Here is a 66,367-nt window from a genome sequence, read left to right as displayed (position 1 = left end):
AGGATGCTGTCGGTGAGGCTGCAGGGCTGCTGTGGCCCGCATGAGGGCGCCCCACACTGCCACATCCAGCTGGGGGCGGGGTGGCAGGAACAGAGGAAGACCCGGAGGGGCCTTCTGCTGGGCCAGCAGGAAGGAGGGGTCCTGACTGCTTGCAGACTGGCCCCTATCTCCAAGTTTCTCGTGTGTCCAAGCCTTGAAGAGGTCTGTGTCAGGTCCCTCTGGCAACTGGAAACACAGCTGGCTTTCAGGTCCTGGGGAATTCATGCATATGTATGTCAGGGCTGCCTGCCCGGGGAGTTTTGTCTTGTGATTATGCAGTGTGGTTTGTGTGTGTGCTGGGTGTGGCAGCCAAGTGGGAGTTGGGGGCCAGGTACCTGGGGAGACTCTCTAACCTGTGCATGATGAGGCTTGCTCGGGGGAGGGGGTGGGCGGTGACAGAGAAATTGTCAGCGGCTTTTCCTATCCCCCCTTCTCCCCTCCTCTGTCCCAGCTGTAGAGCTTCTGCAGCTGTCCAGCAAAAAGTTTCCCCCTTAGGAGTGACTGGGAGAAGTGTCCCTGGTTTCTGGTACATTGTAAATGCTTGTAAATAGTGGAGAATTGAACTACATGTAGGCTGTAAAGTTGATGGGAGGGAGGGGCTTTCTAAGAACTCTGTCCAGGGGCAGGGAGCCCATGGGTGGGCACCACCTCAGCCTGAGTGCCCAGAGTTACAAGTTGTCCCCACCCTACCAAGTATGTTTTCTCCGACCTTCCCCACCCAAGACTGGCCTGGGGGCCCCTCTCTGTGCTCTTATGACTCACTTTTGCACTGACCACTCTCCTTTATGATTCCAGTTCATGCTCCCCCTGGCGTCTCAGCACTTCTTCAGGGGAGGGCCCTTTCTTGTTCACTGTTGTGTCTCCCAGGGCCTAGCCTGGCACTGGCACATGGCAGGCACGTAGCGATGACCACTGTGACGTTCCCCAGAGCCCACGTGCATGCACACGTGCTGGGTGCCAGGACTGAGTGCCCTCCAGGCACAGATACAGGTAATCCTCACGGGGCTGAGTAGCACTCGGGATCCGTTCCCACCTATTTCCTGTCCTTTGGAGGCAGAATGCTGCGTTTCTCAGCCCTTCGAGAGTGGCGGGTGCCTGATCCAACCACAGACCCTCACATGGGATTTGGAAGGTGGGAGGGAGCCAGAGGCCACCTTTCTGCTACATTGGCTGCTCCCTCTGGCGAGCAGGCTCACACAGACGTGCATTTTTTCCTGCAGCGTGTCCAGCGTGCCGTCCTCACCCCTGGCGGCAGCCTTGGAGGCCCTGCCTGCTACCTGGGTCACAGCCCTGTCAGCGTACCCCAGGACTCATAGTACCAGTGGCAACCTTCAGCTGCCCATCTTCCTTTTCTGCCCAGGCCAAAGGAGCACATCCTTTAGAGACCCAGCCTTACCTTCTCCTCTCCCCGCATCCAGCCACTCCATCCCATAAGCACCCAATCCTCTGTATCAAATTGCTTTGTGCTCAAAATGATGAGGATTTTTAGGCTGCTTAATTTTAAAATGGCTTATGATGAGGATTTTTAGGCTGGTTAGTTTTAAAACTACAGATGAGATTCAGGCTCCAAGGAGTGGAATTTGTTTGCCCCTTTGTTGGGAAACATTTACATTTCTAAGGGAAACCTCTATCTGTGAAGATGCCTCCCTCTCTGTGCCAGGAAGAGGGGGGGATGGTCTTATCTCTAGAGGCTCTTGGTCAATGCCAGAGGCAAGAACTTAAGTTGGTTGCTGTCTGGCAACCTCATGTAACTGACCCTCCCCCCCACAGATCCTCCTTTGTCTTTAGCCAAGGATAAAATTCAAGCGGTGACTTCTGCCATTTACTCAATCCGGTTTGATTCTTATCTACCATTTTAACTTTTTTACATATTCTTTGTCTTGTAAAGAGATAACTCACATACCTATGCCTTAAATTTAGCCCTAACCCTCAACTTGGGGCAGCAGCAGAAGCTCTGACTGCCCATGGGTCCTGTCCCCATGCTATTCCACACTATTTTCTAAATAAAAGAGCACTACTGCCAGATCTTGAGAGTCTAAGAAATCTTTCTTTCGACTCCTCGGCTCACCGATCCCGCATCAAAAATACCTCCAGTGGTTCCTATTTCCTGCACTGAACTCTGGCAAACACAACTATTATTATCCTTATTTTACAGATGAGGAAACTGAGGCACAGAGAAGTGAAGTTGATGCGGGGTCGGTGAGCCGAGGAGTCGAAAGAAAGATTTCTTAGACTCTCAAGATCTGGCAGTAGTGCTCTTTTATTTAGAGAATAGTATAGAATAGCATGGGGACAGGACCCATGGGCAGTCAGAGCTTCTGCTGCCGCTGCTTCTGCTGCCCCCGCTGGCATGGGGACAGAGCCCATGGGCAGGCAGAGCCGCTGCTGCTGCCCCCGCTGGCATGGGGACAGGACCCATGGGCAGGCAGAGCTGGTGCGTGGGGACAGGACCCACGGGCAGTCAGAGCTCCTGCTGCTGCCCCGAGTTGAGGGTTAGGGCTAAATTTAAGGCATAGGTATATGATTCATCTCTTTACAAGACAAAGGAAAGAAGATGAAAAAAAGTTAAAATGGTATCAGTGCAGGTGGGGTCTGGTCATTGGGTGATCCCATGACTTTTAGACAAGAATCAAATCGGATTAAGTAAAGGTTAGAAAGGTTAGACGCCACCACCCTAAACCAGTTACATGAGATTGCCAGACAGCAACCAACTTAAGTTCTTGCCTCTGGCATTGATTAAGAGCTTCTAGAGATAAGACCATACCCCCTTCTTCCTGGCACAGAGAGGGAGGCATCTTCACAGATAGAGGTTTCCCTTAGAAATGTAAATGTTTCCCAACAAAGGGGCAAACAAATTCCACTCCTTGGAGCCTGAATCTCATCTGTAGTTTTAAAACTAACCAGCCTAAAAATCCTCATCATAAGCCATTTTAAAATTAAGCAGCCTAAAAATCCTCATCATTGGGGACTTTACCTTTGGAACTTTTTGTTTATCATCCACCTGTGACAAGGCAAATCTAGTTAGTATTTGGGCAGTAGTATTGAAAGAAAAGGTTTGATTGTGGCCAGGGTTCTCCCAGGTGTCAGAGATGGATGGCCACAAGGAGACATTGCGATTAGTAATAAATGAATCTTATGGAAGAAAAGAGCTAGAATCTAATATCCATAAATGCGTACTATAGCTTCTACTGAAGCATAATTTTTCTCTCTAAAATCACCCTCATTTTTATAAAAGATAGCCAAATTAAGATTAACTGGTTTGCAAAATAAGTGTAGTTTCAATACAACTTGGTCCAATTATTTACATAAGTGCAGCAAGAATGGCAATTGATTATACAGGCTTTTTAAATCTGCTTTGCTGAAATTTTTTATGAGGAATCTCAGATTGAACTGTAAAGGCCTCTCGAGGCCAGAAAAGCCAAGCCAAGGACTTGCCATCAGATTTTGCCTGCAGTACCTACAGGTTTGGGTGGACTCCTCTCTTCTCAAGGTCCTCCAAAATATTCTGAGGTTCCTTGCACCTGCCAGATAAGCAAGCTTCCTTACTTACCAGGCAAGATTGCCAGAATCTCTGTAAACAAGGTACCAGGCCCATGTTTCCAAGTGGCTGTATTCCAGAATGTCCAATCTTTGTTCCTGAAAAGCTGTGTTGTCATATCTGAGCCTGTATGTTTCGCTCAAATATGACATTCCATTCAAAGCCTTGGTAAGATAACCAATGTGTCCTGTTATAAGGAGAATAGATTCTTATTGAACTTATGCAAATAAATATATCGCCACGAAATAACCGTACTCACTCACAAAGAGTTTCTAAATTCTGGAGGGATCAGGTAGGGAAAAAATAGTTAAATGTTTCAGTTTTGCTCATAAAGGTATAATTTCACCAAATTGCTGTAAGTCATAGTTAGCATAAGAGAAAAGATTTCCTTAAATCTGAGAAAACAAAACATCAAAACTCAGCAATATTTCACATAGAAGTCATAAAAAATTATAATCATCCTCATCAGTTCACACAGTCCTGTATAATCAATTCTTGAGCTTAATCTTCTGTTAGCAGATGTATGAGCTCAGTTTCTGTTAGAATTCTGTACTTTCTTACCCAGTTCAGTTTTACACTCTGAAAGTTTATCAGAAACCTGTAGTTTAGAATCTTGTGTCATAATCCTTTCCAGGAATTTCTCTGAAGATGAAACATATTTGCAAAAGTAAAAAGCATCAGTAAAACAGCAACTATCTGTGAATGGACAAAAGACTCAAAAGGGCAACTGACAAAGAAACTTGGCTACTTCTGTACAACACTTCAAGATAACAATTGGAATTACGACCATAACCAGGACAGATCAGAATTTTAGGAACGCTATATAATGTTAAGACACATATATCAATAACATTTACCCACATAATACCACCTAAGAAAGTTTATCATCGCTTATTTGACAATGCTTCCCATGTAATTTAGTATTTTCAAAAGAAACCCTTTTACTCAGGACTTGAATATTTTTGAGGAGAAGCTTGTCAAAAATATAAAAAGACTTTAAAACACTTGTTCAAACAACGCTCACTGTGAAATAATGCTCAGGTATCTATTCAAAGTGATAACAGAAAGAGTCAAAAATCTTAAGAGTGACCTCAGTCATTATTTTAACAAAACAGATTTGTCTTTTAGGTAGAGTTAGAGCAGGCCAAAAGTTCAAGAAAATTATCCTTTGAGAGAAAACCAAACTTTAATTTCTGTACCAGCTTATTTTTAACATTAAAACTCATTCACTTAATTGAATTTACTTTAATCTTAGTCTGCTTCACCAGTCATAAAACTCCTTTCAGAATTTCTCCTTCACAAACCTTCTACAACTTTCTTTTTGCCTTCAGAATTTGTCCCAAAGTCTTTCTTTTTTCCTTTCTAGTACATTAGGACAAATTTATCTTTCTTAACCCATCAAACAAAAATACTTCCATTCTTTGTACCCTCTTTACTAAAAACACACATTTTAACTTCCTTGTATACAGAGCTGTGACAAATAAAAATGGCAAGCAATAGGATATATTGGAGTATATGAGGAAGCCATTTGGTATAAACCTAATTCGGCCTGACTTTTTTTTCAAAAGGGCCTGACTGTGGCTATTGAGCACGCATTGCATATCTACTTAGACATTTCCTATGGCCAGAACAAAGGCCCTTGAGATAAAGGTGCAACTTTCCCCCACATTAGCATTTCCTTAGGGATAAGCATTTTTCCTTAGGCTAGGAATTGATTGCTGCACTCACCTCCCAGCTCACCTGTGACCACCCAGCTGGAGACAACAGACTGCCACCCTGCTGTGTTCACCGAGACAGCAGACCTACCTGCTATTTCCATCAATCGCTGTGCCGACAGAGCAGTCTCGCGACTATTGTAAAAGGGACATTTCAATCCTATGTGAAACATCCTCTTTGAGGGTATATAACCACCCTTATACCCCGACTTCTTTGGAGTGCTCTGTTCCTTTGTGGAAAGACTCTCCCGGGTTATAATCCTCAGATTTAAGCTCAGAATAAACTCACCCAAATTTTCATTTATAGATTGGATATGGATTATTTTCGTCGACAGCTGTTTTTCTCATTAATTCCCAGTAGCTTTAATTATATAGGTTAATTAGAACTTTTAACCCTTAACAGACCCTAGGAAACACTGAAAGGTAAGCAATTACAAATTGTCTTTCATACCAGCATTCTAAACACTTTATAATTTCTAGAAACACGCCGCTTTACAGTAAAAATGTTTCAGTGTTCTATCCAATTCAAAAATGACCCAGATACTCAGATTTTTATCATTTAACTTAACTTGGCAAAACTCAAGATTGTTACCAAAAAGAATTTCGAAGCAGTTTTTTTTTCCAAGTATACAGACCATAAAACAGTTACTGTACCCACTTTTATCTATTTAAACCGTTTGTTTCCAATTATGTTCAGATTACCTACGAAAACGTCATGAGACATTAGACAAAACTGGTCATCATTTAAAGCTATTATTTTGCTGACGAATTTAACAGACAACGTGAACTTATTTGACTAGGAAACCCAGGCTGCATGCCTGCATCATGTGCAAATACCGACAACTCTGACAACAAGACTATTCTCAATCAAACCAACAAACTTAAATAAGCTTCCATTTACTAAAGGTTAATTCACATCACGTTAACTTGAAAGACATTGGATTAATTTCTACTACATTTAGAATTTATGTAAGCGCTAACTTTAAGCCAATTAAGCAGAGCTCTTAATTTTGGCAATACCATCCGGAGGTAAAATATCACACATATAACGTACACATAGACACACGTACACAGAGACTGCACAGCTATTGTTACAGCTATTGTTTTTTACCAATATTTGTGGAGAAGATACTCAAGATGCTAGATTTTTTGCAAGGGCACGCTTATGGCTGTTTTGCCTTTCCCCTCCTCCTTTTTTCTTTTTTTTTTTCAGTCTTAGGAATTAGTGATGGGCTAGATAGTAGTTCCTGGAGAGGGAAGATGATAATCCTTTTCGTGATAAAGGAACTAGGTGGAATCTGAACTGCCTCTAGAGCTGTATTTCCAGTCTTGCAAGGATTTTCTAAGGACAGTTGCTCTTGATTTCCCAGAATCTGGGTTGTAACTCAAATTACATTCCAGGTTGATCTACCTGTCCAGCTGCATCACAAAGACACAGAAAAACCCCTCAAATTTTCCCCCAGATGGAGTTAGAATGCATCCGCAGGGTGGGTCTCTGGGGATGCTCAGGGGCCTTCCCTGTGGCGGTAAAGCCAGTGTGTCTGACTGACAGAACCTGGAGAAAGGGTGCAGAGGCCGATTGCGGGTGTTGACATAGCTATAAGATTTAGTCAAGTCCCGCTCAGCCTGGGCACTTTGTCTCCAAGCCAGCACAGTTGAGGCAGGGAAGCAGGAGAAAAAGGCCTGGAACTGGCTGAAGGCACTCCCAGTGCCAAGGTTGAGAGTTAAATCCCTGGCAAAAGGCTTTCAAGTTTTTTCGATTTTACAGACGGTCCAGGTTCTGGTCAGGTCCAGCCTGAACTTAACCTAGACTTGGTGACAACAGAGGAGATGATGAATGAAACAGACAAAGAAAGGTAAAGAAGAGATCAGACCTCGCCCTCTTGGCCTCTTCCAGAGGGTTATCAAGATAAGAGTCAAACAACAGTTCCTGTGCTGGGACACACTACCCTAGCATGACAGTTCACAGAATGAATCACAGGTCTCCTACCCTCATAGCCGAGTCAGTAGGTGACTAAAATACTCAATGAGTCAACCGTCAAGAGAGGCCACCCTCACTTAGGGTTGCCGGGGTGATCAGGTTGAATTGATGAGTAGGATCTTAAAAGCAACTCAACCAAAGCTTAACCAAGGACAAAGAAGCGTCCCCAAAAGAGATCCAGAAAATTCACTCCCAAAAATAGCCTAAGAAAGTAAAGGCAAGCAACAAAGGTTGAGACGACAAAGGCCCCTTATGAAATCAATTGGGACCTCTTATGACAAGCTTCCCCGAGAGCTTACACAGCCGGACAAAGAGAGCCAAGCTCTCAAGACAAACTTTCCCAGAGCCCCAGTCTATGTGACTGGCTGCCAAGATACGTGCCGGTACATGCATCCTCTGATGGCGGAGACCAGAAAGGTCACAAAACCAAGCTCTCAAGACATAGAACAAGACAAAAGGCCCAGACAACAGGCTTATAGAGATGCCTGTGTCTTATGACAAGCAAAAAGACAGAGACAAGGAAAAGTCTATCTCTGGGAGGAAAAGGATCTACAACCTGTGAGTACTCAAATCGTATAGTTGCTGAATCCGAGAAGCTAGCCTCACCAACATTTTCTCCTGCTAATCTAAATTTAGAAGAGCAAAAAACTCACCACTCTTGCTTCCATTGGAGCCTGCAGGCAGAGATCCGGGAGACTGACGTGGTAAGAACTCTTACCTCTTGCCGGCTCTCGTCAGGGGTCCGGGATCTCTCAGCCGCAGCAGTCCAGGAGCAAGCAGTGTCCAGCCAGGGAAATTTCATCCTGCCAACTACGCCAAAACTGTAGGGGAGGAGGACATTTCCTCTCCCCAAATGGGGGTTCGTCTGGCTGGAGAACGAATTAAATTCACATGAGACAGAATAGCAAGAGAAAATTAAACAAAGCTTTATGAGGAACCATGGCCCGGGGCCTTTCTTCCTGAAGGAATAAAGGGCACCCCCACTTAGGGTTGCTGGGGTGATCAGGCCCAGAAACCCAAAGTTGGGGCTCCCAGGGGTGGAGCCTTTTATTCTTTAAAGATTTCTTTGTTTCCCAGTTGCAAAGCTCAAAAGGAGATGAAAATGGCCATTGTAACTCCAAGAGAGACAAAAGAAACGGGTCCATTACCGTGAAAAATCCCCCCTGAACCTAGGGCAGCGTCCTACCCGTTGTTCCTACTGTGGGGTTCCTATAGCAAGGGGTGATGGGGGTGTCCCCTGGCATTGCATCCCTTGTATACCTTCCCTGTTATGCCTGGCAGTAACAGGTGCCTGGTGCCTATTCTGCCTGGCAGCACAGGCCTGGTGCATGGTCCCTGAGAGAAAAGGAGAAAGAAAAGGAGCCATTACCTTGAAAATCCCCCCATTGGGGTTCCTGTAGCAAGGGATGATGGGGGCATCCCTTGAACATCTTCCCTATTCTGCCTGGCAGGAATAGGTGCCTGGTGAATGGTCCCAGAGAGAAAGGGAGCCATTACCTCGAAAATCCCCCCAATGGAGTTCCTGTAGCAAGGGATGATGGGGGCATCCCTTGAACATCTTCCCTATTATGCCTGGCAGTAATAGGTGCCTGGTGAATGGTCCCCAGGATAAAGGATAGAGAAAAACAGTGAGGAATTTCCCGCCAGTCTGGGGGACATTCTACCCAATTGCAGCCTGGAGCCATTCTCCCAAGAAGGGGTTCCCATACTCCACCAAAGGTTAGAGTTTGGTACTTTCCTTGAACTGGAGTCCCGAGTGGGACTTTCCTCGCAGTTCAGAGCGTGCTCAGGTGCCAGAGGGAGGGATCCCAATTCCAGCCTTAGGAAAAGAAACCTTCCACGGGAGTCTTGGAGATTGGCGGCCGTCCTAATGACTTAAGTGGCCGACCCGCACCCACGTAAAATTTGTCTATTAGAGATAGAGTCGGGAAGGAATGGATTAATTCATTCTTCATCACCCTGAGGCTTAAGGTACTGATTCTCTTCAAGCTGAATGCCACAGTTTGCCCCATAGAGTAGCCATGGGCAGCAAACGTGGATTCATACAGCCATCCAAGAAAGTTCCCGATGGAGAAGTGAATTTAGATCCATCCTCGAAAAAGAGAAAGGCACAAGGAAAGGAAAAAGGGCACTTACCAGAACTCGAGCTCACAAGCCGATGAAGCGAGATCCCCGTACGGGCCACCAGAAATGATGCGGGGTCGGTGAGCCGAGGAGTCGAAAGAAAGATTTCTTAGACTCTCAAGATCTGGCAGTAGTGCTCTTTTATTTAGAGAATAGTATAGAATAGCATGGGGACAGGACCCATGGGCAGTCAGAGCTTCTGCTGCCGCTGCTTCTGCTGCCCCCGCTGGCATGGGGACAGGACCCATGGGCAGGCAGAGCTGGTGCGTGGGGACAGGACCCACGGGCAGTCAGAGCTCCTGCTGCTGCCCCGAGTTGAGGGTTAGGGCTAAATTTAAGGCATAGGTATGTGAGTTATCTCTTTACAAGACAAAGAATATGTAAAAAAGTTAAAATGGTATCAGTGCCCGTATGGTCTGGCCATTTGGCGGTCCCACAACTTTTAGATAAGAATCAAACCGGATTGAGTAAATGGCAGAAGTCACCGCTTGAATTTTATCCTCGGCTAAAGACAAAGGAGGATTTGTGGGGGCGGGGGGGGGGGGGGGTCAGTTACATGAAGTTGCCAGACAGTAACCAACTTAAGTTCTTGCCTCTGGCATTGATTAAGAGCTTCTAGAGATAAGACCATACCCCCTTCTTGCTGGCACAGAGAGGGAGGCATTTTCACAGATAGAGGTTTCCCTTAGAAATGTAAACGTTTCCCAACAAAGGGGCAAACAAATTCCACTCCTTGGAGCCTGAATCTCATCTGTAGTTTTAAAACTAACCAGCCTAAAAATCCTCATCATAAGCCATTTTAAAATTTAGCAGCCTAAAAATCCGCATCAAAGTGACCTTCCCAGAGCCACACAACCAGTGAGTGGTAGAGTCAGGCTCTGAGCCAGGTCTTTCTGAGCCCAGAGCCCACCCCGCCATCTTGCCTCCGTGAACAGGTCTTGATGTTGCCGGGTGTGCGAGGAGGCTCAGCGAGCTTTTGGGCAGAGGGCTGGGTGACTCCCACCGCAGGGCCTGAGCAGGTTCCCAAGGTCTCTGTCCCTCCCCGGGAAGCACAAGCAGCTCAGGTTCCTGGGGACTGTCCCAGAGGCTGCGGCTGACCCCGATGGTGTGTGTGGGGCAGGGAGGCTGCTGAGAGAGCCAAGCTGTCTGGGTACCACGTCAGTCACCTCCCATGGTGGCGCAGATCAGCAGGGTTTGGAGAAACACTTCAGTGATGGGTGCAAAGTCAAAAAGAGGTGATGGTGAGGTGGAGGTGTCACCGGGCCCGTGAGTCAGGAGGCCAACTTGGGTGGCACCAGCTTGGTGAACTTACAGTGATTTGGCCTTGTCGGTGTGTCAGGGTTGAATGGAGCCTGGGAGCCTGACGGACACTGCTCATCCACTCCCCTGAGGCTCTCAACCAGGTCATCAAGCAGCGAGTTCTTGGAGGAGACTATCAGTCATCTGGACAGGAGTGTCCTTCCCGCATGCTGAGCATTCCCTCTCCTTGGCTGATAGAAAAGTGAATCTAAAGGAGTTGGTCAATGCTGCAGATGTTTAAAGGACACCAGCCTTTTGCTGACGACATCTGAGGGTGCTGAGCAGGGCAGCTTGTGTGACAGTCCCCTCTCCCTGGACAGATCCATCTCTGGAGTCTTCATTCATTATTTTATACACTCAGCAAACATTTGAGTCCCACTTGTCCCGTGCCCTTGACTGCATACCCGAGATAGAGGCTTCAGATGCCCCAAGTGCCTGCCTCGAGAGTTCACATTCCCGGAGCATGCCTTCCTACATTGCCTTGTTGCCTAGTCCCCTTTCCACACATTCCTTCGGGCAGGTGGATGCCATTTTCGTCTCAGTCACTTTAGATGTGCCACTCCAGCCTCTTCTAGAATCAGGACCTTCATTCCTGGAGAGTTGGGCTCAGGGAATATGGACACTTACTTCCAGTCACTGCTGAGCCACATTCACCTTAAAGGGCAGGAGGAGTGGAGAGGGGCGGAGAGGCTGAGAGTAGGAGTCAAACACAGACGCTTCTTCACTCCTCTCTGCCCACAAGGATGTCCTGTTTTCTACCCTTCAGCAGACCTGGGCTTGGGAAGGCCTCTGCCCTTGATTCACTTTGTGCAGCTCCTGCACTTTTAGGGCCCTCATCACATTGTGTTGTAAGCACTGGTTTCCTTTTATTGCCCCCAATCAACAGAAACCTTCTTATTCAGCAGTGGATCCTCCAAGCCTAGCCCAGAGCCTAGCCCAGGGCCTGACGCATGGTCTGTTAACACACGCTCACTCAATTAAGATAATTTGTATAACTTCAAAGCCTGCTTGGTTCTACTGGTGGTCACTACACATCCTTCTCTGTTTTTTCTTCTCCAGGAGAAATGTCATCCTTCCTTTATCTATCCACCCCAATCCAGCAATTCAAGGCTGAATTGTCACCATTGCAATGTCACCTCTTCCAGGGAGCTTCCCAGCCCTCCAATCAAGAGATGTCTCTTTGCTCATTGTCTCCGGAAGTTCACAACCTGGGGTGTGATGATGGTGGTTCAGAAAAGCAAGTCAATGTGCTACGAACTATTGACGCCAGAGGTCAGCATGACAGTGAGGATTTAGTGTTCACACGGGGCAGGGACTGTGCTAAGGATCCTACTGCCATTACCTTATTTAATCTTCATAGCAACCTTATGAGGGAGCTCTATTATTATTCCCATTTTACAGATGTGGAAACTGAGGCTTAGAGAAGTTAAATAATGTGCCTAGGGACTCAGAGCTGGGAAGGTCTGAGCTGGAATTTAACATCAAGGCTCATTCTCTTAATAACCACTGCACCCTAGCCATAAGGAGAAATAAGGATCTAAAAAGGGCCATTGTGGGGCTGGCCCCATGGCCAAGTGGTTAAGTTCGCATGCTCTGCTTCAGCAGCCCAGGGTTTCCCTGGTTCAGATCCTGGGCGCGGACATGGCAACGCTCATCAGGCCACGCTGAGGTGGCATCCCACATGCCACGACTAGAAGGACCCACAACTAAAATATACAACTATGTACTGGGGGGCTTTGGGGAGAAAAAGGAAAAATAAAATCTTTAAAAAGAGCCATTGAAGAAAGTCAGGGAATGTATCAGTCAGGGTTGTGCAGAGAGCAGAATCACTAAGAATGATAAGAAATAATTTATTATAGGAATTAGACCTTATCTAATTGGAGGAACTGGTGAAGAATTCTATGGAAGGTTGTTGCCCCTCCATCTGGTGTAGGCCTGGAATTGCTGTCGACCTGCAGGGGCAGTAGTTGGGAAGAAAAGCTGGAGGTAAAGTCGGGGAGAACAAGGACAACCAGCCCTGTAAGGACTAACTACAACCCCTGTCTATTCCTTACTGCCTCCAATTTCAACGGCCGGATGACCTACAGAGGAAGCTGGTGCCTTTTGGCACAAAGCTGCAAAAGTAGTTCGCCCCGGACTTGGAGATGTGGTAGAAGCTATGAGCCACGTGAGTCTGACTGCCGCACCAAGCCGTGCCAACAAGGTGAGCCAGCAGTCAAGTGACAATGTTGCAATGGTACCTCTTTTTGGCAGTGTTACACAAAATTATCTAAAACTGAGAAATAGGGCAAAGGATGATTGTGTGTCCTTTCAAAGTCCTACTGGATGGAGCCTTATCTATTGGACCCGCCCCCCAGATTATTTCATTCCCTAGATTCTAGAATCTAGGAGAATAAACCTTTACTGTCTATTTACCATTGTTTAGGGTCCAGGCTCTGGGCTGTTATGTGTTCACTACATTTTTGCCTTGCAGAGATGCAAATGACCCCTTGTCTAGTAAAAAATATAACCCTGTCGGGAGCTCAGCTGAGCTAGGAGACTGAGAGCTGAGCTGCTATGTGTCAGAGCAGCCAATTAAAGCGAGAAGCCATAAATGTGAGGAGGGCTGGGCAGGAGGCCCTCGCCCACGGCCTCAGATCTGGAGACCCAGGAGTGAAGGCACTGGGTGAGGAACGTAAATATGTGAAAGAGCAAAAGTCAGTTTTATCGGATCTGTAAATTGGCAATCTTATTTCATCATTCTTTCATTAAATGTATTTAGTTTCTTGAATTTTCCTTTGAACTAGATTTACCATTCTGCTAGTTTTTTCATTAATGGGATAAGTGAATCTTTGTCACATGCTCATTACATATTTGCAGGATGGTCAGGTTTTAGCGTTTTAGTGGCTGTCCTTTGACAGTGGCAGCGTTGAGGACGGATTGGGAGTGATGAGCAAGACTCAAGGCTGGGGGTCCTTGGAGGCTATTTCAGGAATCCTGATGAGGCAGTGGGAGGGCCTGGCCCCAGGCAGCAGCAGGCAAACAGGCGAAGAGGCTGGACAGGGCAGACAGAACCACCGTGGGTGTTGGTGAATGATGAAAAATATGCAGGGTTAGGAGCATCTAAAGCTTCTGGCTCATAAAACTACCCCCTGCAGCCCAAGGCTAGTGCTTATCCTTAGCATCTGAGAAAGCTGATAATGCTTAGAATTTACCTGGTTCTAGGACTGGGGCAATGGTTGTTCTCTATGGCCTCAGACGTGAAAAGCATTCAAAATTATGGTCAGAAAATCACTCAGGCCCTTCTCTTTCCTTTTTTTCAAAAAAAAAAAAAAAAAAAAGTGTGGGGGGGGGCACAGAGAATAAAACACAACAACAGAAAAAAAAACACCCCAAGATGAACTTCTTTTAATTATACATATGTATATTGTCACAGCACACCAAGGGACTTAATCCCAGCCCACTTCCCCTCCTGGCTGCTGCTGCTTTTTTTTAAGGAAGATTGGCCCTGAGCTAACATCCACTGTCAATCCTATTTTTGCTGAGGAAGATTGGCCCTGAGCCAACATCTGTGCCCATCTTCTTCTAGTTCATACATGGGATGCCTGCCACAGCATGGCTTGATAAGCGGTGCTAGGTCCACGCCCAGGATTCGAACAAGTGAACCCCGAGCCATGGAAGCAGAGTGCGTGAACTTAACCGCTACGCCACCAGGCCAGTCCCCCTCCTGGCTTCTTAGTGGCTGCTGGCCATTTCCTCCTGGGACCCAGTGGGTGCCAGCTGGAGTGAGCTCAGCAAATGCAAACTCTTTTAATTCTTGAAACAGCACAGCACATTAGGAAAGGAAATCGACAAGTGAAAAAATCACATTATGAATTCCAATGCCAAGGAAGAGGATTATAAACCAGATTGCGAATTTGCCGAGGACTGGGAAGCATCTTATTCTCTTTGGTGCAGGTCGAGTGACTGGTTTGGTCATTATTGACCCTTCAGGATTACCCAGGATCTGGCCTCTTCTGTTCTTGTATTTGTTTCCAGGTCTTCCATCCACCACCACCTTCAGTTCTAGCACCTGGGCTGTAATGCTCTTGCTTTGTACTCTTCTGACACTAGACAACCAGCTAGGATGAAGGCCCAGCTAAGGGGTCAGTGTTGTAGTTTGATTTTTTAAACTTTTTATTGTAGAATTTTAGATTTACAGAAAAGTTAGTACAGAGAGTTCCTATATGCTCTTCACCCCGCTTCCTCTGATGTTAACCTCTATCATAATCGTACATTTGTCAAAACTAAGAAGTTAACATCGGACAATCCTATTCACTAAACTGCAGACCAGTTTTTCCATTTACGTCCTTTTTTAGTCCCAGGACCCAGTGCAGGATACCACAGTACATTTAGAGGGGTCATTGTTCTTAATTATACCTACCTCCCTGGGGTTTTGCGTGGATTGGATGATAAACTCTATGTAAAAGGGCTTTGTAAACCCTGAATAACTATGCAAATGTTACCAGCAGTTCTTTTCCATTGTTGTTCTGGTTAATGATGAAACATACTGACACTTCCCTCACCGCATGGCAGGGTGTGAGTAAATTCCAACTTAATTATTAAAATGACTTTAAAACAATATGCTGTGCACTTTCACCTTTAATCCTCACAATTATGCTTATTTTATGAGACTCAGAGAACTTAACTTGCTCAAGAATATACTTTTAGACTTTTTTAGGCTCTCCCAAGATTGCGTTAGCTGCCTTTTTATGCTCTGCCCCATCACAGCACTTACTGTAGTCCTCCCGCTGGACTAGAAGCTGTGGCGCCAGGAAGCGGGTGTTCTTCCTTGTTATATCCCCTCCATCCAGCAAAAGGAATCTCGCATACAAGGTGCTCCAAACAATACTGTTTAGATGAATGAATGAAAGCTGACCTTATATCATTGCTCTATTCTAAAAGCTGCTGTTTTCCTTACAACTTACTGTTCGCCATCTTTCCCAACTGGAAAGTAAGAATGGGGAACACAGGCAGTTGTATTTTGCTCCTTAACAAATCTTCAGTGCTTAGAACTGGCATAGTGTAAGTGTTAATAATATCTGTTCAGTGAATGTGTGGAAAGGTGGACTTCCTCCTTTGGCCAACATCACCCTGTCTTTTTGTGACATCACTGTATTTTGTTCTGATGCTGATCTCGGTAAGACAATGTTCCAGAACAACCGTAACGCTGTGACATAGGTAAATACTGAATGCTCTGACTTCCTGAGTTAAACAATCACTTGCAGCTGAATGATGATCAGAAGGGGCACCACAGGAATGCTGTCCCCAAGAGCACTGCGTCCAAGAAGGAGGCACTGGCAGCTGGCAGCCCACGGACTCTCTACTCGCCGTGGCTTTTGTGCTGCTCCAGCAAAATCATGACTTGAGGCCATTTGTGCTCCATGCTCTTGACTTACATGTCACACTCACCTCCCTTTCAACAGAATGCAGCTCTTGAAGAAGCAAAAATAAATAAATATCTGCTTATAATAATCATTAGCATTATTTTCTTAGGACACAAGTTCCTCTTGTCAGAACTCTCCTATTTCAAATCTACTCATTTTTCCTATTACTAGCAAAAAGGTAACAATCATTCATATTAAGGAAAACTGGAACATAGAAAAAAAGTCACTATCCCAACAAGAGTGTGGTTGGAATTTCATGTGTATTTCTTTCCCCTTTTTTCCCCTGAGTATATTATATATACTGTTGACTATATGGTCAACATCATTAGTCATCAGGGAAATGTAAATTAAAAACACACACTACATATCTATTAGATTGATAAAGTTAAAAAGATGGGCAATGCCAAGTGCTTACAAGGATGCAGTACAACTAGAATTCACATACACTGCTAGCTGGATTACAAAATTGTATAGCCACTTAGAAAATACTTTGATAGTTTCTCACAAAGGTAAACATGCACTTGCCACATGACCCAGCAATCCCAATCCTAGGCATTTACCGAAGAAAAATGAAAGCATGTGTCTATACAGACCTCTGTGTGAATGTGTATAGCAGCTTTATAATAGCCCCAAAGTGAAAACAACCCAAATGTCCATGAACTGGTGGACGGATATACAAATTATAGTACATCCACACAAAGAACTACTACTCAGCAATAGAAAGCAACGGACTACTTATAAATGCAACAACATGGATGAGCCACAAAACATTATGCTATGTGAAAGAAGCCAGACACAGAAGGCTACTCCAAACTGTTTTTACACACATTTCTGACACCAAATTTTTTCCACACCAACAGCTACTTCTCCAACTCTCCAGACACCAACAGGGTCTCCTACAGTTCAATTCTGACACTAAGTACCCAGAGTTAGTGTCAAATTCCACAGGTTTAAAGGCTCAGTCCCACAAGGCTGCCCTCACTTCAGATTCCAGTTTCAAGGCCCAGGCTGCCACCTGTACTTCTGAGCAACCAGCCATAAACTGGCAGTTCCCACGACTCCTTCCTCAGGTTCAATAATTTGCTAGAATGGATCACAGAACTCAGGGAAATACTTTGCTTACATTTACTAATTTATTATAAAGGATACGACCCAGGAACAGCAAATGGAAGAGATGCATAGGACACACAGGGACAGATATGGTGGGGAGGAGTCACATGGAGCCTCCACGCCCTCTCAGCACTTCAATGTATTCACCAACCAGGAAGCTCTCTGAACCCTGTAGTTAGGGGTTTCATCATGTAGGCATGATTGACTAAATCATGGGCTGTTGGTGACTGAACTCAACTTCCAGCCCTTCCCTCCTCCCCAGAGGTCACAGGGTGGGGCTGAAAGTCTCCTCATGCCTTGTTCTTTCTGGAGGCCAGCCCCTATCCTGACGCCTTCTAGGAGATCCCAGCTACCAGTCATCAAATTAGCATGCAAAGGACACTCATCATTCCAGAGAATCCAAGGATTTTAGGAGCTGTGTACCAGAAACTAGGGACAAAGACCAAATATACATTTCTCATTATGCCAGCTACATACTATGTGATTCCATTTATTCCACTCTAGAACAGGCAAAACTATAGGGGACAGAAATCAGATCAGCGGCTCCCAGAGGCTGTAGGTAAGGAAAAGGGATTGACTGCAAAGGGGCAAGAGAGAAGTGTTTTGGCTCTTCAAAATGTTCATATTGGGGTGGTAGTTATTTGACTAAATACTCTGTCAAAATTCATCAAACTTTACTCTTATAAAAGGGATTTGTACTATATGTAAAGTACACCTTAATAAACATGACTTCAAATAAAAGCTTTTGCCTTCTGTCACCTTTGGCAAATCCCCTTTCCCTAAAGGATGTGACATATTTATTATGACTGCTGTAAAAGAATGAAATAAAAATTTCCTCAGTGAACAGCTGGTGTGACTTCCACAGAAATGTCCGCTGTCTGTGGTAAGCACCACTAGTAGAATGTGCTTCAGTAGGAGTTTTCAGGTGTCTTTGGTCCGAAGCTCCTCTGTTTATCTGTGATTTCAGACTGGATGAATCTCCTCTTTGGGGTCTCCTTCTGTGCCTTTCTGCTCTGGAGATTCTGCTGCATTGGTAACTTCTTTTGGTTTCCCAGCAACATCTACACCGGTCATCTCCTCCTTACTTTCCTTTTTCTGCTTCTTTTCTGCTTTCTGTTCTTTTGCCAGAAGATGATAATTGACGCCCATGCCAATGAAGAGATAGATGCCCGCAACGATTAGGATTATGCCACACGCCCAGTATGTGTATTTGTAGTCTCCATATATGTCATTGAGACGACCTAAAGAATTAGAAAGTTATATGGGTAAAAGCAAACAAATAGGGGCCAGCCCTGTGGCCAATTGGTTGAGTTCACGTGCTCCACTTCGGCGGCCCCGGGTTTCGCCGGTTCGGATCCTGGGCACGGACATGACACTGCTCATCAGGCCATGCTGAGGCAGCGTCCCACATGCCACAACTGAAAGGACCCACAACTAAAAATACACAACTATGTACCGGGAGGCTTTGGAGAGAAAAAGCAATAAAAATATGCATATATTAAAAGAAAAAAAAAAAGCAAGCAAACAAGTATCTCCTTTCCCAAACAAAGCTGAAGGATCCACTCAGAAAGAAGCTGTCAACCCAATCCTCAAAGAGCCCACAAATGACAAATTAGTCTAAAGAAGAATTGCTAAAAATGGTCTGATTTTTTATTTATGATGTCACAATGATTTTGGATGGCCTTGCATATTCTGTTACTTTTAGCAACTTGAAAATAATTAAATCTTGGCAAATTTGAGTTGGGAAAGAGCTAGAGATCACCCAGAATCAATTCTCAATACACAATGGACAAATTTGTTGCTCCAAGAGGTTTAGGAGTCTTGCCCAAGGCAGCAGAGCTATTCCAGTTTCCCAGACCAAAGCTCTTTCTCTGACATCAGCATTTCCCAAAGAGCATTCATGCGAACACTCCTGCTATGCTAAAAAATTAACTGCCATCAACACGTATCCACCATTCTAAGTGCTTAATTCTCATGACCAGCAGATCAGCATTCTCATTGTATAATTTAAAAACTGAAGTACAGAAACCTTCAGTAACTTATCCAAGATCACGAAGGTAGTAAGTGAAATAGCTTGGCTTTAAATCAGGAAGTCTGACTCCGAAGCCTGCACCTGTAACGCCTGTGCTACAGGATTCCTCCCTAATGTTTCCGATGTCAAATAGATTTAGGAAATGGCATAGCACGTTATTCCCTACTAAAGGCCTTACGAAGTCTGGTAGTAAAGAAACTTATTTAACTTAAAAACCTTTTTTGGCCATGAAATCCTTGTTTTAGTAAAATTTTTTGGCATCTCATCAAATTGGTATCTCAAGGAATAAAAACTCTGTAAAACTCTACATCTATGAAGGGCTTAATATAAGCAATTCAAACATGATTCCATATGGTTTTCTAACTCAGGGCACCAGTCACTCAGCTATATTTATTGAGCCCTACAAACACCATCACTGGCTCTGCTAGGATAAGGGCAAGCAAAGGAGATAACAGCCACAGTTCAGTGGAGAAGAGAAATGTTAATCAAATACTTACACAAACCCTGACAAAGGCTACAAGGAGGGTCTGAAAACAAAACAGGGGGTTGGGAGCAGCAGGGAGGGTCAGGAAGGCTTCTCTTAAAGTGTACACTAAGCTGAGACTTCCAGGAGGACAGCTGTCCAGGAGAAAGGGGGTGGGGAAAGAATCCAGGCAGAGAAGAGCAACTGTAAAGGCAGGTGGTAGGAGGAAGCACAGGGCGTGAGCGGGAAGGAAGAAGGGCCGGGTGTGGGAGCAGAGAGAGCAAAAGGCGAGTGGTGGGAAGTGAGGCAGGAGAGAGGTGGGCCAGGCCACGCGGGGCCCTGGAGACCACATTAGGGAATCTGATCTTCACCTTGAGAACAATGGAACCAACTGGAGAGTTCTAAAAACATTCTAAGAGTTCTGAACTGGAGAGTCCTAGGAGACTGAAGGAGAGCGAGAGTGGGTCTGGGTAAACCAGTCAGAAGGCTACTGTGAGCAGCAGCCCAGGTAGGAGGTAGGAGCTGTTGTGACGGAGAAAACGGGCAGATTAGCAAGAGGTTTAGGAGGTGAAAACTGACAGGAGTGGAATCTCACTGGGAAGAGGGAGGAGACAGGGTGGGGAGTGTGGAAAAGTCGGTGGTGGATCTTCTTTCTGTATCCTTCCTTCCCTTATCATGCACAATCTCAAAAGCACGAGTCATATCCAGAGGAAATCCAAACGATTATCGTAATTTGTATTAATAATAATTTAAAAGAGTAAACAATCTGGTATTCTTAGAGAATAATCCACCAAGTTTTATGGCCACTTACTAGCAGTGTGATCTTGGGCAAGTTATTTCACTTTTAGAAGGCACTACTTCTTCATTTACAAAGCGGGGACACTAACAGTGCTCCCTCAGACTCGGGAGCTATGGCAGGATGCGTAAAACGACTAGGACAGTCCCTGGTACACCTGAGCCCTCACCTGGCAGCTACTGTTAGTATTTTATATATTACTACTGAGATAAATTGCACAATTAAAGGGAAATCACCAACAGCATTTTAAAGGTGGAGTGTATATTATACATTTTTCTACAATGAACATGTTAGTTTTATGATCAGAAAAAATTATTTTTTTTAAGATTGGCACGTGAGCTAACACACCTGTTGCCAATCTTCTTCTATTTTTTTCTTCTTCTTTCCAAAGCCCCCAGTACATAGTTGTAGGTTCTAGTTGTGGGTCCTTCTGGTTGTGCTCTGTGGGACGCTGCCTCAACATGGCCTGATGAGCGCTGCCATGTCTGCAACCAGGATCCGAACCAGCGAAACCCTGGGCTGCCAAAGCAGAGCACCCAAACTTAACCATTTGTCCACAGGGCCGGCCTCAGAAAAAATTATTTTAATAAATACTTAAGTTTTTAACAATTTTTGATTCTCCTTTCAGCTTCATTTTAATTCAATTCCATAAGTATTTGAGCAATTAAGCTGTGCCAAGCATTGTGCCAGCACTAAGGGTACAGAAATGAGAAAGACTTGCTCTCCGCCATCAAGCGGCTCACTGATCTCTGCCTTCTATCACCTTCCCAATCTTCTATGCGTGTTTCATGCTAACAGAACCTCAGAAGTAGGAAGACATACTGTACCTAAAAGTGGTGGCCCCAGCAGGACAGGACAGCATTCCACAATGGTCACCAATCCCACAGCGCTGGAGAACCTCTGAGGTCCAACAAGGTCCATCAGTGTTTCAAACAATACGGAGCTGAGCCACCCAAATGCAAATCCAAGGAATCCCGCATAGACACAGAACCCAATATAGCTGGAGGACAAAGGTGCTAGCAGATGACACACTCCATTTGCAACGATAGAAGCAGCAAAGAAATACTGAACTCGAGGTCTTATCCACTTTGTGTTGGCTACAAGTCCCATAGAAGGTCTGGCTACCATGTCGACAAAAGCCAGAATGGAAAGAAGGAAGGCGGACTTCTCACTAGAGTAATGCTGACTCTTGCCATAATTACTAAGAAAGACTAAAGGTGTAGTCAGCCCAAAAGCCATTACCACATTCCCAGAGAGGTACAGTACAAAGCCTCTGTGTGTGAAGAGGGATAAGTCCAGAAATTTGTTAGCTGTTTGAAAAATTGATTGTTTCTCTTCTTTGGCGTTTCTGCCATTAAATTCTGTATTTGCATCACCTGCCCCTTTTTGTGCATCAGGTTTTCCGGCTTCCTGAAGGGATTCTTTAGACCTCTCTTTCTTTGCATTGGTTGGCTTGGGCCCTATTGGCCGCATCAGGGCTCCAGCCACACAGCAGTTTAGTAGAATCCCCCCAAGAATTAGGAAGCTTCCTCTCCAGCCAAAGATACCAAAGAGAACCTGATTGAGGGGGGCCAGGGTAGAGAGGAGCACAGGGCTGCCTGCCATGGCCAGTCCATTTGCCAAGGGTCGCCTCTTATAGAAATACTTGCCAATCATGGTCAAAGCCGGATTCAAGTTGAAGGCAAGCCCAAGACCTGGGGCGGAGAGGAAAAAATAATCACATACTGTAATAAATGTCTGAAATATATCTGTTATTAATTAACTAGACAAACTGAATGGAAAGAGGTCAAAATCATCATTATGAGACAGGCTATTATAACTAGTAGATCATTAAGTGGACTGTTATCAAATAAATATAGACATAAAGTCTCTTGATGCAACAAATACTAGATTTACAATATAACATTAAAATAATTCTTTTTACCTTAGCAACAAGAAGAATAATAAATGTAGAATCCTTTAATTTCATAATTTTAGCTTTCCTGATGAACATAGAATTGAAAACATAAAGGAGAGAGGATAACTATTATAAATTCAGAAAGCAAGATGGGGGTGGACAGGCAGAGAGAAAGAAAGGGAGAGAGAGGGAGTGGGAGGGAGAGAGAGAAAATATTTTGGGAACAGTATAATACAACCTTGTCAAGACGCGAACACTACCTCAGTAAATCCATTAATTTAATGCAATTTCTATGAAAATGTCAATGTATTTTATTTTTCAAACGAGGTAAAATGACTCTAAAATACACCCAGAGAACAAGTGCACTAGAAATATTTGAAAAGCATAAACAATAGGTGGGACCAACCCTAACAGATATATAAATATATTGTATGGCTACAGTAATTAGAATAGTGTGGCACTTATTAAAAAATAGAAAAACTGATCAATGAAAGTGGGCATAAAGTCCAGAAATAGAACCAAAAGATATATTTAAATTAAGAGAGAAAGATGGATCTTTCAATCAATGGGTCTGGGACAAGTAATTATCCCAATAACCTCCGAAATAGTCTCCCATTCTTGCTCCCCTGCGAGGTGAACCAGATCAGATGCTCCCCTAATTCTCTCTCTCTAATGACTGCCCATCCGTAACTCTGCACTCTGGGTTAGGATGCCCCATGATTTGGTGCTTACCTACCTCTCTGGCCTCATCTCAGTCTATTCTCACATGTGCTAAGCATAACAGTCCTTCTAGATTTTCACAAAGCTGGCTCCTGGTTATCATTCAGATCTCAACTCAAAGTCACCACCACCTCTGAGAGGCCTTTCCTTTAGGGACCATTCAATCCTTCTCTATCAAAACACTCTGTTTTAAGTCTTTGCAAAGGACTTATGACTACCTCATATTTTTCTTGTTTATTCATTTATTTATTGGTCTATTTATTGTCTGCTTCCTTCCACTAAAGAGCAGGATTCTTGCCTATCATGTTGACTCTAGCCCTGCAGAGCTCGGAACAGTGCCTGGCATGTAGTAGGGACTCAATAAACATTAGTGGAACAAATTAATAAATGAAATAATGAACAGACTCAATAACCATATAGAAACAAAGTTCTATTCCTTCCTTATGTTATTCATTTTATATGATACTCATTGAATATTCATGTTATTCAAATATTCTAGATGGAATAAAATATTTAAATGTTTAAAATTTTAATTAATATAGTGAGAGTATAGATCTAAGAAGAAAATACCCATTACTGGCATTATCTCAGATCCTGCAGGTAGGACTATAAATTATTATAAACTTTCTAACAGAGTATTTGGCCAATCGTATCAAAAACATTTTCCACCAGTAATTCTACTTCTATACATTTATCCTAAGGAAATTATCATTTTCACAAAGATGTATAGAGAAGTACTATCATACAAATACTGTTTATTAATAGTGAAAAATACAAACCTAAATGTCCTTCAATTAGAGAATGGTGAACTAAACTATGGCATATCCATTCTCAATGGAAAAATAATAGCTGCTGAAGTATGTTTACTGACATGGGGAACTATGTACATGACATACTCTTAAGCGAAAAAAACTGGTTACAAACATTATACACAATCTCATCCCTTTTTCTAAAAAATTATATGTATGTGCATAGAAAAATATATGAGTGGATACAGCATCAAAATATTAAAATGGTGGTTTTCTCTGAATTATAGAGCAATGGGTGATCTTTATTCTTGAATTCAGCAGTTTCATTTTCTTTTTTTTTTAAAGATTTTATTTTTCCTTTTTCTCCCCAAAGCCCCACAGTACATAGTTGTGTAGTTTTAGTTGTGGGTCCTTCTAGTTGTGGCATGTGGGAAGCTGCCTCAGCATGGCTTGACGAGCAGTGCCATGTCCGTGTCCAGGATTCAAACCAGTGAAACCCTAGGCTGTCGAAGCAGAGCGCAGGAACCCAACCACTCAGCCATGGAGCTGGCCCCCAGTTTCGTTTTCTTAATTTAGCTGTTAGAAAGGGGAGGTTCTCATGTGTGCCTTTTATCCCTCAAAAAAGCATCTGGCTTCTCCACCAGAAAATTCCTGCTTTGTATTTGACATTCTCTCTTACTCCAATTGGAGCCAATTTCTTCTTGGGTGGAAGGGCTAGTGGGTGGGCATAGCTGATGACTACCCTTTCAACAACTTGCCACACACCCTTTAACTATCACCACTATCTTTCTTAAGAGAAAAAAAAAGAAAAGAAACTCTCAATGCATTCACTCAATAAAAAAATAATCACCCATTAAGTGCCACAACTTTCTTTAAAGACTTGCTTTTCTGGTACTTATTAACATATCTACAGCTCTTAAAAATCACAACCCAGTAATTTTTCTAACAAAGAACTTTCATTTCTCAAAAGAATTGGCAGATGAATTCTACAAATAGTCCCCCGAAAAATTAGTACTCAAAAATACATCAGTAACAACTCACCTCCAACAAGTCCAATACACAAGTAAAGTTCCTGCACAGTGTTACAGAAAGAAGCTGCAATCAAGCCACAGCCTGACAAGCAGCCGCCAACAATCATGACTGGACGACTGCCATATTTATTCACCAGGATACTGCTGATAGGACCTAGGAGGGAGCAAACAACTTAGTAACAGAGAGAAGCCCATCCCTCATATCCACACGGGCACAAGACGTTACTGACATGAAAGGATGACGAGACATAAATACCTCACCCCACAAAATAAACAGATATAACAGAAGACAGTGATAAGGAAGATTGCTTCCTATCTTTATTTCACAGTCACAGGTTTGTGTAATGGAAAAAATATAGCACTGATTGCACATCTTCTATATACGTAGAACATATTGCATTAATTTTAACTAAAATATGAAATACCTTAATCTATCTCTTTTAAGGCAGAATAGGCTGCAAATACCCTGATTATAAGTGTTGACAGGATTCTTCATGTATCTAGGATATTATCAACGTATATAGCAAGTTTGCTCTGGTTTTAATCTTTTAGCTGGTCATCTGGAGCAAAAACACATGAATATGATGAGATGTATGAGCACATCTGAACAAACTTCTGACTTTAGAGCATATTTACAAACTAACTAAAATGTATTTTGTTTCTCACGGAAAACAACAAAACCGAAACAGAACTACAAAACAAGAATGCCTACCATCACCACTTTTCTTCAACATTATACTGGAGATCCAAGCCAGCGCAGTAAGACGGGGAAAAAAAAGTATAAGGAAAGGAAGAAACCAAACTATCAGTATTTGCAGAAGATATGTTTATCTATCTAAAAATTTTGAAAAAAATCTACCAATAAATGATTGGAAATAACAAGGGTTTAGCAAGGTTACAGGATATATGATTAAAACACAAACATCAATTGTCTCTCTATACACCAGCAACTAACACAAAATCATTTTAAAAGAAATCTATTCTTTATAACAACACCTGTCTTATAATATTATAACTCACCTAACAGAGCATACAGTTGCCATGTAGCTTTTATTATTAAAGGGAATGAAAAATATGACTAATCACATAAGCTTCAAGAACCAACATTTCAAATATCTCACTGATAACGGCATCAAGAACAAAAAGTACTTGATACAGAGCTTTTGTCTGCCTATTCGAAGTTAAAAAGAGTAGGCCTCCATGGGTACTTACCTCCACCACACATGACAGCAAACATGATGGAAGATATCCATGACACTTCGCTGGTGCTGGCATTAAATATTCCTTCAATTTCTTTGTAAAATACAGAAATAGATTTGCCAAACGCACAAGAGAAGCCAATGGAAAAAAAAGCTCCAACAACCACTGCCCATCCCCAGCCTCCATCTGGGGGAGTGCATCCAACTGGATTTCCATCTGATGGTGACATTGTAAGTAATGATGAATTCAAAAATGCAGTTCAGATCCAAATATCTAAAGGATATGAAATTAAAATAGTACATAACAAGTAGGTCAAAACAAAGCACTTCCATAAAATCCCTTACACTTAGGTTACAAATAGCTGAAATGCTTTTCAATGTTACTTGTTCTCCATGAACACACTGGAAAAACTCTAAGAGTCATAGTATTGCCCAAAATTTTTATAGGCTTAAAGTTAAAAACTCACCACTACTTGAACCGTACACCAAAATCCTTTTCAATAAATGTAGTTTCTTCAAATTTATAAGCATACCTATTTTAATATCAGTAATTTTCCACGTTACCAAAGATAACCAAATAACTCCTGACTTACCTGCATGCAAAACTCCCAAATACACACATATATAAAAGGTTCATAATTTAATATTTCCTTTATAATTTCCCTCCTTTCCCAAAATGTATTCTCCAATACTTACCTAGTTTTTACATTCTCTAGAATTTATAGGCTGACTTAAAAGTGTCAGGAAGGATACATTAATATCCATTACTCACTAGACATATGGCAATTTTCAAAAGAAAAGATCATCTCAAACATAAGATTCTCATTTAATGGTCTAGAAAATCATCAAAGTTTGCCTTTCATCCAGCTGCTTAGATTTAAGGCATTTTTTTCTATTATCTGACTAGAAAGATTCCTAAATGATGACGATCAATACAGTTAAAATCTGCAAAATGAAGCCTAATATCAGAAGCTGGTAGTTTTTGGGGGGTTTTTTTGCTGAGGAAGATTAGCCCTGAGCTAACATCTGTGCCAATCTTCCTCTATTTTATATGTGGGTTGTGGGTGACAGCATGGATGATGAGTACTGTAGGTCCACACCTGTGATCTGATCCCACGAACCCAGGCCGCTGAAGCAGAGCACGTCGAACTTAACCACCAGGACACAGGGCTGGCCCCGGAAGCTGGTGGTTTTAACTCAAAGATTCTCCCTTCTCTTCTTCTTCTTTTTTTCATTTTTTGACAATCTTCCTCTCTCTCTCTTTTTTTTTCCCTTCCCAAAGCCCCAGTACATAGCTGTATATTCTAGTTGTAAGTCATTCTAGTTCTTCTACGGGAGCCACTGCCACAGCATGGCTACTGACAGACAAGTGGTGTGGTTCCATGCCTGGGAATTGAATCCCGGGTCACCAAGCACAGCATGCCAAACTTTAACCACTAGGCCATCAGGGCTGGCCCTCCCCTTTTCTTCTTACATCACCCAGCACTAGTGAAGAGCATAGTTAGAAAAGTAAATGTAACTGTGATTATGAATTACTAGCAGATGGGAGAGGTTGAAGGCAGGTTAACAGTCTAGAGAAATTAGGCTCTCCTTTGATTTACTTAAACCAACTTCTATTTTATGTCCAAATTAATCCTGCAATATGTTACTCTGCCCATTCCTGGCTACCCTAACACCACCTAGAATGGTATAGTACAGTATTAATATTGCACAGGTCAAGGATGACAATCTCATTTTTGACTATTATATTTCTGAGTCTTTAATACAAATCCTAGCTTCCTATCCATAGGAGTCAACTTTTAAATAGCTCACCTTCTAACCAACCTAAACACTTCAAATATAACTTAGAAAGTGATGTAGTGATTTTTTTTTTTTTTTTTTTAAAAACACTCTTAAGAAGAGGTCTGCTTAAGCACCTAAAAGACTATGTTTTTTAAATAAAATTTATACAGAAGTAAAGTTTCTAAAAGCTTTATAAAGTTATAAAATTCCCAGGGTTTGAACAACTTTTGTTAGATTTATTCTAAGGTAGTTTTTGTTATTATTATAGACGGTAATTTTAAAAAGTCATTTTTTGTTAGCTGCTGGTGTATAGAGACACAATTGATTTGTTTAAATAACAGCTTTATTGAGACATAATTCACATATACAATTCATCCTTTTAAAGTGCACAACTCAGTGTTTTTTAGTACATTCACAGAATTGTACAATATCACCACTAATTTCAGAGCATCACCCCAAAAGTAAACTCTGTACCCATTAGCAGTTACTCCATTTCCCCCTCATCCCAGACCCTGGCAACCACCTATTTACTTCCTATTTCTCTGGATTTGCCTATACTGGACATTTCTTTTTTTTTTTTTTTTTTTTTTTAAAGATTTTATTTTTTCCTTTTTCTCCCCAAAGCCCCCCGGTACATAGTTGTGTATTCTTCGTTGTGGGTTCCTCTAGCTGTGGCATGTGGGACGCTGCCTCAGCGTGGTTTGATGAGCAGTGCCATGTCCGCGCCCAGGATTCGAACCAACGAAACACTGGGCCGCCTGCAGCGGAGCGCGCGAACGTAACCACTCGGCCACGGGGCCAGCCCCTATACTGGACATTTCTTATAAGTGGAATCATACAACATGTGGCCTTTTAGTCTGACTTCTTTCGCTTATGTTTTCAGGGTTCATCCATGTTGTAGCATACATCAGCACTTCATTCCTCTTTATTGCTGAATAATATTCATTTTATAGAGATACCATATTTTGTTTATCCATTTATCAATTGGTGGACATCTGGGTTCTTTCCACTTTAGGGCTATTGTGAATAAAGCCACTATTGAAATTTGTGTACAGGTTCTTGCGTGGATGTAAGTTTTCAGTTCTTTTGGGAATATACTTGGGAGTAGAAACGCTAGGTCATATGGTAATTTTGCGTAAATTCTGAGAAACTGCCAAACTGTTTTCCACAGTGGCTCCATCATTTTTAGTCCCACTAGCAATGTATGAGAGTTCCAATTTTTCTACATCCTTGCCAACATTTGTTATGTCTCTTTTTGATTTTTAACTATCCTAATGGGGAGTTTGTAGAACTTCTTAGATGTATAGATTAATGTTTTTCATCAACTTTGCAGAGTTGTCAGCCATTATTTTTTCAAATATTCTTTCTGCTCCTTTCTCTCCCATTCTTCTGGAGCTCCCATTATGCATATATTGCTACACTGGATGGTGTTCCACAGGTCCCTGAGACTCTATTCATTTTTCTTCATTCTTTTTTCTTTCTTTTCCTTCACTTGATAACCTCAATTGACCAATATTCAGGTTCACTAAATCTTTCTTCTGCCAGCTCAAGTCTTCTTTTGAGCCCCTCTCATAAATTTTTTAGTTATTGTACTTTTCAGCTCCAGAATTTCTATTTGGCTCTTTTTCATAATTACTCTTTATTGATATTCTCTATTTGGTGAGACATTGTTCCCATACTTTCTTTTTGTTCATTAGACATGTTTTTCTTTGATTCTTTGAACACATCTATAATATCTAATTTTATTTATTTATTTTTTTTGAGGAAGATCGGCCCTGAGCTAACATCTGCTGCCAATCCCCCTCCTTTTTTTTTCACAGAGGGAGACTGGCCCTGAGCTAAAATCCATGCCCATCTTCCTCTACTTTATATGTGGGATGCCTGCCACAGCATGGCTTGATGAGTGGTGCCACACCCACACCCGGGATCCAGATTGGCGGACCCCAGGCCACTGAAGCAGAATGTGAGAACTTAACCTCTGTGCCACCAGGCCAGCCCCTATACTAGCTAATTTTAAAACTTTGTCTAGTAAGTCCGGCGTCTGGGGTTCCTTAAGGACAGTTTCAGTTGAATGACTTTTCTCCCTGTGTATAGACCATACTCCCTGTTTCTTTGTGTGCTTCATATATTTTTGTTTTTGTTAAAAACTGGATATTCTAAATAATGTGGCAACAGTGGAAATCAGATTCCCTCTTTGCCCAGAGTCAGTTGTTATTGCTGTTTGTGGTCTGTGTTGATGCTGTTATTTGTTTAATAACTTTCCTGAACAAATTCAGTGCAGTTTGTAATTTTTTGTTGTATATAGCCACTGAAATCTCTGCTCGATTAGCTTAGTGGTCAGCCAATGATTTGATGAAGACTTCTTTAAATGCCTTGAATCAGTATATCTCCCAGGCATTGCTAAAGGGCATTATGTGTGTACTGGGGCATGGTTTCAACTCTCCAGCAGGCAGCTTACACCTCTGCCTTAGCCTTCAGTTCCTACTTGTATAGGGCTTTAAGGTCAGCCAGAGGTATGAAATTCAGACCTTCTCAGGTCTTTCCTGAGCATGGGCACAGTCCTGAACGTATGCATGACCTTCTAGAGTCCCAGGAATATGTCAGAGCTTTTCAAAGCCCTGTATGCACATCCCATTCCTCAGCTTTTCAACTGTTTGATCAGCTTTTTGTTTACCCAAGTTGTTTGTCCAACTCAGGCAGCTGAGATGTTAAATAATTGCCTCCAATGTTTTCAACAAACGTCCTGGGGAAAAAGGCTGTTCACACTAGCAAGCTTTGAATCAGATCAAATAAAGATAAGCCCTGTGAGTGGGGCTTTCCAAGGAACTGCCAGACAAGTTAAATAATGACAGTTCTCTAAGAATGGGGCTTTTCAAAGGGTTCCAAATCCATTCTGCCCCCACCAGTGGCTACTAGGCTGCTGGTTTTCATGGCTACTGTGATTGTGAAGTTATTTGTTTTTAATCCTACTACAGAGTTGGGGAGAGAAGAATGGGAAGAGGTCACAATAAAATCACAAATCTTGCTGTTCTTACTTATATTCAGCTGTTTTCTTGAATATATTCTCTTTGAGTTATTGCAAGCCTTTGGTTAGTTTTAAGTTCTGAAAAGGTGATTTTAACAATTTTTGCCAATGTTCTTGTTGCTTTTATGAAGGAGGAGATTCTCTGAGGGCCTTACCACACTGCTCCAGAAGTACCACCACAATTGATTTTTGTACATTGATCTTTAATTTGGCAAATTTGCAAACATCTCATTGTTTTTAATAGTTAATTAGTATATTCTTTCAGGTCTTCTGCATAGACAATTACATTACCTAGGAATTATTATAGTTTGGTTTCCTCCTTTCCAATTCTTATACCTTTTTTTCCTTCTTATTCTGCTGGGCTCAACCTCTGGTACAATGTTAGATGGAAGTGGTGATGGTAGGTATATTAGTTTGCTAGGGCTGCCATAACAAAATACCATAGTCTGAGTGCCTTAAACAACAGAAATTTATTTTCTCACAGTTCTGGAGGCTAAAGGTCCAAGATCAAGATGTCAGCAGGTTTTCTTTCTTCTGAGGCCTCTCTCCTTGGCTTGTGGATGGCTGTCTTCTCACTATGTGTTCACATGGTCATCTTTCTGTGTGTGCAAGTGTCTGGTATCTCTCCTCTTCTTATAAGGACACTAGTCATATTGGATTAGGGCCCACCCATATAACCTCTTTAACTTAAATAACTCTTTAAAGGCTCTATCTCCAAATATAGTCACATTCTGAGATACTGGGGGTTAGGACTTCAACATATGAATATTGAGGTGACACAATTCAGCCCATAACAGTTGGCATTCCTGTTTCATGATTTGAAAGGTAATGTATATGTTTCATCATCAAGAAAAGTATTTACTCCAGAGTTTGCTAGAAACACCATCAGATTTAGGAAGCTTTATTCCTAGTTCATTTAGAATTTATTTTAAATTCAGTGACCGTTGAATTTATTTATTTTTTTAAATAATGCTTTCTTTCATTTGTAAAAGTAGTGAATAATATTTATAGATTTTTAAAATTTTTTTTATTGAGTTAATGATAGGTTACAATCTTGTGAAATTTCAGCTGTACATTAATGTTAGTCATTCGTGTTGTAGGTGCACCACTTCACCCTTTGTGCCCACCCACCAACCCACCTTTCCCCTGGTATCCACTAAACTGTTATTAGTCCACATTTTTAAATTCCTCATATGAGTGGAGTCATACACAGATTATCCTTCTCTCGCTGGCTTATTTCACTTAACATAATTCCCTCAAGGTCCATCCATGTTATTGCAAATGGAATGATTTTGTTCTGTTTTACAGCTGAGTAGTATTCCATTGTATATATGTACCACATCTTGTTTATCCATTTGTCTGTTGCTGGGCGCTTAGGTTGCTTCCATGTCTTGGCTATTGTAAATAATGCTGCAATGAACACTGGGGTGCATAGGACTTTTGGGATTGCTGACTTCAAGCTCTTTGGATAAATACCAAGTAGTGGGATGGCTGGATCGTATGGTAGTTCTATTTTTAATTTTTTGAGGAATCTCCATACTGTTTTCCATAGTGGCTGCACCAGTTTGTATTCCCACCAGCAGTGTATGAGGGTTCCTTTTTCTCCACAACCTCTCCAACATTTGTTACTATTAGTTTTAGATATTTTTGTCATTCTAATGGGTGTAAGGTGATATCTTAGTGTAGTTTTGATTTGCATTTCCCTGATGATGAGCGACGATGAGCATCTTTTCATGTACCTATTGGCCATCCGTATATCTTCTTTGGAGAAATGTCTGTTCATGTCTCCAGCCCATTTTTTGATGGGGTTGTTTGATTTTTTGTTGTTCAGTTGTGAGAGTTCTTTATATATTATGGATATTAAGCCTTTGTCAGATATATGACTTGCAAATATTTTTTCCCAGTTAGTGGGTTGTTTTTTTGTTTCAATCCTGTTTTCATTTGCCTTGAAGAAGCTCTTTAGTCTGATGAAGTCCCATTTGTTTATTCTTTCTATTGTTTCCCTTCTCGGAGAAGGCATGGTGTCCGAAAAGATCCTGTTAATACTGATGTCAAAGAGTGTACTGCCTACGTCTTCTTCCAGAAGCCTTATGGTTTCAGGTCTCACCTTTAGGTCTTTGATCCATTTTGAGTTTATTTCGGTGAATGGTGAAAAAGAATGGTCAATTTTCATTCTTTTACATGTGGCTGTCCAGTTTTCCCAGCACCATTTGTTGAAAAGACTTTCTTTTCTCCATTGTATGTTCTCAGCTCCTTTGTCAAAGACTAGCTGTCCATAGATGTGTGGTTTTATTTCTGGGCTTTCAATTCTGTTCCATTGATCTGTGCACCTGTTTTTGTACCAGTACCATGTTGTTTTGATTACTGTAGCTTTGTAGTATGTTTTGAAGTCAGGGATTGTGATGCCTCCCGTTTTGTTCTTTTTTCTCAGGATTGCTTTAGAAATTCGGGGTCTTTTGTTGCCCCATATGAATTTTAGGATTCTTTTTTCTAATTCTGTAAAGAACGTCATTGGGATTCTGATTGGGATTGCGTTGAATCTGTAGATTGCTTTAGGTAGAACGGACATTTTAACTATGTTTATTCTTCCAATCCATGTACATGGACTGTCTTTCCATCTCCTCATGTCATCATCCAATTCTCTCAGAAAGGCCTTGTAATTTTCATTATATAGGTCCTTCTCTTCCTCAGTTAAATTTACCCCAAAGTATTTTATTCTTTTTGTTGAGATTGTGAATGGTATTGTGTTCTTGAGTTCTTTTTCTGTTAGTTCATTATTGGAGTATAGAAATGCTACTGATTTATGCAAATTGATTTTGTACCCTGCAACTTTGCTGTAGTTGTTGATTACTTCTAAGAGTTTTCCAATGGATTCTTTGGGGTTTTCTATATATAAGATCATGTCGTCTGCAAACAGCGAGAGTTTCACTTCTTCCCTCCCTATTTGGATTCCTTTTATTCCTTTTTCTTGCCTGATTGCTCTGGCCAGGACCTCCAGTACTATGTTAAACAAGAGTGGTGATAGAGGGCATCCTTGTCTCGTTCCTGCTTTCAGGGAGATGGCGTTCAGTTTTTGCCCATTGAGTATGATGTTGGCTATGGGTTTGTCATATATGGCCTTTATTATGTTGAGGTAGTTTCCTTCTACGCCCATTTTGTTCAGAGTTTTTATCATAAATGGCTGTTGGATCTTGTCAAATGCCTTCTCTGCATCTATTGAGATGATCATGTGGTTTTTATTCCTCAGTTTGTTGATGGGGTGTATCACGTTGATTGAATTGCGGATGTTGAACCATCCCTGTGTCCCTGGTATGAATCCCACCTGATCATGATGTATGATCCTTTTGATGAATTCTTGAATTCTGCTTGCCAAAATTTTGTTTAGAATTTTTGCATCTATGTTCATCAGTGATATTGGCCTGTAGTTTTCTTTTTTCATGGTGTCCTTGTCAGATTTTGGTGTCAGCATGACGTTGGCCTCATAGAATGCGTTAGGAAGTGTTCCATCTTCCCTAATTTTTTGGAATAGCTTGAAAAGGATAGGTATTAAATCCTCTCTGAAAGTTTGGTAGAATTCCTCAGGAAAGCCTTCTGGTCCTGGGGTTTATTCTTTGGGATGTTTTTGATTGCTGTTTCAATCTCTTTCCTTGTGATTGGTCTGTTCAAATTGTCTGCCTCTTCTTGAGTGAGCTTTGGGAGACTGTAGGAGTCCAAGAATTTATCCATTTCCTCTAGGTTATCCATTCTGTTGGCATATAGTTTTTTGTAGTATTCTCTTATAATCTGTTGTACTTCTGCAGAGTCTGTTGTTATTTCTCCTCGCTCATTTCTGATTTTGTTTATTTGAGCTTTCTCCCTTTTTTTCTTTGTAAGTCTGGCTAGTGGTTTGTCTTCTCAAAAAACCAGCTCTTTGTCTCATTGATCCTTTCTACTGCCTTTTTCGTTTCAATAGTATTTATTTCTGCTCTGATTTTTATTATTTCTCTCCTTCTGCTGACTTTGGGCTTCATTTGTTCTTTTTTCTCTAGTTCAGTTAGGTGTGCTTTAAGGTTGCTTATTTGGGATTTTTCTTGTTTGTTAAGATGTGCCTGTATTGCGATGAATTTTCCTCTTAATACAGCTTTTGCTGTATCCCATATGAGTTGGTATGGCATGCTATCATTTTCATTTGTTTCCAGGTATTTTTTTATTTCTTCTTTAATTTCTTCAATGATCCATTGCTTGTTCAGTAGTGTGTTGTTTAGTCTCCACATCTTTGTGCCTTTCTCAGCTTTTTTCTTGTAATTAATTTCTAGCCTTATAGCACTAAGATCTGAGAAGATGCTTGTTATTATTTCAATTTTTTTAAATTCGTAGAGGCTTGTCTTGTTTCCCAACATATGGTCTATCCTAGAGAATGTTCCATGTGCACTTGAGAAGAATGTGTATTCAGCTCCTTCAGGGTGGAGTGATCTATATATGTCTATTAAGTTCAGTTGTTTTAGTTTTTCATTCAGCTCCACTATTTCCTTGTTGATTTTCTGTCTGGATGATCTGTCCATTGATGTGAGTGGGGTGTTGAGGTCCCCTACTATTATTGTGTTGTTTTTAACATCTTCCTTTAGGTCTGTTAATAGTTGCTTTATGAATCTTGGTGCTCCTGTGTTGGGTGCATAGATATTTATAAGCGTTAGTTCTTCTTGATGAAGTGTCCCTTTGATCATTATATATTGTCCCTCTGTGTCTCTCTTTACCTGTCTTATTTTGAAATCCACTTTGTCTGATATAAGAATTGCAACTCCTGCCTTTTTTTTCTTGCTATTAGCTTGAAGTATTGTCCTCCACCCCTTCACCCTGAGCCTGTGTTTGTCCTTGGGGCTGAGGTGTGTTTCTTGGAGGCAACAAATTGTTGGATCTTGTTCTTTAATCCATTTTGCCACTCTGTGTCTTTTTATTGGAGAGTTCAATCCGTTTACATTGAGAGTGATTGTTGATGCATGTGGACTTAATGCTGTTAATCTGTTGCTCATTATCTTGTTTTCCTGCGTTTCTTTTCCTGTGTGCTTTTGCCTACCCATTTAATACTGCAATTTCTTATGCTGGGTTTCTTAGATTTTTCCTTATTTATGATTTGTGACTCTGTTCTGTATTTTATTTTAGTGTCTACCCTGAAGTTTGTATTTAGAATCTCGTGTATAATATAGTCTATTCTCTGGTGGTCTCTTACTTACTTGGTCAATACTGATTTAGACCCTTTGCTCTTCCCCTCCTAAATAATTATTTTCATTTCTTATTCCAACTTGTGTTATGAATTTGTAGTTAGAGTGATAAGATCGTCCTTGCTTTGGTAGTTTCCTCACCTTTCCCCTAATGCTATAGTTGAATATTTGCTATCCTGTGCTGGTTCTATCCATCGGTCTCCCTAGTCTGTGGATTGTGACCCCTTTCTCCCTTTTTTCTTTTTTCAGGTATGAGAGCCTTCTTGAGGATTTCTTGTAGTGGAGGGCTTTTAGTTACAAATTCCCTTAACTTTTGTCTGTCTGGAAAAGATTTAATTTCTCCCTCATATCTGAAGGAAATTCTTGCTGGATAGAGTATTCTTGGCTGAAGATTTTTATCTTTTAAAGCTTTGAATATGTCACTCCATTCTCTCCTAGCTTGTAAGGTTTCTGTAGAGAAATCCGCTGACAGTCTGATAGGGGTTCCTTTATAGGTTATTCTCTTCTTTTTTCTTACTTCCCTGAGTATTCTTTCTTTATCTTTCTTTCTTGCCAATTTTACTACTATGTGCCTTGCAGTAGGTCTTTTTACATTGACAAACTAGGAGATCTGAAAGCTTCCTCTACACACATTTCTCTGTCAATCCCTAGATTTGGGAAGTTCTCTTCAATAATTTCGTTAAGCACACTTTCTGCTCCATTTTCCTTTTCCACGTTCTCGGGAATTCCTATGATCCTTAAGTTCTTACTCCTCATTGAATCCACTATCGCTCGGAGATTTTCCTCGTTTTTTTTAATTCTTAGTTCTCTTTCTTCCTCTGTCTGGAGCCATTCAGCCTGTCTATCTTCAATTATGTTAATTTGCTCTTCTATGCATTTATAGATTTTTATGCAAACCACCCTTGCATTCTTAGGACATGCCCAACTTGGTCACCATATATTATCCTTTTAACATATTTCTAAATTAAATTTGCTAATATTTTGTTTGGATTTTTTTGAACTGTGTCCATATATTATTTGGAAATATAATTTTCCCTTCTCATACTGTCCTTTTCTGATTTGAATATCAATGTTATATTAGAGTCACAGAGTGAGTTAGGAGATGTTCTCTTTTTTCCTCACCTCAGGAAGAGATTATATAAGACTGAAATTATCTGTTCCTTGAAAGTCTGGTAGAATTTACTTGTAAAACCATCTGAACATTGTATTTTCTTTCTGGGAGATTTAAAATCATCTACTTCAATTTCCTTAGCAATTATAGGTCTATTTATTCCTTCCATTGCATTGTGAGTCTGCCTTTGTAGGGTATTTGTCTGTAACTTCTTCCACTTTGTCAAAGCTTTCAAATTTACTGGCATAGAATTTTTATATTTTCATCTCTTTATGGGTCTGTAGTTATGCCCCCTTTATTGTTGATACTTGTGCCTTCTTCCCCCTACCTTAACCTCAGGAGTTTATCTATTTTATCAGTTTTCTCCAAAGAGCACTCTCCGTTTTATTGATCTTTTTCATTGATTTCTGCTACTATCTTTAGAGTCATTTTTATTCTTACATTTTTTAAATTTATTCTGTTCTTTTTCAAACATCAGGTGGATACTTAGCTAGTTAATTTTTAGCCCTACTTCTTTTCTAATACAAGCATTTAAGACTAAAAATTTCCCTCTATGTATCACTTTTACTGCATACTACAGTTTTATATATAGTATTTTCACTATTGTTTGTTCCAAGTGTTTAAAATATTTCCATTACGATTTCTTCTTTAACCCAGTTATTTAGAGGTTTTTAAATCTCCAAAGGAAATCCTTTGTTAAGTTTATTGACATAATTAACAACACTGTGGTAAGATGACAAAGATAGTATAGTACAATTTGATTCTTTGATATTTTATGAGACTGGCATTTATGGGCTGGTGCATGAATTTTTTAAAATATTCCATGTATGCTTGAAAAGAATGTACATTTTCTGGCTGTTGGGTTTGAATTATTTGTGCACTCAAACTTTTGTTTTATTCAAATCTGCTAAATCTTTAACAGTTTTATATTTTCTTCTTCATTTATCAATAATTGAAGAGAAGTACACTGAAATCTCCTAATGATGATGCGTTTCTCAATTTTTCCATGTTGTTCTTTTCGTAATGTTTATGAGCTCAGGTGGCTGATCTTAATGTCTGAGAAACCTGAGGGCCTAAACTGAGGGCACTTTCTTCCAGAAAAAGATTTGCATCTCTCAGAAGCTAGGAAACATTATGGACCTGGATGACTTTAGCCTCTTCCAGGACCCTGGCTTAAGATAGGCGCTAAGGTCAGCTTTCCTTTGCTTCTAGTCCCAGGCTTATCCCCCAATTACTAGCTTAAGAATGCAAGGCATAGGATAGAGTGAACTCAATTCATATTTGAGTGACAACTTTATTTAATTTACTAAAGGCAATATAAATTAAAATATGGTTCCTGCTCCCAAGGAATTTATAATTTTTTTTTTTTAAAGATTGGCACCTGGGCTAACAACTGTTGCCAATCTTTTTTTTTTTTTTTTTTTAAGGATTGGCACCTGGGTTAACAATTAATGCCAATCTTTTTTTTTTTTTCTGCTTTATCTCCCCAAACCCCCCCTGTACACAGTTGTATATCTTAGTTGCAGGTCCTTCTAGTTGTGGGATGTGGGATGCCACCTCAACGTAGCCTGACGAGTGGTGCCATGTCCGCACCCAGGATCCAAACCCTGGGCTGCTGCAGCGGGGTGTGCAAACTTAACCACTCGGCCACAGAGCCAGCCCCAGGAATTTATAATTTAATGGCAGATAATGACAGATATTACTACCATTATAGATACTATTTCTTAATTATCTGTTTTGTGCTGGATACTTTCACCAGCCTTGTATGACAAACTTCTTGTGTCCTTGACTTAACATTCATTGCTCAAATTGTTGAAAATGCATTCTTGAATGCTTTCTTTCTTTGACTTCTCCCTGGATTTTCTTCCTTTCTTGTGGGCCACTCAGTCTTTTTCAGTTTGATTCAAAATGAATTTCTTCTGCCTACTTTATATTAATTAGGTTGGCAACTGACCAAAGACATAACTCAATCTGACTTGAACTGAAAGAAAATGCTTTTGGCTCATGTAACCAAGAAATCTAAGGTGGGAGTTCTGGCTTCAGGCACAGCATGATCCAAGGACCAAATGATGTGGTCAGGGATATTTCCCTATTGTGGTTCTACTTTCTTCTGTTTTGGTTCCTCTTTCAGGCAGGTCCTCAACTCATTGAGGCAAGAAGATTGCTAGGAACTCCAAGCCTACACACTTCTTACCACAATTCCATCTTCTTCTATCCAGGCAACAGAATTCCCAGAATATTTACTCTGGCAACATACCTAGCTTTGAGTAAGTACATGGTTCAATCAGGACTAATCATTATGTAAGCCTTGACTGGCTGGATCTAAGTCACATACCTACTTCTGAAGCTTGGACTCCAGTGACAGAATGAATAGAATAGAAAGCCTAAGTTTTCAAATGCTACTAAGGCCCTACATAATTTATCCTTACTTCACTTCCCACCTTTGTCCCTCCTGGTTCATACTACTCCAGCTACACTGGCCTTCTTACTATCTTTAAGGATGTCAACCACACTTGCCCTTTAGAGTTTCTGAATTTACTGTTATCCCTGCCTGGAATTTTGTTAACCCAGATATCACTTCAATGCAGTCTTTGTTCAAATGTTCCCATAACAGGGAAGCTTTTCTGGACCATCCTAGATCAATCCTAGATCAACCTCCCACTCCCTACTCTTTACTTTGCTTTATTTTTCTCTGAAGCACCTATCTACAAGACCAAATAACAGCAAATGCTCATATACTGCTTTCTATGCAGCAGGCACTAGATTAAGCACTTTACTTGATTAACTAATTTAATGCTCTCAACAACCCTATGCAGTTAAGTTCTATTACTGTCCCCAGTTTAGAGTTTGGCAAACCAAAGAACAGAAAGGTTAAGTAACTTGCTCAGAAGATGGCAGATCTGAGATTCAGATCTAATCAGAATGGCTCCCAAGTTTGTGCTCTTAACTGCTAGACTGTTACCTCTTATTGTCAATCTGCCCACACCAAAAAATAAGCTGCATGAAAACAAGCACTTTTTACCATGATATATACCTGGCTCTTTGGTATATAATAGTATACACTCAACAAATATTTGAGGAGGGTGATCTAGTCGGAAGGGAGAGCAGATGCTGGGAAGGCCTTAAACATGCACTACACACATGCCATCCTAAACACTCTGCAGACTCAGAGCTCATCTACTCCAGCCACTTCATTATCATCTATGTGATGACTCAACTGCACATTTCCAGCTCAAATTACTAGCCAATCCAGAACCTGGGAGTCACCCTTCTCTCATTTACCCTATACCCCATAATCTGACCAATCTGAATAGCTCCTGAATTTATCCTCCTCTCCACCCTCACAGCCACTATACTTTAGATCAGGTCACCATCTCCCATGGGCTAATGCAATAGGTTCCTAAGTTTCCCTATCTTTCTGTCTCCCCATTTCATTCTCCACATTGCAGCCCAAGTGATCTTCTCAAAGTAAAGCCTGGTCATTTTGCTCCTTTTCTTAAAACTCTTCGATGGCTCCAGATATACCAACCTCAGAAGAATGTCTTAACAAAGCATTCAAAGCCTATTCTAATCCACCCTTGCTTATCATTCCAACTTTATTTCTTCCTGACTTCCATCATATACTACGATCTGGCCTTAATGGAGTAGTTTAAGTTCTTCAAAGTGCCGGGCTCTCTCATCACCTGCCTTTTGCACATTTCTGTTCCTTGTGCCAAGTACTGGTTCTCCTGTCACGTGACTGCTATTTGCCTTTCAGGTCTCATCTTCCCTGAACTGCCAGGGGTGGGCTTGGCATGCACACATAGGACCCTAGTCTTACCTCTATCATAACACCTGCATTGCAGTATTTATTTGCCTGTCTTTCCCACTAAACTGTGTATGCTCTCTTGAGCAGAGACCCTATCTATTGTGTTCAATGATATATTTCCATTATCTAGAATAGGTTCTGGCAGATAGTAGGCAATTATATTGTAAAATTAAATGAAGCCCCATTTTACTGACGAAGAGGTACCTAAAGTTGGTAAATCGCAGAGCCCATATCCAAATCCAAGTGAGTCTGGTTCTGAAACACATGTACTTTAGTGTATAGATCCTTTTTAAAAGAGGGATAAAAATTCTCACGGACCACTTGCTTGATGAATTATTTTAATTATAATGCTACTTACAAAAGTATCTATTAGATATAGTGACACTAAACAAAATCACTGCAAACCAACATTAATTTATAAGATGGATGATATTTTGCTATAACCAGATTACTGCTGTCATAATGAATATGCCTAACCTACTATATACTTTTTTCTATTTAAACTAATATAAAATTTGTTTTTACAGTGTTTAAAATCTGCGATAAAATCATCTGATCTACATTTATGTAAACCCATTATTTACTTATAAAATATGCTTCCATATTCTTCACTAGCCCACACAATTAAATCTATACCATTTGCTATCTGCATTGCTGTTAATCAAATATAAATACATAGTACTTTCCTTTTAGAAGGATGGCCATCCACATTATCCATAAAATGTTTTATCCATTTTAGATTGTCAAGTAAAAACAAATACAAGATAGGAAAAATTCTCCTACAGAAGCCATCATCCCCAATAATATGTACACATGTACAGAGATACCTAAGAAATGTTACTTTATTTTGTAATCTCATTTAAACACACACACACATGCATACACATGGGCAATGCCACCACAAAAAGCAGAAGCCTGGGCAACTTTTCAGATTGCTCCTGTTCCTCCAGAAGGATTTGAGACCTCTGCCACAGTGTTCCTTGAGCGTCTCTGGCCTTGCCCCAAACTTCTCCAGGGCCTCCTGGCTAAAGAAACAGGACTAAGATACAACCAGGGCCAGCAAGTTCCACTGGGATGGCGCTGTTTTTGCAGGAGCTCAGACACAATCAGACTGCTTCAAGTCCTCTAAAGCAATTGGGACAAATGGACCAGACACCTCCTCCTAACATTTAGAACTTTTCAAGTAGCTGCTCTAGCCCAGAAATTGATGGAATCAAATCAGAAGGTCACCATTGTTCAAGAGCCTGATAGCAATTACAGATTCATCTCTTTCAGAGATTTCCCTAAATTATTTTGACTATTCATCAGACTGAGTAAGATTATGGCATGAAATTTCTAGAAGTATAATTTTCTACCTATTCCCCTTCATTTGATGGAGCAGACAAGGATAAGTCAAAGTCCCTGAAAGAATACAAAACATACTGTCAATTTCCGCCCCCCCCCCCCAGAGAAGATATGATCGGTGTGGGAGCCACTTCAAAGTTTCCCAGTGCCACTGGGCCCTGGTCTCCCAAAATATAATTCACCTTTGGTAAAGGTCTCTGTTGGCATCGGCTGGTTCTGATCCAGGAACTTGGTCCCTAGTTTCATTTGTTTTTGTTCTGTAAAATAGTATCACATCTCATACTATCTTTCACCTGGGGTCTCTTTAGCCAGAGCTACTAAATTAGTTTTCTTTCACAACTATAGTCTTCTGTAAGTTTCACATCTGGTGTGAGGCAGAAAAACAAATGAAGCAAAATGCTGGATGATATAAAGTCCTAACTTATCCCATTCTATTTTCTCTTCACCTAGTATCTTAGATTTACTTTGAAGGGAACTAGGTGGATGTACAAGTGACTCCCAAGCCTTCAACTGTTTTGTCCCAAAAAGGACTTTGGAAAATGTGTACCCCCTTACATACTGACTACTAAAATGTATAAATTTAATAACTACCAATATGTAATTTCTGGCATATTGTACATTGTGTTATATGTGTTTTAAATATATCATTGTCAAAACCTTGGCACTTGGCTCATTCAGTCTGTACAAAATGGCCACTAAATAACCTAACTGGCCAGTCCTCATTATCGAAAAGGTCTGACTTCATTTGAATTCAAAGCAGTGAGTATATAAGCATTCCCCTTACAACCTACTCTCTCTCAAATTCTAAGATTGATAGAAGAAAATCAGAGAAGGCAGAAGTTTGTTGTCTGGGTGAAATATGCTCCTGACCCCTTAAAAATTTCTCTCTTTGGGGCTATGCATTCTGGATTTTTCCCTTTGTTTGGGTTGTTACCCCAAAATTTTTACACAACGGGGCAGAACACCAGAGTAAGAACTGGGATGAATGAGGCAGCCCTTCTTGTGTAAAGAAGGAGGGGGGATTTGTGTAAAATGAGTTGGTAAAGAAGTCCTGAGGCATCCATTCTCTTCCCAGGAGAGACCACTTTAAATTCAGGGTGCACAGGAAACTGAGGATTTGCAAAATAATTCCTTAGACTATACCACCATTTGAAAGTGAAAATTACTTGTCCCAGAGTATTTCACCTACCTATGCTGAAGGTAGGATAATAAAAATATTTCCAAGTCAAAGTTTTCTAAAATTTCCATTTGAATTATAGAAGTTGTAACATCTCAGTTCATGAATTTTACAAGTTTGTCCTCTGAATTGAGTCAAAAAACAATTAAGGTTAATTCATCTCAGAATATTTACACTTAAATTTACATACATACTCAATCATAGGAGAGCCGTTTGCTACGTTAAGTTTCACTTGGAACAGCTAATATAAAACATGCTGAATGTGATTAAACTTTGAGTTTAGTTGCCAGTTATGATTTCCCACAATTTGTTTTTAAAAAGTCACAATATTTGGTCACCAAGAACTGTCTCATCAGTCTTAATAGTAACACTGTCTTCTACTAAAAACTTTGTTTCACCGTGTCAAAATTCTATCTAAAACTCAAGTGTCTTAAAACAGATTCAGGGGGAAAAAGGTGAATAAAATATGAGCATCCAAAAGAAAAAAACTATGAATAAAAAAATTCAAAACCCAGACATGGACTCAACACAATTCTGCCAAACTAACAAATTCCTGTCTTTGTTATTTGAAATTTATTTTGGCATGATTTTTAAAAGCAGATCCATTTTTTTTCACATTTTCAAAAAGATATAAGAATCTGAAGCAATAGTGAAGAAAGGACTAACTTCTAAAGGAAGTTAGTGACTGTGTCCTTCAAAGTCTTTTATAGTATACAGAAGTTTTGCTTGGTAGAATTCCAGATTATAAGCTAGGATATAATCTACAAACATTATTTTCTACAGCATCCAAAGAAGACTCTCCAAATCAAAACCTAAATACACTATTTTATTAATATATGACTGATTGTTATGCCCGAGTTTGAAGCAAAAATATACTGGCTTCTTTAAAATAATATTGAGTTAGGGTTATGGTCATCTACATTACTCCTTTTGACTAGAAATGCCAGTACACCACAGCTAGCACCCACTTCACACTCAGTTCTTAGAGGCCAAGTTGGGAAAATCAGTCACAAAGAGGAAGCCAGTAGAAAAAGTCGCTTTTCCTTTTCTTGATGGAAAAAAAAGTATGAATTGGACCACTCAGAAATATTTAACATTACAATTAAACTCATAGCTTTTCAATAGTTGTAAAGTTTATAGTTTTATGTAAAAATATATCATAGGTTTTGATGACTAAAGACTACATTTCAAAGTTTTACTTATCATTCTGAAAGCTGTCATCTCAAATTTGAGACCCTTAATTTTGTCTCCTTCTAGTTCTTTCCTGTATACATAATTGTTTAATATTCCATGAATGAGTCTGAACACCATTATTACTGCTACATCTGAGCCCACTACTTCAAAGAAGAAATAAACTTATTATTGTCAAGGACCTGATAATCCACAAAAGACTAATAAATTTATTGTTTGTCTAGCATAAGCATTACTTACACTAAGCACAGATAAATGGTTATTTGCAAAGTTGTTTTAGAGGGCATTTTGGGAGACTAAAGAAGCATCAGAAAGGAAATTTTGTTACCTCAAAATACAATTATAGGTTAAATTTAAGAGTTTTTAAATGCTGACAACACAAGTCCTAGAATACATCGTCATTAAGGTAAAAATCACCTCCTTTATTGTACAGTAATTTCAACAACGTATTCACTTTCCTAAGAAAACAATAGCATCCGTTTTCTACATGACAAACTACAAATATCAGCATGGTGCAACCACAGCAGAGGGAGGTACAGGTGCATTTCTAATTTGCAGAGCCGGCATTCCAAACCGAGGGTCACCCACCTCTAAAGGGTTACTGCAACTGACCTGACCAAGGCCCGCATCTTAGAGTGCGTTCCCCAGGACAAGGTTTGGGGCTAATTTAAGTAATATAACTGATGTGACCGGATCGACAAGAAAAGAGTACTCCACGGGTCATGGTAATCACCCAAAAAGTTGCTTAAGACACAGTGTTCCATTTAACGATGTGTTATGGGAACTACAAAGACAGTCCATGCCTTAACGAAACTTACCACAGAAGAGAGAAAGTAAGCAAAAACAATACAACCAGAGTAAAGGTTCACGTAATACAAAAAACACAACGGAGGACAGGGACGGGCAGGATTTGAGGAGGAGAAAACGGAATTTCTACGGAGAGGGCAAAGCCACGGAGGATCAAGAATTGGGGAGAATTCCGTTGGTTAGGATGAATTAACGAAAGAAGAAGAAATAGTTTAAAGATTAGAAGGTTACGGGTGGCACGCCACAAAACCAAAAATCAAACCCCAAAACCCTCCCGCCCGAAATCACCGTCCGCTGAGGCACGACCTGGCTAAGAGAGCCCGGAGGCAGGAGGGTAAGCAGCCCCGCGTGATTTTACAGCCCAGGTCGTTATTCTTCCAGATCAAAAGCATCCCCGGCGGGGATGAAGCGATTTCCCCCGGTCAGCACGACCTTGTCCCTCTCCCCGAGCGGCGGCCGGCACCTGCCGCAACCTCCTGCCCGAGCCGCTCCCGGCTGCGCGGCTGCCGGCCGCCACGATGCCCCGCCGGGCCGCCTCCCTCCCATGGAGACCAACGTCTCGCTCTCCGCGGCTCCCTCCGACCCAGCCGAGGCGGCGAGGGCAGCGCGGGGTCCGCGCCGAGCGCCGCCGCCCGCCGTCATCCAACTAACCGTTACGCGCGGCTCGCGGCGCCGAGCGTGAGCGGGAGGCGGGGGCGCGGCCGGAGCGCCTTCTACTGCACGCGGCCCGCTGCGGGGCTCTCCAGTGTCCTGTGAGGGGGGCGCCGCGGGCTCGTATATACCCCCGCGGCCGGAGCATGCGCACAGGGGGCGGAGTCGGCGCTCCCGGCCGCCCGCCCCGCTGCAGTCGAGGTGCCCCCTCACGACCGCGGGCGCCGCCTTCGTGTGTTCCCCGGCAACCTCGCGGTGACCTGCACGTGTGCTGGGCACCGACGTCGGCGTCAGTGTCAGTTTCTGGCGGAGAAAAGGGAAAAGCCGCCCGGGAAGGATGGGGCGTGTCCCCGGGGGCCTGACTCAAGGGTAGGAGGCGATGGGCGCGCGGAGGAGCCCGGAGGTGACTGGAAGTGGAGCGACTGGCCAGGGTTTGCATGGACGTGGACCTCAGGGAAGTCGTTCCAACCCTCTGAGCCTGTTTTCTGTTCTCTGAAATGACAACAGTGATGGAACCGTCCTCGTAGGCGCTTTTGGTGGTTTTGATAAATTAGGGAACTTGCTTGTGGGCCTTGATGAATAGTACGTATTATTAAACACAGAAATCGGGAAAGAAGAGCAGGTCGGAGGGTGGCGAGAATGACACCGAGAGGGAGAATGTGTATGCCTGGAAACATGGAGAAATGAGAATGCAGAGATGCCTAATTTTTATGCACACTGAATGCTTGGAACAGGATGTAAATATAGTTAGCCGTTTTGGGGGGACTGATTACAAACTCAGCGCTTCACCTGAATCCTCACAACCCTGTGAAGCAGGTACTATTAACATTTTACAAATAAAGGACCTGAGAGGCTCAGACAGGTGAAGCCACTCTCCGGAGGTCACAGAGCTAGCAGTGGCCAACATTTGAAGTCTGAAGTCACAGCTTGATTTTATCATGAGCCCCTGTAGGTTCTTGAGCAAGTCCAGACGCCAAAGTGTATCTGTTAAAGTGATTACCTAACCTTGACTCTGTGTGTGTGTGTGTGTGTGTGTGTGAGTGAGGAAGATTGGCCCTGAGCTAACATCTGTTGCATCTCTTCTTCTTTTTGCTCCAGGAAGATTTTGGCTGAGCTAACATCTGTGGCCATCTTCCTCTCTTTTCTGTGGAGTGCCACTGCAACATGGCTTGACCAAGGGTGCTGGGTCCATGTCTGGAAACCGAACCTGCGAAACCTGAGCTGCCGAAACAGAATGTGTGAACTTAACCACTGCACCTCTGGGCAGGCCCATAATCTTGACTTTTAAGAAATACCAAAAAAGTATAAGTTAAGGCTTCTGCTTTCCAAGAAAGTACAAGTTCTGTGAGGAGACTGAGATACAAATGATCCAACATTAGTTGAGCATTTGCTGCACGCCAGGACCTTGTCTTACCACTCTCTCCCCCCCGCACGTGCACACGCACGCGCGCACACACACACACACACACACACTCTTAATTCTCACAACAACCCTGTGAGCTAGCCCTAAGTTTTTGGTTTGCAAATGAAGGACCTGAGATTGAGAAGTGGATTTTGGGGGATCAGGTCCTGAGGGGTCCTGTGTGCTTTCCTCTCACCCACTCTGCCTCTGTTTCACAGCAAAGTTTTCACTAACAGTTCAATATGTTAGTAGAAGACAGTATGGAGTCTATGACCAATGCTGCTTATGAGCAATAACTGCTTTTTACCTTCGATGAATGCAGAGAGGGAAGGTGCTGGGTCATTGGGGTGGTCAGGACCTAGCACAGCAGTGCTTAGGACTGTTAGGGTGGCAGCAGCATTTGGGTTGAGTTAGGGAGACAGAGTTGGCCTGAATTTATAAGGGCAGTGGGAAGAGGAAGAACAAGGTGATTCCCAGGAAATTTCTCAAAGAAGGCCTATAAAACAGCAGTATGGTGGATTCAGAATATGGACTCAGGAGCCAGACTGCCCAGTTTCCAAAAAGCAAAGTATCTAATTAGGTTGTTATGGTAATAAAAGTAGTGTTTGTGAAGCACTCGAACAGAGCCTAGTGTATACAAGTGCTGAGTACGTATTTGTTGAAAACAAATAGGGAAGTCATTTGGTGTAAACTGAATTCAGCCTGACTTTGTTCTTCCTAAAGGACCTGACTTGGCCATCGAGCATGCATTGTATATCTGCTTTAAACATTTGCTGTGTCCCAAAGACAAGAACAAATGCCCTTAAGATAAAGGTGCAACTCCCCGCACCCCCACATTGGCATTTCCTTAAGGATAAGTGTCTTTCCTTAGGCTAGGAACTGATTGCTGTGCTCACCTGTGACCACCCAGCTCGGGACAATAGACCTCCCACCCTGCTGTGTCCAATGAGACAAGACAGCAGACCTACTACCTGCTGTGTCCATCAATCGCTATGCTGACAGAGCAGTCTCAAAGTCACTATTGTAAAAGGGACATTTCAGTCATATGTGAAACATGCTCTTTGGGGGTATATAACCACTCTGTACACCCCACTTCTTTGGTGCCCTTTCTTCCTTTGGGAAGAAAGGCCCCGGGCCATGGTCCTCACATTTTAGCTCAGAATAAACTCACCCAAATTTTCATTTATAAAAAAAATAAATAAACAAATAGGGCCAGCCCCAGTGGCCTAGTGGTTAAGTTCAGTGCACTCTGCTTTGGCAGCCCAGGTTCAGTTTCCAGGTGAGGACCTCTGTTAGCAGCCATGTTGTGCTAGCAGCCTACATCCTAAAAAATAGAGGAAGATTGGCACACATATTAGCTCAGGGTGAATCTTCCTCAGCAAATAAAGAGATATCTAAATAGATAGATAGATAGATAGATAAAAAAGGAAATTAAGAAAACAACTCCATTTACAACAGCATCCAAAAGAATGAGATAGCTAAGTATTGATTTAACTAAAGGTTGCAAAGAGTTTAGGCAACTGTACAGTCTGAAGAAACAGTGCCCACAAAACTGCCCTTACGTCAGACACCAGCCACAAGTTTGGGGGGTCTCCAGGGCCAGCCTCGCTTCAGACCATCTGGCCGTAGGGCACAATCTGGGAGGGGTCCGAATTTGAAGTTCTGGTTGTCCTCTCCCTGTGGAGTCCTGCATGGTGTTACCTCCTCCCAGCTATGATGTGTGACAATGCTCAAAGAGTTTTGCCAACCAGAGAAGGTCACTCAAGCCCTGGTGTCCAGCATTTTACTGAGGCATCATTATTTGGCATGAGTCATCAACCACCGAGTGAGTGAACTCAAATCTCCAGCTGCCTCCCTCCCCTCCATGGAGGTTGGGCTGTTACCATGTGACACAAAGCCCTTACTCTCCAATCACATGATTGGTCTTTCTGGCATTGCCAGCCGCCACCCTGAGTCATTTTGTTAGTATAAACTATGAATGGGCCCACCATGAGACACCTCATTAACATAAACTATCAGGGTTGGTCTGAGGGACCCACCATGGATTACAAACATACTTCCATCACTTGGCAAATTGCAGAGGTTTAGAGGTCACCTCCCAGGAGCTTGGACAAAGGCCAGATCTCTCTTTAGAGGAGTCCAATTTCCTTACTACACAAAGTTGAAAGACTTATACACTGAAAACTACAAAATGTTGGTGAAAGAAATTAAAGAAGACCTAAATAAATGGAAAGATATCCATTCATGTATTGGAAGATTTAATGTTGTTAAGATGGCAATACTACCCAGCATGATATACAGATTCAATGCAATCCCTATTAAGATTCCAACAGCCCTTTTTGCAAAAGTGGAAAAGATGATCTTCAAATTCATATGGAGTTGGACAGGACCCTGAATAGTCAAATAGTATTGAAAAAGAACAAAGTTGGAAGACCCACACTTCCTTATCACAAAACTTATTAAAAAGATACAGTGATCAAAACAGAGTGGTACTGGCATAAGGATAAATATATAGACCAATAGAATAGAATTGAGAGTCCAGAAATAAACTCATAAATCAATTGACCAATTGATTTTTGAAAAGAGTGCCAAGGCCATTCAATGGGAAAAGAAAAGTCTCTTCAACAAGTAGTACTGGGACAACTAGATATCCATATGTAAAAGAATGGAATTGCACCCCTACCTCACATCATATACAAAAATTCACTCAAATGGATTAACCAACAACCTAAAGGTAAGAGCCAAACTATAAAACTCTTAGAAGAAAGCATAAGGGTAAATTTTAATGACCTTGGGTTTGGCAATGGATTCTTAGATACAACACCAAAAGAGGAGTACAAAAGTAGAGAAATTAGATTTCAACAAAATTAAAAGCTTTTGTGCATCAAAGGATATTATTAAGAAAGTGAAAAGACAACCTACAGAATGAGAGAAAATATTTGCAGATCAGGATCTAATATCCAGAATATATAAAGAACTCTTACAACTCAACAACAAACAGACAATCCAATTAAAAAATGAGCAAAGGACTTGAATAGATGGTTTCCAAAGAAAATATGTAAATAGCCAAAAAGCACATGACAAGATACTCAACATTATTAAATAGTCATTAGAGAAATGCAAATCAAAACCACAAGATGCCACTTCACCCCCACTAGGATGGATAAAATAATAATTTTTTTAAAGGAAAATAAGTATTGGAAAGAATGAAGAAATTTGAAACCTTGTACATTGCTGGTGGGCGTATAACATTGCACAGCCACTGTGGAAAATAGCTTGGCAGTTGCTCAAAAAGTTAAATATAGAATTACCATATAACCCAGTGATTCTACTTCTAAGTATATATCCAAAGAATTGAAAACAGGTATTCAAACAAATACTTGTACAGGAATGTTCATAGGAGCACTATTCACAACAGTGAGAAGTTGGAAACAATCCATGTCCATCATTGGATCCATGGATAATCAAATGTAGTATAGCCACATGATGGAATATTATTCTGCCATAAAAAAGAATGGACTACAAATACATGCTGAAACATGGATGAACCTTGAAAATATTATGTTAAGTGAAAGTAGCCAGATACAAAAGTCAAAAATTATATGATTCTATATTATGAAATATCCAGAATTGGCAAATCCACAAAGATAGAAAGCAGATTAGTGGTTTTCAGGGGCTGGGGAGTAGAGGAAAAGAGACTGATTGCTTAATGGGTGTAGAGTTTTCTTTTGGAGTAATGAAAATGATTTGGAACTTGATATAGGTAGTAGTTGCACAACATGGTGACTATATTAAATACCACTGAAATGTGTACTTTAAAATGGTTAACTTTATGTTATATGAACTTACCTCAATAAATTAACCAAACAAATAAATATGGAGAAACAGAGTTTCTATGAACTTGAAGTTTACTGTATGTGTTCATAGGATCATATCTAATTTTGTAATTGTAACTTTGTTTTGTTTTGTTTTGTTTTTTTGCTGAGTAAGATTCACCCTGAGCTAACATCTGTGCCAGTCTTCCACCATTTTGTATGTGGGTCGCCAGCACAGCATGGCCATAGACAAGTGGTGTAGGTCCATGCCTGGGAACCTAACCCAGGCTGCTGAAGTAGAGTGTGCCAAACTTAACTGCTAGGCCACGGGGCTGGCTTATACTCTTTTCTTTTAAAAAAAAAAAGATTTTATTTTTTTTCCTTTTTCTCCCCAAAGCCCCCCAGTACATAGTTGTATATTCTTCGTTGTGGGTCCTTCTAGTTGTGGTATGTGGGACGCTGCCCAGAGTGGTTTGATGAGCAGTGCCATGTCCGCGCCCAGGATTTGAACCAATGAAACACGGGGCCACCTGCAGCAGAGCGCGCGAACTTAACCACTTGGCCACGGGGCCAGCCCCTATATTCTTTTCTTAAAGAGAGCCAGTGTGGTAGTCAGAATAAGTGCCCCTCCCCACAAGATGTCTATGTCTTAATCCTTGAAACCTGTGAATAGGTTACATTATGTGACAAAGGGGAATTAAGGTTGCAGAAGAATTAAATTTGCTTGTCAGCTGACCTTAAAATAGGGAGATTAAGGGCTGGCCCGGTGGCACAGCAGTTAAGTGCACACGTTCCGCTTCAGCGGCCTGGGGTTAACCGGTTTGGATCCCGGGTGTGGACATGGCACCGCTTGGCAAGCCATGCTGTGGCAGGTGTCCCACATATAAAGTAGAGGAAGATGGGCACGGATGCTATCTCAGGGCCAGTCTTCCTCAAAAAAAAAAAAAAAAAAATAGGGAGATTATCTTGGATTGTCTGCACCCAATGTAATTAAAAGAGTCTTTAAAAATGGAAGAGGGAGGTAGAGAGGTCAGGGTGGTACAGTGTGAGAAGGACTTGATGTGCTTTGCTGGCTTTGAAGTTGGGGAAAGAGGACAACAGGGAAGAGAGGCAGGTAGCCTCCAGCATCTGGGAAAGGCGAGGAAACAGGTTCTCACCTAGAGCCTCCAGAAGGGAACAGCCCTCTTGACACCTTGATTTTAGCCCAGCAGGCCTGTGTCGGACTTCTGACCTCCAGAGCTGTAAGATAATACATTTGTGTTGTTTTCAGCCGCTAAGTTTGTGGTAATTTGTTACAGCAGTGATAGAAAACTAATAGTGCCAGCATAAATGTGGATTCTTCAGGCCCCACAAAACTTGTGTCTTCCCACTGACGGGGAATATTGCTATGAAGAGAACAGGCTCCGGAGTTGGAAGGCCAGGTCCATAGCTTACCAGCCCTGTTACTGTGGGCAGTTCGCTGAACTCTTCCAGGCCTCCACTTCCTCACCAGGTACATTGGAGATAATACCTACAAGCCAATTGGTTGTGAAAAGCAAGAGAATGTGATTGGTAAAATTTGGAAAGTGCTCTGAGAGTGTTTGTGTATCATCCTATTATACATTGTCAATAAAGGGTGCTTGAGAGGGACAGGTCAAAGATGCCTCCAAGCTGGTCAGCTGGAGAGATGGAAACAGGGAATGGGGTAAGAGGAACCAGTTTGGCTGAGGGTGAAGAAATGATAAAATAAAGCAAGTATAATTCTGACTGTTTCTCCAAATGTCATCCTGGCTTTAAGGCAGTGCAAGATGGGAATTTTAGAGTTGACAGGAACTTAGAAATCACATAGCCAGGGCTGGCCCAGTGGCGTAGTGGTTAAGTTCATGCGCTCCACCTCAACAGCCCAGTGTTCACAGGTTCCAACCGTGGGTGGGTAGGACGGGGACCTAGCACTGCTTGTCAAGCCATGCTGTGGCGGCCTCCCACATACAGAATAGAGGAAGACTGGCACAGATGTTAGCTCAGGGTCAATCTTCCTAAATAGATAAATTCATGAATTTAAAAAAAAACAGGAAAGAAAGAAATCACATAGCTAAACCCCCACATTTTGCAGATGTGGAAGCTGAAACACAGAGGGGCTGAAAGCCTTTCCTAAAGCCACCCAGCTAACACATGGTTTGACCAGGTGAAAAAACAGCTCTCTGGGCTTCAGTGCATGAAGGACAAGCTTTAAGATAAAAAAGTATTTCTATGCAGAAATCTTAACTGCAAACTAGAGATGACACAATGCCCGCTAACAGCTTTTCATTTTCGCCAATAATAAAACAAAAAAAAAGTTCTTTTTTTTTGTTTTATTGAGATGTAATTCTCATAACATAAAATTCACCATTTTAAAGTGTACACTTAAGTAGTTTTTGTATATTCACCTTGTTGTGCAACCATCAGCACTACCTAATTGCAGAACATTTTCATCTCCCCAGAAAAGAAACCCCATGTTATTAGCAGTTAGTCCCAATACGCCGCTTCTCCTATCCCCTGGCAACCACTAATGTACTCTCTGTCTTTATGGATTTGCCTATTCTGGATATTTCACATAAATGGGATCATACAAAATGTGACCTTTTGTGTCTGGCTTCTTTCACTTAGCAAAATGTTTTCAAGGTTCATCCATTTTATAGCATGCATTATTACTTAATTCCTTTTAATGGCTGAATAATATTCCACTGAATGGATTTATCACATTTTGTTTATCTGTTCATCAGATAATGGACATTTGGCTTGTTTCCAATTTTTGGCTATTATGAATAATGCTGCTATGAACATTTGTGTACAAGTTTTCATGTGAACAGATGTCCTCATTTCTCTTAGGTATATACTTAAGGAGTGGAATTGCTGGGTCGTGTGCTAACTCTATTTTTAACTTTTCGAGGAACTGCCAAACTGTTTTTCCACAGCAGCTGCATCATTTTACATTCCCACCAGCAATGTATGAAGGTTGCGATTTTTCCACATCTTCTCCAACGCTTGTTTTCCATTTTATTATTATTATTGTCATCCTAATGAGAAAGTGATATCTCACGAGGTTTGTTTGTTTTTAATTTTGGAATAGTTTTTTCTCCCTCTTTTAATTTTGATTTTTAGTTGTGGTAAAATACACAAAACATAAAATTTACCTTCTTAACCATTTTTAAGTGTACAGTTCATTAAGTGTTAAGAACATTCATGTTGTTGTGCAACCAATTTCCAAAACTCTTTCCACCTTGCAAAACTGAAACTCTGTACCCATTAAATAATTCTCCATTCTCTCCTCCCTCAGCCCCTGGCAACCACCATTCTACTTTCTGCCTCTATGAATTTGACAACTCTAGGAATCTCATATAAATGGAATCATATAGTATTTGTCTATTTGTGACTGGCTTATTTCACTTAACATAATGTCCTCAAAGTTCATCCATGTTGTAGCACGTGTTAGAATGTCCTTCCTTTTTAAGGCTGAATAATATTCCATCATATGTATACACCACATCTTATTTATCCATTCACCTGTCGATGCACACTTGAATTGCTTCCACCATTTGGCTTTGTAATACTGCTGCTATGAACATGGATGTACAACTATTTCATCAAGACCCTGCTTTCAGTTCTCTTGGTATATGCTCAGAAGTGGAGTTGCTGGATCATATGTAAATCTACTTTTAACTTTTTGAGGAACTATCGTACTGTTTTCCATAGCAGCTGCACCATTTATATTCCCACCAACAGTGCACAAGGGTTCCAGTTTTTCCACATCATTGCCAACACTTGTTATTTCCTATTTTTTCAATAATAGCCATCCTAATTGGTGTGAGGTTGCATCTCATTGTGGTTTTGATTTGCATTTCCCTAGTGACTAATGATGTTAAGCATTTGTTCATGTGTTTGTTGGCTATTTGTAAATCTTTGGAAAAATGTATTTCAAATCCTTTGTCCATTTTTTAATTGGATTTTTGGTCTCTTTATCATTGAGTTGTATGACTTTACATATTCTGGGTACAAGTCCCTTATCAGATATGATTTGTGAAAGGATCCATTTTTAGACTGTATTCTATTGAGGCATAATTCACATAGAGTAAAACATACATATTTTCAGTGTACAGCTCAATGAATTTTGACAAATTTATACATCCCTGTAACCTTCATCTAGATCAAGTTAAAAAACATTTTCATCACCCCCCAAAATTCCCTTGAGACCCTTTTCAGTTGATCATCATTCCCCTCTGCCCAAGGCAATGACTGTTCTTATTTTTGATAACATAAATTAGTTTTCTGTGTTCTTGAAATTCATAAAAACAAAATTATATTATATGTACTACTTGTGTCTGGCTACTTTCAGTCAACATTGTATTCGTGAGATTCATCTGTGTTATTGCATGTATTCGGTTGATTTTTCCTTTATTGCTGAATTTTCAGTTTTGATGAAGTCCAGTTTATCCACCATTTTTTTGTTTGTTTTTTGGAGTTTTTCGCTGAGGAAAGTTCACCCTGACCTAACATCCATTGCCAATGTTCCTCTTTTTGTATGCGAGCCACTGCCCCAGCATGGCCACTGAAAGATGAAGGGTGTAGGTCTGTACCCAGGAACAGAGCCCAGGCTGCAAAGTGAAGTGTGCCAAACTTAGCCACTAGCCACTGGGGTTGGCCTCTTTGCTTTTTTTTTTTTTATGGTTAGTGCTTTTTGTGTCCTGTCTAAAAAAATTTTTCCAACCTCCCATTCCTTCACCTCCAGGTTACCAAGGTATTCTCCTATGTTTTCTTCTAAAAGCTTTAGAATTTTAGTTTTCATGTTTAGGCCTATGATACATCTCAAATTAATTTTTATATAATATGCAGTGAAATTGGGGATGGAGATCCATGTTGTTTCTATTTTCTCCCACAGATAATCCAGTTGTTGCCTCACTGTTTATTGGAAAACTTTTTCTTCCTTTATTGAATTGCTTTGGCTATTTTGTCAAAATCAGTTGATGATATGTATGTGTAGGCTATTTTAGGACTTTCTATTTGAACAATGGATCTATTTGTCCATCCTTATGCCAAATCTACCTTGTCTTTCATTATTGTAGCTTTTTCTTTTAGTAAGTCTTGAAATTAGATAGAATATGCACTAGAGGTTTGCTTTTTTTCTTAAGAGTGTTTACCTGTTTTGAGTCCTATCCATTTCCATATAAGTTTTAGAATAAACTTACAAATTTCAGTTTAAAAAAGCCCTGTTGGGGTTTTTATTGTATTGCATTGAGTCTACAGAACAGTTGGTGAGAATTGTCGTCTTAATCATATTAAGTCTTGTAATCCATGAACATGATATATCTCTTCATCTATTTAGGTCTTCTTTAGTCTCTCTCAGCAATGTCTTATTGTTTTGTTTGTTAGTTAGTTTGTTTTTTCCCATTTTTTTTTTATCGAGGGTGTAATAGTTTACAGCATTGTGAAATTTCACTTGTACGTTATTTGTCAGTCACCATGTAAGTGTGCCCCTTCGCCCTTTGTGCCCACCCCCAGCTCCCTTCCCCCGGTAACCACTGAACTGTTCTCTTTGTCCGTGTGTTTTTTTATCTTCCACATATGAGTGAAATCATACAGTGTTTGTCTTTCTCTGTCTAGCTTATTTCATTTAACATCATACCCTCAAGGTCCATCCATGTTGTTGTGAATGGGATGATTTTATATTTTTTACGGCGGAGTGGTATTCCATTGTGTATATATATACCACATCTTTTTTATCCAATTATCAGTTGATGGGCACTTGGGTTGCTTCCATGTCCTGGCTATTGTGAATAATGCTGCAATGAACATAGGGGTACATAAGTCTCAGAGTTGTTGATTTCAAGTTCTTTGGATAAATATCCAGTAGTGGGATAGCTGGGTCATATGGTATATATATTTTTCATTTTTTGAGAAATCTCCATACTGTTTTCCATAGTGATTGCACCAATTTGCATTCCCACCAGCAGTGTATGAGGGTTCCCATTTCTCCACAACCTCTCCAACATTTATTATTGTTTCTCTTGGTGATTATAGCCATTCTAACAAGTGTAAGGTGATATCATAGTGTAGTTTTGATTTGCATTTCCCTGATGATTAGTGATGTTGAACATCTTTTCATGTGTTTATTGACCATCTGTATATCTTCTTTGGAAAAATGTCTGTTCATGTCCTCTGCCCATTTTTTGATCAGGCTGTCTGTTTTTTTGTTGTTCAGTTGTATGAGTTCCTTATATATTATGGAGATTAACACCTTGTCAGATATTTGATTTGCAAAAATTTTCTCCCAATTGGTGGATTGTCTTTCGGTTTTGATCCTAGTTTCTTTTGCCTTGCAGAAGCTCTTTAGTCTGATGAAGTCCCACTTGTTTATTTTTTCTTTTGGTTCCCTTATCTGAGAAGACATGGTATTTGAAAAGATCCTTTTATGTTCGATGTCAAAGAATGTACTACCAATATGATCTTCCAGGAGTTTTATAGTTTCAGGACGTATCTTCAAGTCTTTGATCCATTTTGAGTTTATTTTTTTGTATGGCATGAGATAATGGTCTACTTTCATTCTTTTGCATGTGGCCATCCAGTTTTCCTGACACCATTCATTGTAGAGACTCTCTTTTCTCCACTGTGTGTTCTTGGCACCTTTGTCAAAGATTAGCTGTCCGCAGATGTCTGGTTTTATTTCTGGGCTTTCAGTTCTGTTCCATTGATCTGTGTGCCTGTTTTTGTACTAATACCAATCAGCAATGTCTTATTGTTTTAATGTAGAGTTTTGCACACTTTTATTAAAATTATTATAGGTATTTTATTTTTATTTTAAATAATATTGTTTTAATTTCATTTTTAAATTGTTCATTGGTAGTAGAAATACAATTTATTTTGCATATTGAATTTGTATCCTGCATTCTTGCCAAAATCATTTATTATTTCTACTTTTCTAGTAATTTGTAGTTTTTATTGGATTTTCTGCACACACAATGTGTCATCTGTAAAAAACAAAGCTTTACTTTTTTCTTTATAATCTTTATCCCTTTTCCTTTTTCTTGCCTTACTGCACTAGCTAAGGCCACCAGTACAATGTTGAATAGTAGTGGTGAGAATGGACATCTTTGCTTTGTTTCGACTTTAGAGGTAAGTGTTCAATATTTCACTCTTATGTAGATGTCAGCTACAGGATTTTATAGACAACCTTGTCAGATTAATGAAGTTCCTTTCAACTTTCAGTTTACTAAGAGTTTTTATCATGAACAGATGTTAAATTTTATGAAATGCATTCTGTATATCTACTGAGGTAATCATACATATTTTCTCCTTAATTCTGTTAATGTGGTGAATTACAGTCTTTGATTTCTTTTTTAAAAATAGCTTTTAACATGGAAATTTCCAAATGAATAGAAAGTAAATAGAAAAGTACAATAAACTCCCAGGTACCCATCACCTAGCTTCTTACATCATTTTTACCTTGACCTTATCCTGACACTTAAAAGTTCCTTTTGGTGTCAGCAACATGGCAGAGCAGTTTTCTTTGTCTCTCCACCTTGAAACTACAACTAAATGGACATTCATTGATCAGCGGAGGATACTCACACAGTACCTCAGGATGCCTGAGAGACCTGTGCTGCTATACATCGGAAGGTGGATGGACTACCCCTGGGGAGGAGGTGGAGATAGGTGAAAACTCTCTGGCCCCAAGATAGCCTAGTACCTATGAGTGACTCTCTCCTAGCTGACATGCTCATAGCACTGCCACAGCCCTGAGGGTGGGTCTGCCACTGTGCAAACAGGTGACTACAGCCCTAAGCCCTCTGTGATTGCCCTGTGGACCAGTGGGAAAATCCACGGTCCCACAGCAGCCACAGGGAGAGTCTCTGGTTGGTCCTAGTGGAGAGACCCCACCCACCAAGCATGAAGGCTGGGTAACCTTCGGGTAGGAGTGGCTTGGCTGGGTGAGCTAACAGCCAGCTGCATTAAACACACACAGCTCTGCTGCATCCCCAAGGGGGCAAGTGAGATCCAGTAGGGTCAAGTGAGTGGGGAAAATACAGAGCCACATAGTGACTACTCCTTGGTCCAGTGGGAAAATTCGTGGTCCCACAGCAGCCCCAGGGAGAGTCTCTGGTTGGCCCTAGTGGAGAGACCCCACCCACTAGACACAAAGGCTGGGCAACCTTGGAGCAGAAGTGGCATGACTGGGTAAGCCACCAACCAGCTGCATTAAACATCCATAACTCTGCTGCAGTCCTGAGGGGGCAAGTGAGATTCAGCAGGACCATGTGAGTGGGCAGGGACAATCTGGAACCCCAACGTGACTGCTCCTTGGTCCAGGGGGAAAATCCATGGTCCCACACGAGAGTCTCTCGTTTGCCTTAGTGGACAGGCCCTGCCCACCCAGCACAAAGGCTAGGCACCTAAGAGCAGAAGTGGCACAGTTGGGCGAGCTAACTGCTGGCTGCACTAGATGCCCATAGCTCTGCTGCAGCCCAAAGTGGGCAAATGAGATTCAGTGGGACTAGAAAGTGGCAGAGCTGCAAGTCTGGGCAAACGAGATCCCAGCTGCTGTGAAAGTCCATAACACCACTGCAGTTTCTAAGGAGGGAACGTGTCTAGGCAGATCTGTGGAAGCAGGCACAAGCAACCTGAAGCCTCCGTGTGATTGTTCCCACAGTTTATGGGAGACCCCACAGGGCCACTGCAATCACAAGGAGTGGCCCAGGTTTGGCCAGGAACAGCTGACAAGGATCCTTGTCAGGGAAGATTAGACAGCTGCTGCCCTCTCCCCGCAAGTGGCAAGAGTAACCAAACTCTATCTCTATGTGGAGGCACAAATCCATGCCATCAAGCAGTATGAAAAAATATATTAAATTTCCAGAACAGAAGGAAAATCACAAGTACCCAGAAAACAATCCTGAAGACACAGAAATCTATAACCTAAATGACAAAGAATTCAAAATAGCTATCATTAAAAAACTCAGTGAATTAGGGGCCAGCCCCAAGGCTGAGTGGTTAAGTTCACACACTCTGCTGCAGTGGCCCAGTGTTTCATCGGTTCGAATTCTGGGTGCTGACATGGCACCGCTCATCAGGCCATGCTGAGGTGGCATCACACATGCCACAACTAGAGGGACCCACAAATAAGAATATACAACTATGTACCGGGGGGCTTTGGGGAGAAAACAGAAAAATAAAATCTAAAAAAAAAAAACCTCGAGTTAAAAGAGAATACAGCTAGACAACTCAACGAGTTCAGGAGCTACATCACAAAAGAGCTTGATACTATAAAGAAGAAATAATCAGAAATGCTGGAGATGAAAAACACAATGGAGGAGATTAAGAAAAATCTGGACTCCCTGAACAGTAGGGCTAATAATACGGAGGACAGAATTAGCAGTTTGGAGGATAGGAATATAGAAATGCTTCAGATAGAGGAGGAGAGAGAACTAAGACTAAAAAGAAATGAACAAAGTCTCTGAGAAATAGCTGACTCAGTTAGGAAACACAACATAAGGATTATAGGTATCCCAGAGGGAGAAGAGAAGAACAATGGTGCAGAAAGCTTGTTCAAAGAAATAATAGTTGAGAACTTCCCAAACCTGGGGAGAGAGCTGGAAATCCATCTGACAGAAGCTAATAGATGTCCAAATTTTATCAGTGTGAAAAGACCAACTCCAAGGCATATAGTAGTGAAGCTTGCAAAAGTCAGCAACAAAGAGAAAATATTAAGGGCAGTAAGGCAGAAGGAAATAACCTACAAAGGAACCCTATCAGTCTGTCAGCAGGTTTCTCAGCAGATACCCTACAGACTAGGGGAGAGTGGAATGATATATTCAAAATTCTGAAAGACAAAAACTTTCAACCAAGAATACTCTATCCAGTGAAAATATCCTTCAAATATGATGGAGAAATAAAAACTTTCCCAGATAAAAGTTAAAGGAGTTCATCACCACAAGACCCGCCCCCCCCAACACACACAAGAAATGCTCAGGAAGGCCATCATACCTGGGGTGGGGGTGGCAAGGAAAGGGGTTACAAAACCCTGAGCAAAGGAGATAAATAGAAAGACAACATCAGAAAATTACGGTTCTCCATGAGAACAGGTTAGCAAATGCTTAAGTATAACATTAAAGATAAAGGGAAGGGAAACACCGAGAATAAATATCATATTGTCATTTTAACCACAAACTCACAACACAAGAAGAAAAAAAGATGTGACAACAACAACTTAGAAGGGGAAGAGGAAAGGGATGGAACTGGCTTAGTCTAAGGAAATAATAGGTTATCATAAAATGGACTATCTCATCTATGAGATGTTTTATACAAACTACGTGGTAACTGCTAAACAAATGATTAGAACAGAAGCACAAATTACAAATAAGGAGAAAACTAAGAAAATCAACATAGAAAACTACCTAACTGAATTGGCAGTCCAAAATTAATGGGATGAGATGCAGGAAAACCAGAAAATGAGCAATGAAATGGCAGCATTAGGACCCCACATTTCAATAATCACTGTAAATGTGAATGGATTGAATTCTCCAATCAAAAGACACAGAGTGACAGGATGGATTAAAGAACAAAACCCAATAATATCCTGCCTCCAGGAAACACCTCAGTTGGAAAGACAAACATAGACTCAAAGTGAACAGATGGAAGACAATACTCCAAGCTCATAGTGAACATAAGAAAGCAGGTGCTGCCATATTTATATCAGACAAAGTGGACTTCAAGGCAAAACAGGTAAAGAGAGACAAAGAGGGGCAGTTTATAATGATAAAAGGGACACTCCACCAAGAAGACATAACACTTATAAATATATATGCACCCAACACAGGAGCACCAAAGTACATAAAGCAACTATTAACAAAACTAAAAGGAGATATCGACAACAATATGATAATAGTAGGGGACCTCAACACCCCACTAACACCAATGAATAGATCATCCAGACAGAAATGCAACAAGGAAATTGAAGAATTAAGTTAAATCTAGACCAGATGGACTTAATAGATATATATAGAACACTCCATGCAAAAACAGCAGGTCACACATTCTTCTCAAATGCACATGGAACATTCTCAAGGATAGACTGTATGTTGGGAAACAAAGCAAGCCTCAAGAAATCTAAGTGGATTGAAATAATATCAAGGATCTTTTATGACTATAGTGCTATGAAACTAGAAATCAATTACAAGAATAAAGCTGGGAAAGGGGCAAAGATGTGGAGATTAAACAACATGCTACTGAACAACCAATGGATCATTGAAGAAATCAAATATTATCTGGAGGCAAAAGAAAATGAACACACCATACCAACTCATTTGTGATGCAGCCAAAGTAGTCCTAAGAGGAAAATTCATTGCAATGCAGGCTCACCTCAATAAACAAGAAAAATCTCAACTAAGCAATCTCAAACTACACCTAACTGAATTAGAAAGAGAAGAACAAACAAAGCCCAAAGTCAGTATAAGGAGGGAAATAAGAAAAATTAGAGCAGAAATAAATGAAATTGAAACAAAAAAGACAGTAGAAAAGATCAATGAAACAAAGAGCTGGTTCTTCAAGAAAATAAACAAAATTGATAAACACTTAGCCAGGCTCACCAAGAAAAAAAGAGAGAAAACTCAAATAAAATCAGAACTGAAAGAGGAGAAATCACAATGGATGCCACAGAAATACAAAAGATTATAAGAGAACACTATGATAAACTATATGCCAACAAATTGGACAACCTAGAAGAAATGGATAAATTCTTGGACTCTTACAACCTCCCAAAACTGAATCAGGAAGAAATAGAGCATCTGAATAAACCGATAACAAGTAAAGAGATTGAAACAGTAATCAAAAACCTCCCCAAAAATAAAAGTCCAGGACCAGAGGGCTTCTCTGGAGGATTCTACCAAACATTCAAAGAAGATTTAGTACCTATCCTTCTCAAACTATTCCAGAAAATTAAGGAAGATGGAGCACTTCCTAACACATTCTATGAGGCCAACATCACCTGATCCCAAAACCAGACAAGGACAACAGTAAGAATGAAAACTACAGGCCAATATCACTGATGAACATAGATGCAAAAATCCTCAACAAATATTGACAAACCGAATACAGCAATACATTAAAAAGATCATATACCATGATCAAGGGAGATTCATACCAGGGACACAAGGATGGTTCAACATCCACAAGTCAATCAATGTGGTACACCACAGTAACAAAATGAGGATGTCTTTCTTTGTTTTTTCCTTATTTATTCATTGTGTCTCTGTTCTGCTTTTTTGTTTAGTGGTTACCCTGAGGTTTGTATTCAGAATCTCATGTATAAGATAGTCCATTTTCTGATGGTCTCTTATTTCCTTAGTCTAAGCCAATTCAGTCCCTTTCCTCCTCCCCTCCTGAGTTGTTTTTCTCATCTCTTATTCCAACTTGTGAGCTTGTGCTTAAAGTGACAAAATTGTCTTTGTTTTTGGTGTTTTCCTTCCTTTAACATAATGCTATAGTTGAAGATTTGCAATCCTATTTTGATTCTGTCTATCTATTTATCTCCTTACTCTGTGTTTTATGACCCCTTTTTTTCTTTTTTCAGGTATGAGGGCCTTCTTGAGGATTTCTTGGGGGGGGGGGCGGGTCTCATAGCTACGAACTCCCCTAGCTTTTGTTTATCTGGGAAAGATTTAATTTCTCCCTCATATCTGAAGGATATTTTTGCTGGATATAGTATTCTTGGCTGAATATTTTTGTCTTTTAAAGTTTTGAGTATGTCATTCCATTCTGTCCTAGCTTGTAAGGTTTCTGCAAAGAAATCTGCTGAAAGCCTGATAGGGGTTCCTTTGCAGGTTATCTTCATCTGCCTTGCTACCCTTAGTATACTTTCCTTGTCATTCATTTTTGCCAGATTTGCTACTATATGCCTTGCAATAGGTCTCTTTACACTGACAAATCTGGGATCTGGAAGCTTCTTCCACACATATTTCCCTCTCTTTCCCTAGATTTGGGAAGTTCTCTGTTATTATTTCTTTGAACACGTTTTCTGCTCCATTCTTCTCCTCACCTTCTTGAATACCTATAATTCTTATGTTGCATTTCCTCATTGAGTCAGATACTTCTCGGAGACTTTCTTCATGTCTTTTTAGTCTTAGTTCTATGTCCTCCTCAGTCTGGAGCATTTCAACATGTCTATCTTCAATTATGCTGATTCACTCCTCTATGGTGTCCACTCAAGCATTCAGGGAATCTGTATTTTGTTTTTTCTCTTCCATTGTGTTTTTCATCTCTAGTATTTCTGATTGATTTTTCTTTATAGTTTCAATCTCTTTTGTGAAGTAGCTCCTAAACTCATTGAATTGTTTCTCTACATTCTCTTTTATCTCATTGAGGTTTTTTTTTTTTTGAGGAAGATTAGCCCTGAGCTAACTTCTGCCAATCCTCCTCTTTTTGCTGAGGAAGACTGGCCCTGAGCTAACATCTGTGCCCATCTTCCTCTACTTTATATGTGGGACACCTGCCACAGCATGGCTTGCCAAGCAGTGCCATGTCCACACCTGGGATCCGAACCAGCAAACCCTGGGCCACGAAAGTGGAATGTGTGCACTTAACTGCTGCGCCACCAGCCAGTCCCTCATTGAGTTTTTTGATGATAGTTATTTTGAATTCATTGTCATTTAGCTTATATATCTCTGTGTTCTCAGGACTGAGTTCTGGGTGTTTGCCATTTTCTCTCTGGTCTGGAGATTTGATGTAGTGTCTGATGTTGGAAGGTCAGGTCTTCCTCATCCTTATGTTATTCGGTTGCAGTTACAGCCTATCACTGCTGAGTGGGAGTCAAGAGCCACATATTCTGAGTCTTCAGCCTTCAGCCTATATCCCAGGCAGCGGATCGGCAGGGCATGGGGCAGGTGTGGGAAGGGGTGCTTTTTCCTGCATGCACTCTGGGATTTCTTGATCATCCCTCACTATCTGGTCTCCTGGGGTTTTGGCTTGATGAGGTCACCCCCGATGAAAGCTTTCGCCACATTAAAATGCTTCCCTCTAGGCTGCAAGGGCCCTAGGGAGTCCTTGGTGATCCTGCGAACGAGCAACCCCTCCCCTGTTCCTTCCCTCACGGATCCTCCTGTGGTCACGATTGCAGTCTTTAGGGGAGGGAGTGAAGTTCTCTCTTATGCCATTCCCACTCCTCTGAGGGGGGCTCCAGCCTCTCTGCCCTCCATCATGTGGCTGCGTGTCTTCCCAAGGTTTTTGTGTTAGGATGTCTTCTGTTGGAGTATGGATGCCCCTTCTTGTTGTATGTTGGAGGGGAGAGAGTCCTGGGCAAGTTCACTCCACCATGATGTTGACACCACTCCAGTATATCTTCTTTGATGAGGTGTCTGTTAAGGTCTTTGGCCCATTTTTAAATCAGCTTGTTTTCTTATTCTTGAGTTTTCAGAGTTCTTTGGATATTTTGGCTAACAGTCCATTGTCAGATTTGTCTTTTGCACACATTTTATCCCTTTCTGAGGCTTGCCTCCTAATTCTCTTAATACTGTCTTTTGCAGAGCACTGGTTTAAATTTTAATGAAGTATAGCTGATCTTCTTTCATGGATCATACCACATTTTTTTAACCCTTTCTTCTCTTGATGTACTTTTAGCTTGTTTCCAATTCAGGGTTTTTATAATTAACACAGCTACAATTATTTGTGTACCAATCTTTGTGTGGACACATGCTTTTAGTTTTCTTTGGTAGATACCTAAAGTGGAACTGTTAGGTTATAGGGTAAAGGTTTATTTAAGTTTATTGGAAACTACTAAGCTCTCCAAAGAGGTTATACTATTTTACCAGCAATGCGTAAGAGCTTCAGCTATTCCTTCTTCTTGCTGACATTTCATGCTGTTAGACTTTTTTACTTCGGCCATTCTGGTAGGTAGGAAATGGTCTCTAACTGTGGTTTTAATCTACATTTTCTTGATGACTAATGATGTTTAGTACCTTT

General features: G+C 41.0%; 1 protein-coding gene across 4 annotated transcripts; it reads right to left on the bottom strand.

Annotated features, from left to right (window-relative positions):
• Nucleotides 1-17,212: 17,212 nt before the first annotated feature.
• On the bottom strand, nt 17,213-46,505 carry LOC100064182 (monocarboxylate transporter 1). 4 transcript variants are annotated; one of them, XM_070268491.1, is made up of 7 exons: nt 46,193-46,454; nt 26,112-26,372; nt 25,612-25,637; nt 25,325-25,459; nt 24,910-25,053; nt 21,330-22,196; nt 17,213-18,452 (listed from the first exon to the last, which is right to left on the bottom strand). In XM_070268491.1, the coding sequence occupies exons 5-7, from the start codon at nt 25,004-25,006 to the stop codon at nt 18,175-18,177; spliced, it is 1,242 nt and encodes a 413-aa protein (XP_070124592.1). In that variant the 5' UTR covers nt 25,007-25,053; nt 25,325-25,459; nt 25,612-25,637; nt 26,112-26,372; nt 46,193-46,454; the 3' UTR covers nt 17,213-18,174. The 4 variants fall into 4 exon arrangements, with proteins under 4 accessions (XP_070124592.1, XP_014595703.1, XP_070124593.1 ...); XM_014740217.3 differs by lacking the exon at nt 25,325-25,459 and having other exon boundaries at nt 46,193-46,505; XM_070268492.1 differs by lacking the exon at nt 25,612-25,637 and having other exon boundaries at nt 46,193-46,435.
• Nucleotides 46,506-66,367: the final 19,862 nt, after the last annotated feature.

Source organism: Equus caballus, chromosome 5 (genome assembly GCF_041296265.1).
Source record: "Equus caballus isolate H_3958 breed thoroughbred chromosome 5, TB-T2T, whole genome shotgun sequence".
In the NCBI taxonomy this organism is placed as follows: Eukaryota; Metazoa; Chordata; class Mammalia; order Perissodactyla; family Equidae; genus Equus; species Equus caballus.
The sequence above is the reverse complement of the archived record's forward strand: the minus strand, read 5'-3'. Positions and strand labels throughout refer to the sequence as shown.

Coding starts and splice junctions, on each gene's coding strand:
- LOC100064182 (XM_023641387.2), bottom strand. CDS start 26,328: ATGTCACCATCAGATGGAAATCCAGTTGGATGCACTCCCCCAGATGGA. Junction 25,054..26,111: donor TGCTGTCATGTGTGGTGGAG/GTAAGTACCCAT, acceptor GCTCCCTCCTAG/GTCCTATCAGCAGTATCCTG. Junction 18,453..21,329: donor GCTGGGGCCACCACTTTTAG/GTACAGTATGTC, acceptor CTAATTCTTTAG/GTCGTCTCAATGACATATAT.